Raw genomic sequence first — 69,851 nt, forward strand, 5'->3', positions numbered from 1 at the left:
TCACTCCGAAGAAAAGAAAGCCAGCCCACCAATTTGAAAGCTTGCTCAGGGAACTGCGATCCTCAACAGCCATCTCAGGGCCTCCGAGAAGTCACCGGGAACTTTACAGCATCGCTGTATCTGAGTCCCTGGCTCAGAGCTTCTGATTGAATTGGTCTGGGGTAATGGTCATCAGGGTTTTCATAAGCTTCCAAGGTGAAGTCAAGATTAGAACCACCGCCCTAGAGTGAGGTTTCACCGGTGACCGAGGGAGAGTGGTAGGTACAGATGTTTGAGCCAGTAGGGACTTCAGAGAAAACATGTCCCTATCTGGAAATATCTATTTAGACGGGTAAATAAAAACATATACAACGCAGGAAATGGGATTGACATTCCTTTGCTGCTCTTGGTGGCCCTGAAGAACCTCCAGGGGCCAGGTTAGAAAATCCTGCCAACCAGGTTCAGCGCTGTGGCAGCCAGTGCTTCCATCCCTCCAGTTGTTAGGCTCCCTGCTTTCCAGAAGAGAGCAAGCTCAGGCCGGATGGATTCAGAAGAGGATGCGGAACAGGGATGTCATTGCTGATGTCAGAGGGAGCTTGGCTCACAGCAGAAAATACCAGAAAGATGTTTCCTTGTGTTTCATTGACTGTGCCAAGGCAGTCACGGTGTGGACGATAGGAAATCTGGATAACCTGCAGAAGAAAGGGAATTCCAGAACACTTCCTTGTGCTCATGAGGAATTGTACATGGATCAAGAGGCGCGTGTGCAAACAACAAGGGAATACTGCAGGGTTTAAAATCAGGAAAGGTGAGTGTCAGGGTTGTATCCTCTCACCATACTGGCTCAATCTGTGTGTTGAGAGAGAATCATCGGAGAAGCTGGCTTACATGAAGAAGAGTGTGGCACCAGGATCGGAGGAAGGCTTAGTAACAGCCTGCAATAAGCAGATGGCACAAGCACTTTGATGAAGATCAAAGATGCTGGCCTTCAGTATGGATCATGACTGAATGTAAAGAAGAATGAAATCCTCACAGCTGAACCAATGGGTAGCATCACGATAAATGGAGAGAAGGTTGACGTTGTCAAGGATTTTGTCCTGGCTCCACAATCAATGCTCGTGGAAGCAGCAGTCAAGAGACCAAAAGACTCAATGCATTAGTGAATCTGCATAAGACCTCTTTAGAGTGTTGAAAAGCAAGGAGGTTACTTTGTGGACTAAGGGGCTCCTGACCCAAGCCGTGGTATTTTCCACTGTTTTGTGTGCATGTGAAAGTTGGACATTGAATAAGGGAGACTGTAGAAGAATCAATGCATTTGAATTGTGGTGCTGGAGAAGACTATTGGAAGCACCACAGTCAGAGCCGTCCTTAAAGTCAAAGAAGGCAAACCTTGGTCTTACCTATTTTGGATGTGTTGTCAGGAGAGACCAGTCCCTGGAGAAGGCATCAGGCTTGGTAAAGTAGAGGGGCAGTGTAAAAGAGGAGGGCCCTCAACAAGCTGGATCGACACAGTGCTGTGACAGTGGGTCAGGCGTAGGAAGCATCGGGAGGATGGCACACACCAGGCCATGTTTCACTATGATGCACAGGGTCGTATGGGTCGGAACCAACTCCTGGCCACCTAACTACGGCTTTTCAAGCACACCGTTGAATCACACTTCCCTGCCCTCTAGTTGGGAGGAGTCATGCGTAGTGGGTGTGGGTAGAGCATTTCATTGTCTAGAAAAGATGGTCCAGAGGTCTTCCCTCCCTCGCTGGAGCCAGCAGTGGTCTGGGATGGACTGCCCTAGCGGCCTGGGCCTCAGAGCAAGGACCATGACGCCACAGAGCAGCTGGCCGCTCCCCTGCTGGGTACACGTGGTATGGAAGAGGAATAAGCTGGTCGCTTTCACCACTGAAATTTCAGGGTGACTGTTATTTGCTGAAGGAGCCCTGGTGCCCTAGTGGTTACACATTGGGCTGCTAACCTCCAGGTCAGTCGTTCAAAACCACCAGCTGCTTGTCAGGAGAAAGGTGAGGCTTTCTACTCTCATACAGAGTAACAGTCTCCAGCCCGCCTGGGCTGTTGTACTCTCCTATACAGTCACTATAAGTCAGAATGGACTCAGGGCAGTGAGTTTTTGAGTTTGGGTGTTTGCTGATATTATGAAATCTGTTGTTTTATAGATGAGGAATTCCGGGTTCCTCTGGTCTAACCATCGCCCCCCCCCCACCCCCCTACCCCCGGGTTTTCTAGGATGAGCACAATGGCTAAGCAAGGGCTCAGCTGCTAACCACAAGGTCCACCATTTGAACCCACCAGCTGCTCCATGGGAGCAAGATAAGCATTAGAGCTTTGGCTACCTTCTCCGGCAGTTCTACCCTGTCCTATCTGAGGGGGCTTCAGCAGGTTGTTGGAAAAGCCCCATGTGTTTTTGTTTTTAAGTACTTTACAGAACAGATCATCGGTTTTAATTCAACAATTCAATTCATGCACATGTCATTTTGCCTCACTGACACAGTCACCCTCCATGCCCCCTCACTGACCCTGCTTCCTCCCGGGTTCCCGCCCTCCTCTCTCCTGTCTCACTCTCCACACTTTGTCCCTGCTGAGCCATGGGTCTGCTTTGGGCTTTGGTCAATCTACCTTTTGCATCTTGCTTTGCTGTCCCCCGTAACAGCGTGCTGCTATCCCCAGCATGTGCCCTGAGAGCTGTGGCCTCTCAACATGTTGACTTTGCTCAACATTTCCTTTCCTCCATCTCTCTCCACCACCCTGTGTGGCAGAGTAGAATTGTGCTCTGAGTTTTCAAGGACTGACTGTTGGGGAGTAGATTGCCAGGCCTATCTTCCTAGGCACCTCTGTGTGGACTCAAACTCCATTATCTTTCAATACCGTTTTCCTATGAACTTTTCAAAGCCCTCTAGTATATAGATCTCTTTGGCATGTTGTAAATCAGGGAGGTGACTTTGAACACTAAAGTGCGCCAGATCCAAGTCATGGTGTGTTATACCAGTTGACTAGAGAAACAAATTCAGAGACACTTACATATGTATAACAAAGAGCTTTATATCAAAGAGTAATTGTATATCAAGAAAACATCCTAGCCCAGTGCAGAGCAAGTTCTGATATTAGCCTGTTAGTCCAATACTAGCCATTTAAACTCACGCAGCTGCATGAAATGATACAGAATGCAGGAAGATCACAGGCTGGTGGGTGCAAAGCCTTGTGGATCCAGTGGCGATGGATCCAAATGCTTCCCTAGAGCTTGCTCAAGTCTTAGCATGGCTTCATGTGGCTTATCAACAGGAATGTAAAGCAGAGGGAGAGTGTGGCCCACCTCCAGAGAGAAAGAGGAAATTCCCAGAATCCTCATGAGAAAGCCACACCCACCAGGAGGCATCATCAGGCTGTGGCCTGATTGACAAGCTAAACTCCGCCCCTACACTTATCAAGTTGACATGAAAGTGTGTAACTACCACACATGGTATATTCACTTGCCTCATATGCATATGAAAGTTGGACATTGAATAACGAAGACCGGAGAAGGATCAATGAATTTGAACTGTGGTGCTAGCAACGAATATTGGAAGTATCATGGACTGCCAAAAGAACAAACAAACCTGTCTCGGAGTAAGTACAGCCAGATGTCCCTTAGAGGCAAGGATGGCATGTTCTTTGGACATGTTGTCAGGAGAGACCAGCCTTGGGAGAAGGACATCATGCTTGGTCAAGGTGAGAAGCAGTGTAAAAAGGAAGGTCCTTGATGAGACAGAGTGACACTGTTGCTGAAATGCTGGGCTCAGGCCCTGAAACAACGGTGAGGATGGTGCAGGACCGGGCAGCGTTTCATTCTGTTGTGCGTAGGGTTGCTAGGGTTGGAGTCCACTTGCTGGCACCTAACAATAAGTATAGAGGGGTCAGGATGAGTTGGAATTGACTTGACAGCAATGAGGCTGTGTGTGTGTGTGTGTATATATGTGTGTGTGTGTGTGTGTGTGTGTGTGTGTGTGTGTGTTGGTCTTTAGAGTGCAGGTCTCCAGGGCTTTCTGAGTGGGCTTAAACCTTTCAGTTAGTAGATGAGTGCTTAACCATTGTGCTACCAGGGCTCCTCAGCAAACTGGTAGTCTACCTAGGAAACACACTGGGGACATGGGATGGGGCTGCCACATTCCATATGATTGCTCAAGATGACAGGACACCAGGCCTGCAGTGACACTTTGGTCACCCGTCCACATAAGGGTACACCGGTCACACAGCCAGGAAAGTGGCTGAGCTGGGATTCAAACCTTGGGCTTTGACTTGAGAGCAACACTGAGCTGCAGCTAGCAGCATGCCACACCTCCAGGCTGCTAGCCTTCCCCTCCTCACCTTGGGAAAATGGAAATATATTGTGACAAAGGAGTAACGGAAACATCACATGAGCTTTGGAATCAGACTTGCCTTTGAACTTCTTGCTGGTTGTGTGATAAATACAAGCTTTTAACCTTTTGGAGTCTCAGTTTCTAATAATATCCACCTGGCAGAGAATGAGCCCTGGTGGAGTAGTGAGTTAATGTTAGGCTGATCATGGCAGGATCTGCACTTCAAAACCACCGGCTGCTCTTGAACAGAAAGATGAGGCTTTCTGCCCTCATAAAAATGGACAGCCGCAGAAACCCACAGGCCAGTTCTGTGCTGTCCCTCAGGGTCACTGTGAGTCGGAACTGACTTGATGGCAGTTAGTTTGGCTTTGGCTCAGGGAGTTCCAAGACTCTCACTGGTGAACATGTGTCAAAGTCCCTGGTGTTTGGTATCAGTACCAGGTGCCATTGACTTGATGACGGCCACCCCATGTGTGTCAGAGTAAAACTGCTCCGTAGGGCTTTCTTCCTGGTTACTCTACATGTACTCAAACCTCCAGCTTTAGGTTAGCAGCCAAACACACTAACCATTTTCACCTCCCAGGGACTCCTAGTACTTGGTGCTATTAAGTCAGTTCTGACTCATAGCGACGTGATACGACAGGACTGAGTAGAACGGCCCCATGGAGTTTCAAGGTTTTTACCCAAACATGCTGCTACATCTTTCTTCTGTGGAGTGGCTGGTGGGTTCGAACTGCTGAACTTTTGATTAAGAGTACTGAGTACTTTAGCCACTGCAACCAGGGCTCCGTAGTCCTTGGAAGTATACATTACATGTTACAGTGATAACTCGGGTGTTGAACTTAATTCCGTCCATATTTGTGATAGAGTACCGAAAAGGCCCAGAACTGAACATATTTTTCCCATAAGAAATCATGGAAACTCAAGAATTGGTTCTGAGACTCAAAAATTACGGTTATAAATATATTTTGAATCACTATGAGGCTTTTAGCCTTCTAGCATATCACTGTCTCGGATACGCTGCCGCCATGGAGTTGTTTCTGATTTATCCAAATTAAGTCACTTTTCAAGCTGTTTAGTGGTCTGGGTTATTTGTTTTGTGGTTAATGATTTTGGTAGTTACATAATCTGTTGTCGATTTGAGACTATTAAGAGTGGAGGAGTGGAGTTTAGCCTGTCAACCATGACACAGCTTGGTGACCTCATTTGGAGGCAGGACACACTCCCTGCCAGATATTCCTGCTGACAAACCACATGGAGCTATGCTAAGGTGAATAGACGTTTTGCTTTTGGCGGGACAGTCCTGATTTTTAACAATTTTCCCCCGCATCCCGCAGCGTTTTTAAAAAGCCCTGATTTTTGGAAAGAATGCAGGACAAGCTAGAGTATACAGTTTTCGGCTGCCATGTGGCAATTTCGCCAGGATATGTTTTATCAACGGTGTCCTGCTTTTGTCCCGCTTTACCAATGTTAAATCTGGTCACCTTAAGCTATGCTGATGGTGGCCAGAGCCCTGGAGCTGGAGGAGCCACGTGGAGACCCATGCCAGTGCTGAGATGCTTCCACCACCACTGGATCCACAAGACTTTCCACCCACTGACTTGTGAGCTTCCTGCTCTCAGTGTCATTGCATGTGTTGTGTGAGTCTAAAGAGGAATTTAGCAGTCTTGTATCAGATATATGGGCTGATATCAGATTTACGGACTTAATCTGGACTGGGCTGGGATGTTTTCTTAATACACAATTACTTTTTTATATAAAACTCTTTCTTACATACATATGAGTGTCTATGAATTTGCTTCTCTGGTCTACCTGGACTAACACAGAGATTTCACACCTTATGCTACGTTAGCCACTTTAATCACACTTTTCCCCCCAATAAATGTTCATAATGTCGACTGAGCCACGTTGTATTCAGCCACTATATCAGACAAGCAGCGACCTGATTCAAATTTTTCATGATTGCTTTCTGTCACTCTGTCGTGGTTCTCAGTTTTCCTCTTAGCTTTCCTGCTGGTATGGCTGGCTTTCTTAGTAGTCATGGTGATGATATTTTTATGCAAATAAAGCAGGAAGATGCACAACGATGAATATTTTGATGCACTAACACAAGTGCACCCTGTTGTCTGGGCAAGAGCAGCGCTTAGATTGAAGCGCCCAGACAGGTGTTTGCAAATCGGATTTCCGGTTGGCCTCTGGAGCAGAGTTCCGCAGCCAGAGCAGATTTCTTCCGGACGTGGCTGCTAGGGCTATGGAAGGAAGTTCAAGCTTGGAGCCGTCTGACCACAAACTCCAGGTTTCTCTGTAGTTTCCTTCCTGCAGTAGACAGTGGCTGCCGGCCCTGCTGCCCTCTGAGCAGCCCCGATTCTTAGAGAGGCAGCCACGTTCCACTAGCTTTAGCCAGTAGACCGCTTCCACTTCTGCGCCCATCACCACGGCTCAGCGTGAGCGCCGGCCAAGGCTGGACTTGGACTTGGGAGCTCTCAGACCCAGAGCTTATCCTGCCTTCTTCTTCCTCTTCCAGCAGCTGTCCCCTCCTCCCTTCACCATCCAGGCTCACACAGGCCCGGCCTCAGCAGGGGACACAGTTTGGGCTCCGCCACTTCATTTATTCTCTACTAATTACACTTCTTAATATAGCTCCACATTCTAAGCATGCTTGCCAGGCAGGGGGTGTGGAAGGAGAGGCCGGTCCGGCTGGCGCCCAGAGCAACTTGCTGCTGTGTTAATAGAGTTAATAGAGGTGCATGCCTGAGCATGCTCTCTGGGCCTCCGGGGCAGTGGGGTGCATAAGGCACGTGTGATGGTCGGGGTTTTAAACATGCCTGGAAGAACATGAATGGGGGCTGGGGTGGCAAGCGCCTTCCTGACAAATGGTCATCATCATGGTAACCCCAGAGTTACCTTCGGGATGTTGTTCACACAGGGAAGCCACCCAGAAGCCCATGTCATTGGAAGATTCGGACATGGATGGTGGTTCCTGGAGACCCAATAGCACCGCTGCTGGCTGCTTTCCCGTCATCCAGTGTTCCAGTGGCTCTAAGGAGCCCACTGCTGCTGGTGGCGGCTGGCATTAAGGCCCGTTTCCTTTATTCCGGCCCCGTAGTGAGGTTTACCCATCAAGTGCTCGGCTCTGTTGTAAACATCTTTTTGGGGGCACCAAGGTTTCCTGCCTGGTTTTCTCACCAGGAAGTCCTAAGGATGACTCTCTTCAGATAAGAAAAATACTATTTCACCTCTAGACCATGAGATGTCTCCTCACACACAACCAGATGGACTTCACAGAAGTTGGTTCAAAATAGAATTTTGAGTCTAACGTATAATTGTTCTCTTAGCTTGCTGAGAGTCATTTAGACATTTAGCTGATCATACTAGCCTTTAATTAAGCAGTCCTGTAGCTCAGTTCTGGTCTCCCCACTCCACTCCACCCCACCATCACCTGTTCTTTAGGCATAGGCACAAACATACAAGTAACACATGTATAAAACATGTTTATGAATCCTATGATTACATATTGTGTGACTGCACCTTAAAATGAGTGGCTCTTCTGTCTACATGGAAAGTCATAGCACAGCCTTCACCTGCATGCAGACAGGTTCTTGTAGAACAAAGGTCGTACACCATCCTCAGTCACTCATTGCACATGCACTCAACCAAACTGAGCTCCCTGCTGTTGACTCCATTCCAACTCAGGGCAACCCGATGGGACAGAGTCGATATGCCACTTTGGATTTCTATAGCTCTAAATCTTCATAGGATAGGAAAGCCTCCTCTTTCTCCCATGGAATGGCCAGGGTTTCCAACTGCAGCCCTGGTGGTTAGTAGCCCACGCTGTAACTCACTAACCACCTGTTTCTTATTCCACAATAAATCACCATCACTACCATCCTCCTCCTCCACCACCACCATGACCACCCACCAGCACAGTCAATATTAACCACCATCACTACCAATCATCACCACCAGCAGCATCAATAACATTGTCAACCATGTGCCACCACCACCATCCCACCGCCATCGTCAGCCACCACCACGGTCAGCATCAATAGCACACCACCAGGCTTTTGTTTACACATGTATTTTACTTTTCAAACAGGTTCATAAGCATTAGCACAGTGAGGTCTCTTTGACCTTGTCAAGGTGGCAGAACTGCCCTCTCGCTCATCCCTCAACCTGCTTAGAAACTAAAGTCCCAAAAGGTAACGAGGTATGTGCAAAGGCACGGAAGTGGTTGATAATCAAATCCAGACTAGAGTCTGGGTCTTCTGCTTCCAAAATTAATGTTCTTTTCACTGGGCCACTCCAAGACAATAAAGAATTCCTGGTTATCGTCTCTTATAAACATCTGGGGTCCTCAATTAGAGCCAGAGTCTTTAGAATAAGTGGGACCGTTGATCCCAACCCTCATGTAGGTAAAGAATGAGACTTGATGAGACTCCCTTCCCCCATCCCCAGAGTTTCATGGAAGGTGTTTGACTCCAAACCCCGCTTCATTCAGTGAGCAATTGACTCATTGTACACTCCGGCCCCCTACCCCCCACCCCAGCCCAGGAATCTCCTGGATACTCCTGAGAACCCTGGGTCTCAATTTCGGCATCCAGCCTGGTCTGCTGTGCCCCTGCCCATTTCTGAAGCTCACGGGTTTTCCCAGTGAAGTGTGAGCAAGGCTGGAAGCTGCTGCCCCTGCTCTCTGTTCTCCATGCCCCAGAAATCTGCAGAAGAAAACAGGATGCCGGATCTGATCACAACTGCGTCCACCCTAAGTGCCCATAGCTCAGAGTTGCTCTGTTATCCCCACTCAAGGCTCAAGCCCTCTCGTGAGGTAAACCCACAGCTGCTCCATAACTAGATGTTTGGGACCTCCCTGGTGGAGGCCAGCTTGTCTTGACTTTCAAGAAATCCCCTGGGTTCCGGTTTGGGACTGGCTGGCTGCACACATTGGCCCTGGGCTGGCCTGGTTGGGTCCCAGGACGGCTCTGTTGCTAATGGTGAGCACGGAGCATGCGGCAGCACTGGTCTGGAGCCCTCTGTTTTTCAGTTCGGTGGTCAAATTCGAATAGTATACATCTTCCAAGGACTTGTCGTGCTTTCTGAGGATGTTGCTGGCCAGCCGGAAGAGGAAGACGATGCCGTAGATGCCGATGATGGTGAGGATGTACCAGGCAGCACTCATCCCATCTGAGAGCTTCAGGGCCCTGGTGGAGTTGGTATCGTTCTTCCCCTCCATGTGGTCCCTTGGCAGCTGCCACAGCAGACCCCCGGTCTGGTTGGGGCCCCTCTGAAGAGTCCACTTGGTCACTGAGAAACAGAGAGGCTCAGATGAGACCTTCTGTCCTGTGTTGAGGGCTACCTGGCCAAACCAGGCATCTACAGTCCTCCCCAGAGTGGTATAAATAGGACACTGCTTACAGGGACTCTCCTTGTTGAAGCCAACATGTATGCCTAGCCATACTTGAAATCAAGAATTAAAGACATCAAGCTACTGGATAGGACATGCCACATGATGTGGTTGCCAGGCGCCATCGAGTTGAACCCCTATGTGACAGAGTAGCACAGCCCCACCGGCTTTCCTTTGCTGCCACATCTTTTGCCCTCATTGGGTTGGAACCGCCAATGTTTTGATTAGCAGCCAAATGTTTAACCATTTGTAGCACCCAGGGACCTCAAACCCACATACAACTCTTCCTAAACTCTCTCCCAATAAACCAATAATAGCTAAAACAGTGTGGCCCTAGTTGCAGGCAGGCAGGTAGATGGAACAGAATAAAAGCACCATCAATATGTGCCAGTAAATGACCCACTGCCATCACTGTGACTCTGACTCGCAGCGACCCTATACAGAGTTTCTGGGGCTGTACATTTTTCTGGGAGCAGAGAGCCTCATCTTTCTCCCTCGGAGTGGCTGGTGGGTTTGAACCCAAGGTCTCTCTCCAGTGTTCTTTTGAAGAGGCCAGGAATTAAAATCTGATGCATAGGAAAGGGGCCTTTATAATCAATTTAGAAAAGATGAATTTTAACACTGGAACAATGTCATGCTCCGTCTTACCTTATACTCTTACCTCATGCTCCCCCAATGCCTAGATAACTAAAATATTTTAATATTGAAAAATAAAACTATGAAAAGGATTAGAGGAATACATGTTAGATGTTTTTTTCTTTTCGATTCAGATTAGGAAATACTTTCTAAGCCTAACACAAAAATACAAAGGAAAAAACAATATAAATAAAATCCCATCACATTGTGAAATTCAGCCAGATAAAAAGTTATAAATTCTTACATGGTTTTTTTAAAATTGTATTAAGAAAACAACAAACCAGAAAACTCTCAAATGCGCTGCCGAGTCCATTCCTATTCACCATGGCCCCAGGAGGAGCAAGCCTCCTCTGACAAACACTGCAATCCACACCACTACCATGTTCAGTAGCCCTGAGATCCAGCTATCCTTTCGCAACAGGTCAAGGAATTAGACCTGGAATACAAACAGACAGAGAACCCTCTCAACGTCACTCATCTGAAGAAAAACACGCCAGGAGCCCGGCCGTGTCCATGGGAAAGCGCTGGGCAGCTAAACAGGATGAGAAAGGGTCAAACCGCCCAGTGGTGCCGAGCGAGACCAGTCTGGTGATCTGCTTCCACAAAACCCCTGGCCCACTTTGTCACCCGGGGTCGCTGCGAGTCACCAGGGCTGACGTGTGATGAACACTGAACAAGACAGCTTTCTGTTGTCTATCAGGTTTGTAAACCCTTCCTGTGTCAGGACACCCAGCTGCCTGTGGGGGAGCCAGGCTGTTACAGCATCACCATGAGCGGGTGAATGCAGGCAGCCCCAACTGGAGGGCCTGTTGACAAGCCCTACCAACATCACCCTTCCGCTTACCTTTAAGCCCCAGGGGTGTCTGGGTGGTGCTGTTCTCTGCTCAGCTGCTAACCAAAAGGCTGGTTCGAGCACCCCGCAGAGGTGCCAGGGAAGAAAAGCCTGGTGAGCTACGTCTGAAAGGTCAGTGAATGAGAAAGCATCATACAGCATCGTTTTCTACTCTGACACACTCGGGGCTCACCAGCCGTCAGAGTGCAGGCCGTGGCGACCGGTTGGACTTGGACCTCCCTCAGGGATCCCGTCTCTGGAAATGGGCCCTAAAGAGAATGCTGGACCCAGAATGGAATGACATATAGTAAAGGTGAGTCGTTGCAGCATCGCTTGGAAACAGCCTGAAGAGCAGCCGCTGGGAGTGGCTAAATCCAGCCTGGAGTCTCTGCTCCACGGACTCCGGCGCAGCCAGACAAAGTAGTGTGCTTTTAAGGTCCTACAGATTAGTAAGGAAAAGAGCGAGGTCTTCGCGCATATGCTATGCTACCAATGATGTTTTAAAAGGGGGGAGAGTGGGTGGCAGTATATGTCATTTCAAGTCCCCAAGTGTCATAAGTAACCAGTTAGGCACTGGGCTACCACCTGAAAGGCCCCCTGGGTGAGCTCAACCTCCCTTCCAGCCATCGACCCATCACAGTTAACTGTGTGGACCCAAGGACTCGAAGGAGAAGCTCCCCTCCCCCAGAATTGTTAAAAACAACCAACCCAACAAGAACACGAGGAACGTTAATTAGGGTGAGAGAGCTTATTTAATTAACCCTAGGAGTTCCTGGGAGCTGTGACTGAGTAACCCAACACTAGCAAATACGGATAAGACAGGCCCGAGAGGAAACTACTGAACGTGAAGCTATTCTCAGGCCGGAGGATGCAGCTATAAGAAAGAAGACCCCCTGCCGGCGTCCTTTCCCTTTGACAAGGCTCCGGGTGCCCCAGGCCGCGCCTTCGTGGACAAACACCCTCTGGAGGCCGGGTGGGGGGTGGAAGCTTTCTGTTGTGGACTTTTGACTTTGACAGTGGAAAATAGCAAGCACTTCCAGCACCGCCCATCTTCGCATCCTCTGATACTCACGTGCCATGCGGTGGTCTTTTCCTGGGCCCGTGCGTAGCTGCATCTGCTGCCAGGGGCAGCGGAGGGGATGGAGGGGCAAAAGAGGCCCGCGACACGTTTGGTGCAGGCAGCAACTGGATCCCCCAACAAGGTCAGAGCAGTGCCAAATACAAACCTACCCCGGGGGAAGCGGGCGGGTTTTTCCTCTCATTCAATTAACCCCGGCTCCAAGTCACTCCGTCGTCGATTGGTCCGGATGAAAAACAGAAACAAAAGTGAAAAAAACCTCCCTGGCATTGACTTGTCAGCAAAGTCTAAAGCTGTATGTGCGCTGCAGCCCGGCCGGGTCCCCTCCAGGCCAGCGGTGGTGGGAAGCTCTCCCGGAGGCTGGCCCGACCCTTTATAACCTAGATGGCTCCTGAATTCCCCTGTTCTGCACCTGTTGCAGGTGTGGCAGAGTCTCATTGTCCCAGGGCCAGGAAACTCCACGGTCAAGTCACCAGCTTCCTCTCCGGCTGCCTTCCGGATGAAGAAACCCAGGCAGAGAGAGACGGCCCAGGAGGCCATCCAGAGGGACCAAGTCACTTTCTCCCCTCTGGGGTCAGCGGCTGTGGGCACATGGGCCTGGCCGGAGGAGGGGCACCTCTCTTTCTCATACCCCTGAATCACACATCACTAGGGGCTGGGGTAGATTTCACTGGACAGCACGAGAATGGAGGCCCGAGGGGGAAAGGGAAGCAGGTGAGAAGACTTTGGCAGGTTCTCTAATGCAGCATTATTCCCAGTCCCACTTCGCCATCCTGGCCCACCTGACCATCACCTGCCAACCTCGGGTGTGTGTGTGGGTGTGTGGGTGTGGGGGATGGTGGTGGTTAAGAACCAATTTGATCATGTTTGCATCAATAGGAAACTGGTTAAATACATTATATATTTTGAAAGTAAAACTACCATCGGGTGAATTCTGGCTCATAACAACCCTATAGGACGGAGTAGAACTGTGGGTTTCTGAGCCTGTACATCTTGACGAGAGAGGAAAGCGGCACCTTTCTTTCTCCTGGGCAGCGGCTGGTGGGCTACAACGTGCGATTAGCAGTGCAACCTGGAGATCCACCTGTGATTTCTGCTAGGTGCCAGTGAGCTCCGAGCCATGGCGACCGTACGCACAACAGAAGGAAACCCCACGGCGTCCATTGTTGCAGCCACAGTGTCAGTCCAGCTTGTGGAGGGTTGTCTCTTTCGCCGCCCCTCCACTTGACCAAACACGGCGTCCTTCTCCAGGGACTGGTCTCTCCTGTCCAAAGGATGCAAGACAACGTCTTGCCATCTGTGATAGTTAAGGCTGATTGTGCCAACCTGGCCGATGGACACGTGGGATTCATTGAAGGGGCAGAGAGATTAAATGGCTCAGTGTGCCTCGCCTGTCTGATCTCTTGCTCTTTGATGGTCCGACCAGTTGCGGCTGCCTTAGCTAGTTCTCTGCCTCAGCTGGCAAGGTTCACTTCCTGTGAGACATCCCTGAGGAGAAGCCACATGGACCTACCCCGATGCAGCCCTGGGTGCTGAAGAAGCCACGTGGAGACCCCTGCCAGCGCTGAGATGTGGCTTTCCTCCTGCAGTCAGCGTCGTTGCGTGTGTTTTATAAGATTGAGGAGGACTTTGTAGATCGGTGTTGGACATATAGGCTAATGTTGGACTTATGAGCTTGGGCAGCACTGGGTTGGGAGGATTTCTTAATGTACACTTGCCCTTTACATAAATTGCTCTCATCAAACATGAGTGTCTGTGGATTTTGTTTCTCCAGTCTACCCAGACTAACACACCATCCTGTCCCTGAGGAGCACTCTGGCTACACTTCTTCCTTGCAATTAGCAGCCCAGTAGGGAACCTGACACTAAGGGTCATATGATTCAGTAATTCCATGCAAGAGAAATGAAAACATATGTCCACACGAAAACTAGTCCTCAAACGTTCATAGCAGAATTGTTCCTAAGAGCCAAACAGGAAGCAGGACTGGGAGTTAGGACTCTGGTGCCATCCTGTCACTGTCACCATCTGTCAAACACGGGCGGAGGAGCCGCACAATCTGATGCCCTTTGGTGACAAGGATGGAAGGCAGCCCAGGTGGAGAGTGGCCGAAGAGTGGCCCCTTGGAGGGGAGGCTGACCTGGGCAGGTTGCTGTGGGAGATCTGCCCACACGGCCTGCCTCGGCAGAGGGCAGACCCGGCTGGGCAGCTGGTGCGCAGATCTCTTAGCGGGAGTGCGTCACCTGGGGAGACAACAGGTGCTGGCATTCCGCTCAGCAGGATGTGGGAATGACACGCGCCAGAAGAATGAGGGAACCATTCTGCCCAAGGAGACGCCAGTCCGGAGGAAGGAGCCAAAGGAATGGGAATGAGAATTCCAGTGCGGTGTAAACAGGTCCGTGCTCAACTACCAGCTGGAAGGTGGTTTGACCCTACCGAGAGGCTCATTGGAAGAAAGGCCTGGTGAGCTGCTGTAGAAAGGTCACAGCCTTGGAAACCCTGTGGACCAGTTCTGCAGCTTTGTACAAGGGTTGCCGTGACAGCATCAGTTCAACAACAGCCAACAACAGTACGGAATGGGAGTCCCTGGATATGTGACAGCAATACATTCTGATGCTAACTGTAAGCACCCAGAGGGACCTCAGAATAAAGCCTGGCCATCTACTGCCAAAGGGCCAGCCATGACTGGCAACCCTATGGAGTGCACGCTCACCCAGACACACATGAAGAGCTGACGCAGACCCGAGGGCCGCTGGAAAGCCAGGTGATCATTCTGGGCCACGTGCTTTCCATACTGTCCGGGTTCTGCCCCAGAGACTCCTTATACGGCAGGATTATACTGCTTCCACTTAAAGAGGAGGACATGTCTGGCATCGGGGGGGTTCTCCTTCCACAGCTGGAGCATCAGCTTCATGCTGGACACAGAATCTGTTGTCTTAATTGCCTTGTGCTGCTGCAACAAAAGTAGGCTGACTGTGTGGATTAAAAAGGGAAGTGGCAGGTCCATGGAGAAGGACGTCATGCTTGGTAAAGTGGACGGGCAGCAGGATAGAAGAAGGCCCCTGGCGAGATCAATTAGCACAGTGGCTGCATCAGTCAGCTCAGGCATAGGGACAATAGAGAGGGCGGTGCAGGATCGTGCAGTTTAATTCTGTTACCATGGTTGGAGCTGGCTTGATGGCCCCTAACAGCACCCAAGTGCGTGTCTGGTGCTATGAATTGCCTTCTAAGCATTGCTTTGGTATATTGTATTTTCATTCTTATTTGATTCAAGGATATTTTTATTTTAATTTTTAAATTTCTCCTGTTACCCATTAGTTTTTAAGCAGGGTGTGATGTATTTGATTTCCATGTATTTGATTTTTTTTCCCCCTTTTGATCTTCTAACTGTTGGCTTCAAAATTTATAGTATTGTGATATGAGATGGTATTTTGCAGTATTTTGAGGTTTTAACTTTATTGAGGCTTGTTTTATGGCCTAACAGCTTGTTTGTTCTGAAGAATGTTTTATTTGTGCTGGAAAAGAATGTACATTGTGCTGTCATTGCGTGGCATGCTCTGTATATTTCTATGAGGTCAAGTTGGTTGATTGTGCTGTGTAGTTCTTCTGTGTCTTTGTTGAGTTTCTTTCTCGTTGTTTATCAAAATGGTGTATTTGTCTCCTGCCATTATTGTGGGGCTATTTATCTAAATTTTGTTAGAATTGGATGTATGTATTTTGAGGTTCTTTTTTTAAAAAAGGGCGGGGGATATATCTTCTCACATTTCAAAAGGCTGGAAGTCTGAATTCGGGGAATCCTGTAGAGAGGAGGCTCTCTCTGGGAATTTCCTTGTGTGGATCAGCTTCTGTAGCATCGGACTCTGGTTCCTAGAAGGTCCTGGGGTGGAATCTCTCACCTCTGCTTCTGCACCTGATTGGATCTTTTTATAAAACAGAAGCGATTAGGTTTAGGGCACACCCTACACCGGAGATGGCCTCATTAACATCACAAAGAAAACTATCCTTCCAAAGGAGATTCCCTCCACAGGTATAGTTGTATGAGGATGCAATTCAGTCCTTGTTGTCAATTCTCAGGATCATTTGCCCTGCTGTGGTTAGGTGCTATTGTGTCAGTGCTGTTCACAGTGACCCTGGCCAGCCCTGGGCCATTCTCACAATCGCCGCTATGTGTGAGCCCATGGCGGTAGGGGGTTGTGTCCAGATCTTGGTCAGTTCAGGGTTGGGCAGCTGCCTGCCTTCTTCTTCACCGTGTGGCTGACGTCCGCTCCTTGTCATTCCGCGTGCTTGCTTACATAACAGTCACTGGAACACCCTGTACCTCGGGGGGTGGGGGGGGGGGCGAGGCCTTTTCTTCCAACTGTGTACGTGCCGTTTCTTTGGGCCTCCTGGCCTGCCCTGATGCAGTCAAGTGAAACCACGCACCAGGTAAATATTTTCCTGAGCTATGGTTCTGGAAGAAAGGATTCTTACACCCCCTGATACCTTTGACGTGGAAGACCTAACTCTCTCAGAGGGCTGTGGCGATTTGTGTCCACCCAAGAGCCTGTCAAATCAGAAAACTAAATTAGGAGCAGGAGGAGGGGAGCACACATGGAGACTTGACTCTCCTAAGCAACGATAAGAAAGCAGCGGTGCTTGTTGCATGACAGGAAGTCCGAACTGGCATTTCAAAACAAACCAAACATGCCAATAAGGAAATGCTCACAAATCACACTTTGCTTTCTTTCTGAGTTTCCTAGGTGTGGACACCCTTAGCAGCCAGTTCTGATGGCTCCCAGTGCCAAACAGCACCGGAGACAAAGGATGTCCTGGAAAGAGCAGCCAAACTGCCTGGGAGGTAGTCCACTCACCTGGCCCTTCTGGCCGTCATTCGTTAGGGGATGTCTTATAATCGTGGACTCTATGCTTCTGGCTGTTGCTGTTGGGTGCCATCGAGCCAGTGCCAACCCATAGCGAGACCGTGCATAACAGAGCAAAGCGCCGTCCAGTCCAATTCCTCACAATTGCTCCCATTGCTGCAGCCACAGCGTCAACCCATCTCCTCGAGGGTCTTCCCTTCCTTGCCGCCCCTCCACTTGCAAGCATGATGTCCTTCTCCAGGGACTGGTCTCTCCTGACAATATGGCCAAAGTCTGTAAGACAAAGTCTCATCATCCTTGCCTCTCAGGAGCACTCAGGCCATCACCTCTTCCGAGACAGACCGGTTTGTCCTTTGAGCAGTCCATGGCACTCTCAGTCTTCTCCAACACCACGATTCAAATGTGCCGATTCTTCCTAGTCTTCTTTGTTCAGTGTCCAGCCTACGCCTGTCTATGAGGTGACCGGAAATACCACGATGAGTCTGGTCACCTTAGTCCTTGGAGTGCTTTTCAATCCTCTAAAGAGGTCTTGTGCAGCAGAATTACCTAATGCAACTCATCTTTTGATCGCTTGACTATGGCTTCCATAAGCATTGATTGTGGATCCAAGCAAGACAAAATCCTTGACACCTTTAACCTTTTCTCCATTTCTCATGATGTTACCTCTTGGTCCCGTGGTGAGGATTGGGGTCTTCTTCACACGGAGCCGTAGTTCGTACCAAAGGCTGCACTCTTTGATCTTCATCAGCAGGTGCTTCAAATCCCCCTCATTTTCAGCATCAAGGTTGTGTTATCTGCATCCCTCAGCTTGTTAATAAGCCTGCCTCCGATCCTGAGGGCACCTTCTTCTTCAGATATCCTGGTTATTTGCTCAGCAAACAAATGAAATGTGCACACCTGGGGGAAAAAAAGGTTGATTTTGGCAAATGTATTATGTATGTTGCTTTCACAAAAGCAAAAAGAAGTTGCTGATGATGAAACTTATAGATAAGAGGACTTCAAAACGTTTGTGGAAAAAGTCCCCTTACCTTTTCATTCCACTTTTCCACGAGCTTTTTGAAGCCCCTCAGGAAATGTGCCTTCCTAGTTTGGAGGTGCAGTAGCATGTTTCATGGACTATCCCAGGGAACTGGCCTGGTTTCCATGTTTCTGTTCCATCTCCTCATTCATTTCATCGTGCCTGGAGTCTGCACAGCTGTCCCTCGGTCACCCTCCAATTCTGGAATGTAACCCTCCCCGAGACTCAACTTTCAGCAAACAACAAAGAAGCCCACAAGTAGCGCAGGAACACCAGGGGAGTACGCACCTTAAGATCATCGAAAGGCCGGCCTTGACCCACCCACGAAGGCCCGAAGGCTTACCTACCCCGGAGCAAACCCACTGCCCTTGAGCCCATTCTGATGGGGAGAGGTCCCGTAGGTTAGACTAGAACCACCTCTGTGAGTTTCTGAGACGGCAACTCTCCACAGAACTCGGAAGCCTCACCTTTCTCCTGCAGAGTGGGTGGTGGTTTTGAACTGCTGGCCTTGTGGTTAGCAGCCCAGCGTGGAACCACTGCACCACCAGGGCTCCTTTCAGAGGGGTTAGGAAAGAAGAACGGGATGGAAACAGGGAGAGAGGGGAATAAGTGGTGGCACATCAAGGGCAGGCATTCTGTCAATGAGCTGAATAAACTGTAGAGGAGGTTTTTTCTGCCCCCACCCTCCTGTATATGAATTGTTTAATGCAAAATGAATGATCTGCTGTGCAAGCCTCCATCTGATTCACAGCAAAGGTTTTTAAAGCAGTATTGTGGGGTGGGGTGGGGGTGGGAGCTCGCAATTGGCCAACCAGGGTGCCATGATGGATGATTGGACAACTGTTTGCCTGGAGCAGAAAAGGAAGCCGAGGCTGGAAGAGGCAGAGTGGGAGTGTGGAGAGTGTATAGCCAGGAGCTGCCCCCTCTGCCAGGAGACCTGAACTGGAGGTGCCTGGCTCCCATCGTTGTACATTTTGATCAAAGATTCTGTAGAAGAATCCTCGTTAAAAGCAGGAGAAACAGAGAACTGAATTTCAATTCTCATCAAGTGCAGGCTTTCTGGGAGCGTAGGCTGAGGAGTGGGCGAGTCCCGTGGTGCAGTGAATGATTTAGGGTGGCTCTCCTATAGCCGTAGCCCTTTGTGGCTCCTCAACAAATGACTGTTTCTTGATGGGTCTGGGAAAGAGAGGATGGAAGAGACTGATAGGATTATATGTCTCAATTGTAAGTGATTGCTAACAGGGTTCATTGTGATTGTAAAAACACAGAAATCTAATGTGGGGATTGGTCAGTTGTTCCATTGTCCTGGGTACAAAATGGGCCATCTCAGAAGCAGGAAGGGGTTGTGGCTGTACTACCATCAAGAAATAAGAGCCAGCGGAATGGTGTATCCTTTGATTCCTGAGGTCCCTGAGTGTTGAACCTCCCTCCGTAATGCAGGGACAGAAAGCTGTGACACCAGAAAAGTGGCAGAGGAGCAGCAGCAGAACCAAGAGTCAGAGCAAAAGCCACGGCTGTGGGCCTCCCAACCCACCCAGCAGGGAACGCCGAGTGTTCTTGCGCAGGAGGCTTGCTTGGGGAGTGGGGTGCCCCCAGGCACTTAACTGGGGAACTGGATTTGCTAACCCACTGTGTTAGAGCTGAGTGCCTTTGAGTCAAGGCTTATTGTGGAGAGGCATGTCCTTTGGACATTTATCAGCAGTGCTAAAAGAGCCTTGCACCACTGTCTGGACAAGGCTGGGCAAAGTGGCCTTGACTGAGGACCAGCGTGAGAGGTAAGCATACCTGGGGCATGAATGAAGAAAGAGCTGCATCCCGAGCATTTCGGATGCTGAATGATCACCTAGCAACTTCCTAACAAAGCTCTTAATCCTAAATATGGTCTCCGAGTTCAGCGTGGCCATTGCAAGGGATTATCAGACCCAACGGAGAAGTGGTGAGTGCTTTGGGAGTAGGCTGTGGAGGCAGGTCTAACTCCTGCCTCAAGAAGCAGCTTTGGGCAGCTCGTGTTGACGGCAGAGATTCTCCTCACCTCTGTGATGTCACAAGGGGTCAGATGCTGTCCCCAGCCATTTCTGTCACCCCACAAATCGATGGCTCTAAAATAACATTTAAACCCGAAACCATAAACCCAAAATAGCCCCCCAGAAAGCTTTAAACCAAACAGCGGTCTCTCTTAATTAGTAGAGAATGCCTCTGTGAGCACCGTGTTCTTTGAAAGACCTGGGATCATATTGTTAATAGCACCTTGAAAGGAGGCTTGGGTGGGGGTGGGGGTGGGATGGGTGTGTGTATGGTTTAAAATAGAAGAGGCAGAAAAAGGGGGCAATTTGGGGCACAAATTAAAGAAAGCAATCAATGCTACCGTAATGCATGTGTAGAAGGCGTTGAATTGGTGTATGTTTTGCTGTGTATAAAACCAAACTCACTGCCATTGAGCCAAGCCCTCCTCGTATGGACCCTATTGGATGGGATAGAACTGCCCCCGTGGGCTTCCCAGACTAACTCTTTACCGGAGTAGAAAGCCCAGCCTTTCACCCTTGGGCAACCTGGCAGTTTCAAACTGTGAACTTTGCCGCCCAACACAGAACCATTACACCACCAGGGCTCCTCTTCTGCTGTGTATATTAACAACTTAAAACAAAAAATACAGTTCTACAAAATGAAAGTAAGTCATTGTTGTGAGCCTGGAAAAGTGATAAAAGCGTGAACAACACAAAGCACACACACAAAACAAAAAGCCTGATCTAAAACCAAGGTTAATTATATCTTTCCCATCAATATAAAAGGTAGCTATATGCTGAATACAAGAGAGTAACAAGGGTTTTATCAATTAGTATCTTTTTAATTTTTTTCTTTTTTAGCTAATACTTAAAGAGCACTTGTCATGTGCCAGGCAGGCTCTAAGTCACTTGTGAAAGTCTAACTAATGTCCATCATTCCATTAGATTGAAGTTGAAGAGTGGACATAGACCCAAAGCCAGCATGGACATCAAGAAAGCAGGCATCTCAATCTCATCTAGGCCGATGTCAGTGCTTGGGGCAGTAAACATGGCAAAAAGAGGTGGTTCAAAACCCACCCTGATTATCTAACAGTGAGACTACACACTCATTCGATAACAGCATTTAGCACGCACAAAACAAAATTTACAGGAAGTAACAAGTACGCCATTTTAGTTTACCTTGCAATTCAAAAGGAACAAGTCAATAAAAATTTAAAGTACTTGAGTAGAGGCCCAATGTCCATCTTCTACCTTAATACTAAGCCTATAAATATATGCACATAAATCTATTTCCCCATCCTCATATATAAATAGATTTACATATGTACATGCCTGTATTTAGACCTCTATAAACGCCCTTTGCCTCCTAGTTCTTTCCTCTATTTCCTTTTACTTTCCTCTTGTCCCACTATCATGCTCAGCCTTCATTTGGGTTTCAGTAATTCCTCTGTTACATTGCCCTTGATCAAGCCCTACCAGGCCTCCTACCCCCTCCTCGCCACTTTTGGATCACTTGTTGTTCCCTTGTCCCTGGGTTTGTTAACACCACTTCCTTTCCCCCACCTCCCCCTCTCCCATGTCCCCCCCAAAACATTGGTCCTGTTGTTTTCTCCTCCAGATTGTTTATCCAGCCTATCTTATCTAGATAGACCTGCAGAGATAATAATATGCACAGAAAACAAGACAGAGCAAAGCAAAGCAACAAAAGAAAGCAAAACAACAACAAAAATGACCAAAAAAAGAGAAGAAAAGCCTGTAAATAGTTCAGGGTCTATTTGTTGAACTTTAGGAGTGGGTTCCGGTGGCATTTGACAGGGTGCCACGCCCTGGCCCCAAAGTCTATTTTTTGTAATCCCTCGGCACTTCCTTGCTCTGCTCCCCTTGCTGTTCTGTTGTACCCCTTAGTGTTTTCCTCGGTGTGGTGGGGTCAGATGGGGCACAAGTCCCACATTGTGTCTCCAGTGTTGTCCCCTGTAGGGCTATGGGTCAATGAAGGAGGTGATGAGTGTTGTATGAGCCCCCGAGAAAATGATTTTTTAAAAAGATATGGCAAAAGAAAAAAAAGTCAAGTAAACCTAGAACTCAAGCCTGAAACCATTTTATAAGGTGGACGTGGTTTCTCTTTGGCACAAACATGGACATTCATCTTGAGAACGGAGAACCATAAGGCTCGCCGTCTCACAACAAAGGGTTCGTCTTTCAGAAATGTTAAGTTAAAAAGGATTTCTAAGGATGAAATGTCTGCAGAAAACTAACAAATTTCCCACGTGTCATCTGAACCTAGTAGACACCACTAGTGTTAAACAAGAAAAAAATAGCAAACACCTACAAGAAAAATCTACGGAGGGGGTGAGGGAGAATGAAAGGTTTGCTAGATATAACATCAAAAGCAGCATCCTCAAAGAAACGGGAAAAACAATAAATCGAACTTCAACAAAATGTAGTGTTTGCTCTTTAAGAGATACTTTTAAGAAAACATGCCACTCAACTGGACATCCCCTTACAGAAGGGTCGCGGGGAGGAGACGAGCCAGTCAGGGTGCAGTGTAGCAACGATGAAACATACAACTTTCCTCCAGTTCTAATGCTTCCCTGTTTCCCCCACCCCCCTACTATCATGATCCCAGTTCTACCTTGCAAATCTGGTTAGACCAGAGGATGCACACTGGTACAGATAGGAACTGGAAACACGGGGAATCCAGGGCGGATGATCCCTTCAGGACCAATAATGAGAGGAGAGCTACCAGGAGGGGAAGGGGAAGGTGAGGGAGAAAGGAGGAACCGATCATAATGATCTACCTATAACCTCCTCCCTGGGGTTGGACAACAGAAAAGTGGGTGAAGGGAGACATCAGACAGTGTAAGACATGAAAAAATAATCATAACTCATAAATTGTTAAGGGTTCATGAGAGAGGGAGGGGAAAATGAGCTGATTATCAAGGGAACAAGTAGGAAGCAAATGTTTTGAAAATGGCAATGGCAAAAAATGTACAAAAGTGCTTGACACAATGGATGTAGGTATGGAATGTGATAACAGTTGTACGAGCCCCCAATAAAATGATTTTTTAAAATAAAATAAAATAAGCAAAAGAAAAGAAAACATGCCGCTAATGGCTCCAGTTGAGAAAATGATCCGTGCAGCTGGACTACTGGAGGAACTCCACATCAAGATTGGAACAAGAGTCAACCCCTGACATGTGCAAGTGACCCGCCTTCCCTCCTGAAAGCCAAGGCGAGGTGAAGCCTTCCCTGATGGAGATCCAAGAGTGGGTCACAGCTCGGCCTAAAGAAAACAGACAGCCGCATGCTGGGACCGCCGAGCGACATCAGGCACGGGGAGCAAATCGTGGCGTCGTCAATGACTTCCTTTGACTTGGATCCACAACCCGTGTCCCTGCCGAGAGCAATGACGAAATCAAACAACATCCCGTATGCGGCAAATCTGCTGCAGAAGACCTCTGGCGTGGGGAGACTGCAAAGATGTCAAGTTTCGGACTCAAGTTCTTCTGGCCCGAGCCGTCTGTTCAGTCGCCTCGTACGCAGGTAAGAAGCCGGACAATGAGGGTGTCAGGCTGGTCCTTCACAGAAGCCAACGCAGCGGATGTATCTGTATATATTTACACACACATAGACATTGTGGATTTGCTTCTTTAGAGAATACACACACACACACACAGAGAAAGAACTGTGTATCAAGAAAGCGACTCACACAGTTGTAAAAGCAGATTCGTCCAGCCTGGTTCAAATCCCTAAGCCACGTGTTATGCTGGAAGCTTTCCCTCACTTATGTAGCTGCCTGAGCTAAAGAGGCAGGAAGATGAACCCGGAAGCAGCAAGACCACAGGTTGGCGGGGGCAGGGAAATCCAAGGTCAACGAGTCAGCTTCCGTTTGCAGAGTCACGAATTCAAGACCAGCCTCCGTATGGCTCCCAGGTTCAGCAGGTTGGTGAGCCCGGCACAGGACCTGGACCATGGCTCCCAGGTTCGGCAGGTTGGTGAGCCCGGCACAGGACCTGGACCAGCAAAAAGGAGTGAGCTGGCTCACAGTGCCAAGTTTCATAAGAGAAGTCCACGCCCAGAAGGAAGCTTCCTTTCAATTTTATCAAGGCCGTAATCTGATTAAGGGGAGGACACTCCATCACTCGTCTGTCAGTTTGTCATCCTGTGGAGGTCTGTGCTGCTGTGACGTGGGAGCCATGTCACTGGTATTTCGAATACCAGCAGGGACACCCAAAGTGAACAGGTTTCAACAGAGCTTCCAGACTCAGCAGAGACTACAAAGGAGTAGGCTGTGCACTTCAGAGGGACTAGCCGCTGAAAACCCGGTGACTCGTCTGGAAACATTGTCGAATCCTGGAAACCTCAGGCCTGGCAGCAGAGCCCTGTACTGAAGAAATTATTCGATTCGATTAGACAAAAGGTGTAGACGTCATCATTATTTTCGTATAGTTTCATGGCATCTGTATTAGTGTCTGAAGGCTGTAGTAACACAACACACAACCTGGGTGATTTCGCAACAGTACAACCAAACCAACCTGACTGCCGGGGAGTCCATGTGGACTCCCAGTGACCGCCTGGGGGGTTCTGAGACTGTCACTGTTGACAGAAGCAGAAAGCTGGTTTTTCTCCCCCAGAGATGCTAGTGGCTTTGAACTGCTGACCACGTGAACCTCAGCCCAATTCGTCACCACTACACCACAAGGGGAACTTATCTCAAAGTCTGGAGGCTGGAAGTTCAAATTCATGGTGTCCATAGGACCATGTTCTCTCGAAGAGCTGGGGAATCTTTTGGATATTTCTAACGTTCTTCGTAGTCACACAGTTAATTAGCTCACCCCTATTGTGATGGCTGGCACTGCTGCTTTGGGGTGAAGTGTGTGATATTAGCTGGCCTCCTAAGACTCATAGGCCGGACATACCCTGTTCCTGCAATCAAGTAAGATTCACCCAGCTCTTACCTGGCTGCAGGTGTTCCTCAGCTCTTACCTGGCTGCAGGTGTTCCTCAGCCTGCCTTATCCTCACCACCCCACCTCTAGAGCAGTCCTAGCTTATAAAGAGTCACTTGAATTGGATTAGAGCTGATCCTACTCCGACAAGAATAACATCTTCAGAGACCCTATTTTCAAACAAGGTCACATTCAGAGGTACCGGGATTAGGGTTTCAGCATATCCTGAAGCAGGGTCGGGGTGGGGTGGAATATGCAAAATTCAATCCATAACAATATGTTTGCAAAAATTAAGATAATCCATTACAAAACTATAACTGCAGGGGAGACAGTTCATTGAGATGAGTGGATAGAAAATAAACATTTTTAAGAAAGCAAAATCCCAAATTTATATTAACAGCAATACATGTCTAAATGGAATTGAAGCAAAGATTCTATTTGCCATGGGGTCTGACTTAAGGGCAACTGGGCTGGGGATGCTGTGGGCCTGAAAAATCCCAGCAAAATGGCAAGGAAATGGGAAGCCTGTCGGGCAGAGCAGACCTGCTGCATGTGGTTTCTGAGGCTATGAATCTTGATGGGAGCAGACAGCCTATCACCTATGGAAAAGGTAAATCTTGCTCTCCTTTTTAAGAGAGTTTGAAAAGAACATATTAAGTCTTTGTGTGGAATCAGCTGCTTCTATGTAAATTTGGCTTTCTTGCTTTCAAACATTTGTGACTCTAATCTCCATGGACTGCGGTCAAAGCCCCCCCCTTCCCCTGCCCCCCACCCCACACACACACTTTGCATCTCCTTGTAGAAAGGTTTCCCTGAATGAGCAGCGAAGTAACCTGTCTCACAAGAGAGGATGAAATGATCCCAGTGCTGAAAGGGCCCTTTGTCGTTCAGGTTCAGCCTCCCTCTGATTCGGTGTTCTCTACGCAGCACGTGTAGGTTGCCCGGATACTAACCACCACCATTAGAATAGGTTTCTTGAAGTACCGGGAACCCCCAGCAGGGGGAGCCTCTGGTTGGGGGTGATGTGCTGGGGTGAGTTTAAGGCTAGGTAGTACTCATGACTGACTACTCTGCCCCCTGGTGGCAAAGGGTGGCCACAAAATCCAGGTTGGCCATGCAGACAGAGGGTGTCTGATCTAACCATACGGTGGTGCCATGCTCTGGGTGTTTGACAATGATCAGAAATAAGGATGATACAGGGATTTTCCACATACCCATTCAAAACCATTCAGAGATATTGTAAAGGGTCTAATTCTGAACCTTATGTAGCTATCGATGAGTTTTCATGAAATCCTGATCATGTGTACTTCACACACAACATTTAAAGAACTGGGTTATATACAGGCCGAACCCGCCTCAGTTCTGACTTCAGGAAGTCCCCAAGGTGCCTCACCTGCGGTTTCTCTACTGACATGGCCCGGAGGCTGCACGCATAGGGCCACGTGGGGCCAACACTGTGAGGTATGGCCACAGGACCAAACATTTCAGCATGATTCTGGAGCAGCTGTCAGCAAGCTTGGTTGTTGTTGTTGTTTTTAAGTTTAAATAATGAATATTTTCAGCCTTGTAGGTCACATGGTCTTACTCCCAGTGACTCAACTCTGCTGTTGGAAGCAGCCTTAGACGATAAGCAAGTCAAGGAGTACAGCTGAGTTCCCATGAAACTTTATGGACAGCAGGTCGTGGGCCAGATTTGGCCTGCTGGCTATGATTGGGCACGCCCAGTTTGGAGTGTTCATCTGTGTCTTCAAAGTGCAGCAATGAGATACCCGTTGTTGTTTCTGCTGCCCCTGAGTTCAGGGCAGCGCAGCAGTGAGGCACCCACGCAGCCAGGCTCAGGGGTTGCTGTGCGCTCAGTGTGACAGTGAAGAATGTGCCAACTTGGATGGGTTGTGGCGCCTGGTTTTGCCCAATGAGTTAAAAAGTTAGAAGTTTTTCTAAACACGCCCAAATCAGAATGACTACCTTTTAGAAAAACAGAAGCAGAAAGCTTTGTTGTAGCATATGCATTCAGCATCCTTTAGCCCGTAATAAATCACTCGCGTGGCTGCATTCTGCAGTGCGGCCCTGCACGAGCCGTTCTGCTTTCAATCCCCTGCTTCAGGCAGCCGGGGTAAGGATTTATCAGGCAATGTGCTGCAAACAAGCAGTAGGGTAAGGAGATCCCAGTCTCTTCCCTCCACGCTGTTTGTGGACTGCTTCCTGCTGTCAGTATAGCTGTGTGCTCTCAGCCAGCCCTTTCTGGCCTCTTCCAGTTTCTGAACACCCATGTGACCAACTATTACTATTGAGGGCTCTGTTCTCTTGACTGGACTCTGGCTGCTCATCTACAAAATAAGTCATAAGATGCTGATGGAAATAAGTCAGACACAAAGGCATAAATGTTATGCTATCCCCCCTAGGGGAATTATCTAGAAGGGGCAAACATATTGAGACCAATCTTTATTAGGGGTTACCAAGGGCAGGAGGGAGGAAGGGGAAGGGGTGCACTTGTTGCTTAGGGTAACCAGAGTTTATGTTATGTGTGATGGATAAGCTTAGAAATAGCTGGTGGTCATGGTTGAAGACATACATCTAATTAATATCACTGACTTACACATGGGAAGAATACAATGCTTTGTCACAAAACATTGGTAATTGAAGTACTCCACCACCCAGCATCCTTTTCTGGGTGTGCAGCTTAGAGAAATAAGAACTGGGGCTTGATTAGTTATAGACGGGTGCTGAGCAAACAGTCAGAGGAGCTGCCCTATGTGAACAAAGAACGTGCCATCAGGATCAGAGGAAGGCTGATTAACCACTGGCCACATGAAGATGAGCTGACCTTGCTTGCTGAAAGGGAGGAGGACTTGAAGCATTTGCTGGTGAAGATCAGAGACTTCAGCCTTCAGTATGTATGGCAACTCCGTGTAAAGAACATGAAAGTCCTCACAACTGGACCAGTAGGTAACATCAAATGAGATAGTTGAAGCTTATTGTGCCAACCTGGTCCATAAACACATGTGGAGTTAATTGAAGGGCGGAGAGATAAATGGTTCGGTGAGGCTTGCCTTTCTAGTTCTCAGTTCTCTTGCTTTGTGATGTTCCAGACCAAGGTGCAGCTGCCTTAGCTAGTCCCCTGCTTCAGTTGGCAAGGCTCACTTCCTGCGAGACATCCCTGAGGAGAAGCCACATGGACCTACCCCGATGCAGCCCTGGGTGCTGGAACAGCTGCGTGGAGACCCCTGCCAGCGCTGAAATGCTTACACGTTCACTGATTCGGCTTTCCTCCTGCAGTCGGCATCCTTACCTGCGTTTTGTGAGATGGAGGAGGACTTTGTGGATTGCTGTCAGACATATGGGCTAATGTTGGACTTATGGGCTCGGGCAGCACAGGGTTGGGATGTTTTCTTGATGTGCACTTAATCTTTATATAACACTCCCTTATACATATGAGCTTCTGTGGATTTGTTTCTCTAATGTACCTGGACTAACACATCAAGATAAACAGAAAAAAGATTGGCGTTGTAAAGGATTTCATTTGACTTGGCTCTACAACCAATGTTCATGGAAGCGGCAGTCAAGAGATCAAAAGACGAGTTGCTTAGGTAAATCCGCTGTACAAGATCTCTTTAGAGTATTGAAACGCAAGGATGTTACTTTGAGAATGAAGGTGAACCTGACCCAAGTCACTATGTCTCCACTGCATCACGGGCATGAGAAAGCTGGACAGCAAATAAGGAAGGCCGGAGAAGAATCGATGAATTTAAGTTGCGGTGCTGGGGAGATATTGAAAGTGCCATGGACTGCTGAGACGGACATGTCCAGCCGGAGTGCTCCTCAGAGGCAAGGGTGATGAGATTTCGGCGTACACAGTTAGGATATGTTATTAGGAGACGCCAATCCCTGGAGAAGGACATCGTGCTCGGTAAAGTGGAGGGACAGCAGGAAAGAGGAAGGTCGTCAAGGAGATGGCTGGACACCAGGGCTGCATCAACGGGCTCAGCAGAGGGACAATCATGAGGATGGAGCAGCACCGGGCAGCGTTTTGTTCTGTCGGGCATAAGGCCACTGCGGGGACGAACCACTCGATGGCACCCATGTGCACGCGAACGTTGACCGTGAATGAGGAGGACCCTAGAGGAACGGACCTCTTTGAGGTACGGTGTCGGCAAAGGACATGGAAAGCCCCATGGACTGCTAGAAGAACCCCCAAAACTTGTCTTGTAAGAAGCACAGCCAGCGTGCTCCTTAGAAGTGAGGACAGGCTATCATGAGAGGCCAGTCCCTAGGGAAGGGCCTCGTGCTCGGGAAAGTGGAGGGAAGGGAAAAGGAGGAAGTCCGTCACGGTCATCCACTGGCACGAGGGTCTGTCACTTTGGGCCCAAGCAAAACAACTGTGAGCTGGGCAGTGGTTCCTCCGCTGTGCGTAGTGCTGCTCTGGGTGGGAGCTGACCGACAACACCTAACAGCAAGGACCTGTTTAACAAGGAGTGCGGCAACCTCGATGTGTTTGGCCGTACCTCCTAGCTTCCCCCTAGCTCGTGCACTTCCTTTCTTCACGCCGTTCACATGAACTTAGCCGCAGAGTCCCCGCCTCTGTTAGTGGGAGAAGCCCTCTGGACACTCCAAAGACAGACCTGACTGCCAGCGAGTCCACACCGACTCGCAGTGACCCACCAGGGCAGGGGAGAACCGCCCCTGTGAGTTTCTGAGACGGTAACCCCTTCCGGGAGGAGAAAGACCTGCCCCACGGGGAGGTGAATTTACCTCCAGCACCACCTCTGTGCACTGCCTCCGCCTGTCAGCCCAGTTGCACTTTGTCTTTGAACAGGAAATGATGAGCCTGCTTCTGGCCTTGACCCCTGTGAGAGGGGAAACGCCCAGTCTAGAGAGGAGCCAGTGGGGGCTGGGGGGACCATGACTGGCCGCCATTCCTGCTGTGTGTGACCCTTAGAGAAGTTAACTTTTTTCATTCCTCCGCCTATAGCAGTGGTTCTCAACCTGTGGTTCCCGACCCCTTTGGGGGTCGAATGACCCCTTCACAGAGGTCACCTAATACATCCTGCATATCAGATATTTACATTATGATTCATAACAGTAGCAAATTTACAGTTATGAAGTAGCAACGAAAATAGTTTTATGGTTGGGGGTCACCCCAACATGAGAAACTGTATTAAAGGGTCGCAGCCTTAGGAAGGTTGAGAACCACTGGCCTATAGGGGCGGTTGAACCCTGTCAATTGGTGATACTGTTAACTAATTGTCGTGCTATCCCAAGTTGCTGAGCCTCTGAAGGAAAACAGGTTCCATTTTTAACCTCATCAAGATTAAAAACCAAAACCCTATTGTGGATTAAATTTTGTCTCCCCCCAATAGATGTTGAAATCCTGGCCTGGAGACTGAAAGCCACAACTCGAGGCAACACCTGCGATGCTTGGCTTGGCTTTGCTGGTCTCAGGTAGATGAGCTCAGTAATGCATTTGAAAGGCCAATCCACTGCTTCTCCTGAGTCTTCTTTTTCGTATTTAGATATGTCTCCAACGAGTCTTCTGGCAGGCATTCCCTAGTCATCATTCCCTCGTTTCCATGGGCATGCCCTTTGTGCCCACACCAAGCTAACCTTTCATGTTCTGACTCCGTCTGATGCGACGGCCGCTCACAAGAGCGGTCCAACTTGATGCTTTTCCGTAAGATGTCATTAATGAACACCAGAGGCTTTATTCTCCAAAAGGACCCTAAAAGCCATACTGAAAGTCTAGCCGCCTGCTTAGACGGAAAGAGCTACAGTCTGTAAACTGGGCCATGAACCAAAAGAAGCAGGTGGAGCCAAATTCACACGCGGCCATGGAGCCTATTGGGATTCAGGGTAGAACTGCCCCATATAGGTTTCGAGACTGTAACTCTTTCCGGGAATAGAAAGCCCTATCTTTCTCCCGAGGGGAGACTGGTGGATTTGAACCATTGACCTTGTGGTTAGCAGCCCAATGCGTAACCCACCATGCCCCCAGGGGGCCTCATGGAAGCTAACATACAACTCATGAGGCGGCAGTCAGAAAGATGGCCTTTCGTCCCAGCTCCTTCAGGCTCCCTCCAGAACACTCCTGTAACGAGTGTCACTCAGCCACCCAAGAGCCCCAACAGCAAGCCTGCTGACGCTAAGCCAATCCCGACTCACGGCGACCCCAGGTGAACAAGCAGAACTGTCGCACCGAGTTGTCTTGTGGAGGCAGCTGGCCCACTTCTTCTTCTTGGTTCTGCCTGCCTGCTGGGTCCCAACGGCCCCAGTTTAGGTTTGCAGTGGAGAGCAAGCTGGGACGGGGTGCTGACGGGCCGAGGGAACTGCCGGTCCACAATCGGTGCATCTCTGGGCGGATGCAGATTAGCACGTGGGGCTCTCTCATCTTGCATCCCCATCAGCTGATAACTGCTCTGTGGGCACAAGAAACGGTCGCCATCCACCTGATTCCAGCTCACGGTGGCCCTGTAGGATGGAGGAGCGCTGCCCCCATCAGGTCTCCAGGGCTGTAATCTTGACCGAGCAGCTGGTGGGTTCGAACCACCTTTTGTTAGCAGCTGAGCGCGTCACCACAGTGCCACCAGGGCACTTTCTGTGGACACAGAACCCCAAACCAGATTCACTGCCACTGAGTTGATTTCCAACTCAGAAAGAGCCCTGGGGATGTAGGGAGTTATCCAGGAGCTGCTGACCACAAAGGTAGTGGTCATGCCATCTGCCCACCAAGTGTGGGGAGATGGCAGCGTTTAACGACCTGTTGCCCGTCTCCTCTGCCTGATCCCTGCACCCCTGGGGCTGCCTGGTCAGAGTCCCGTGGAGTGGCTAATTTGATGCGTCAACTTGGCTAGGCTGTGGTGCCAAGGTGTTTGGTCAAACACAGGTGTAGGTGTTATTGGGAAAGGCATTTTGTGTGGTGTGGTTAACATCTCCAAAGGGGCTGCAAATGGCATGAAAAGATGATGGAATTTTGTGATCAACTTTTTGCTACTCCCTCCTACCCCCACCCCCCACCCCGCCCCTGTCAGTGGACTCTGGTTAAAGGAGACAGCTGTTGCTGTGAGTGGCTGTGGGGTCAGCGCCCACTGCCGGCCACGCTGCGTGTGCGCTGGATGGCTCCCCAGGGTCTGGAAGCAGCTGGCCAGGCCTGTCTTCGGAGGGACCTCTGGGTGGCTTCAAAGCAGCAACCTTTCAACCAGTAGCCCAGTGCTGAGGTGTCTGCATTCTTTTAAAGAATTCCTTTAAATTCTTTAAAACTACCCGCACCCAACCATCTCAATGCCCTAGGAGCAAAAATGGAGGTTCTGCAGAGAAGTTCTATCTCAGAGCTGGGCCACAGTAATGCAACCTGAGCTGCCAGGCGGCCGGCCTTCCCTACAGAAATAGTACTCCAGTCAGCTAGTGGCCAGCCTGCTGCCCAGCCTGTGGACTTCTGACTTGCCAGCCTCCACGCCACGGGAACTGGACTTCACCTCAAACTCACCTGCAGCCCTTGGGCTTAAGGCTGAAACTCCCCAGTGTGAGAAGAAGCTGAGGACTGCTGGCCCAAGGCTATAGAACTGGCAGATGTTGGGCTTTGGTTCAGATCGCTTGCCTTGAGTGTGCCCAATGAATGGTGGCCCGAGACTCCCATATACTTACTATTTGAATGCCTTCCTAGCTTTATTATGGCTTGTATTAACCTGCTAAGTGTGGTACTGCCACTCTCAATGAATATTATTGAAAGTTTCGCCCTATCACCATACCCCATTTTTTTGGTGTAAATAATTTCCAGTCACTTAAGAGTTTAATTTGTACAAGAATTCATGTATTGTGGTTCATAGCCAGCCTATACTTATATAATTTCCTTTTCTCAACAGTGTTTTAGATTTGATACCATTGGTTCAATTGATGACACCATCAATAGAATTACCTTATCCCCCAGCAAGATAACTGATGATATTCCCTAACATAAAATGACAATGATGTCATCAATATCGACCAGAGACATATACAAAGCATAGATTGCTGAATGGATTTGGGGCTTGCACTTAGTTCTTGCCCCACTCCATGAACAATTAGTTCTTATGACATGGCCTTGTTTGATGCTCACCCTCATGAAGAGATCACTGAAGAAATGGGTGCTATAGCAAAGTGTAACAAAGAAACTAGACGGTGCCCAGCTATCAGAAAGAATAGCAAGTGGGGTCTTAAAAGCTTGTCTTCAAACAAGCAGTCATCTGAATGAGGCATCAACTGAGTCCACACGGAAGAAGCAAACCATACCGCGTGATCCAAGGATTGGAAATTATAAAATCCAAATCCAGAGGAGAGAATGGTATCAGAGCTTAAATTGTGAACATCTGATTTGCAGAAGGCTGTGGATAACAGTGGAAGCCCAAAGATACAGTTGCAGGATTTACACATAGATTAAACCTCTGGTGAAGACCTTCTGACCATAATCTAGGGATGTGCATAGCTTTGCTATCAGACAGAGAGCACTGTAACGTCGATTAGGGCAGACATAGGTTAAAATGTAATATCTTATCATTTCATCTCCCTTTGACTCATTTAAAAATTGTTTCAGTTAAAAAACAAGATGAAGGGGAACCATGCATGGATTCTGTTTCTGGGGATCCCCTCTGAACACAAAGCAGGGGTGTGGACAGCCTTGCTACCATACAGAGCTCATTGAGAAGTGGGTAACTGCAGATGACGTTAGGTTAAAATTTAACACCCTATCATTCGATTTCCCTTTTGGCCCATTTAAAATCTGTTCTAGTTTTTAACATTTTCTGCTTTCTTTTTGATTGAGGTTTTTCCTCTATTTTACTTTGTTTTGTTGTTGTTGTTTTAAAACATCTTTTTCTGTATATGAAATCCAGGGCAGGTAAATCTGCAGAGACAGTAAAGTGGATTGGGAGGAAATGGGAGCTGATAACGACGAGGACCAGAGTGAAGGGAATGTTCTGTGACTATACAACTCTTCTGATACGACTGAGCTATTGAATGGCGTGATGTGTGGACTATGTGCCAATGAAATCATTTAAAATAAAAAGTTGCAGGATCTGCATGGGAAAGAGAATGAGCAAGCCCATCAGTGGACTTCGAACCTCACTGGCAGCCTTGCTGTGGGTCGTACTCACCCTGGATCTCTCTCCAGGCCCAAGCTCCCCCGGGTCCCTCTCCCTCATCTGTCTGAAGCAAGGTATTAACTCAGGGACTCTGGGGTTCCCGCTGCCCAAACTGGCTTTGCCTCAACCTGGAACCCCACAAACAGTGGTCAAAATGTTGTGTCTATAAAAACCACACAGAACAGAGCAGGTCGTCATTGAGTAGACTCTGACTCATGGCGGCTCCATATGTTAGAGTAGAACCAAGCTCCACAGGGTCCTGCTTCCCGTCATCTCTATGGAAGCACACGCCAGGCTCTTCTCCTTCCACAGTGTCCCCGCGTGGCTTCGAACCTCCAACCTTTAGGTTAGAAATCGAGAGTTTAACCCATTGAGCCACCCAGGGCCCTGATGTTAAATGTAGATTGTACCTTTTGCAGGGAGGGTCTACGGTTTTCATTCGATGTTCAAAAGGTCATTGAGCCGAAGAACCCACTGATCGCAAGCCCTGTAGACATGTCCCCACCAGAACCCTACCTCCCAACCGCACACACGGGGGCACCGTGTGTGACACGTGGCACGTGGTCTGGAGTCGGCTGGGCCCATCGTGTCCCTCTGAGGACGACCAGTTCTTGTGGGTTACCTTTGTGAGATGCAGATTGTTTTTGTTTGTTTAACTTACACTTTATTTAAATCTCCCACACTTTTCTAGAACAACCGGTAGGTGAGCTTTCAGGATGTCACGAACCCCACAGAAGCAGCAGTTGGTGGGCCCTCGGGAGCACACACACAGGAGGCTTCCTCCTGCTTCCCAGGAGCAGCTCCTGGGAAAAACATCCACCTCCATGCTCTGCCTGTGAAGTTTCCCACCAGCCGTGTGTGTGTGTGTGTGTGTGTGTGTGTGTGTGTGTGTGTGTGTAAAGCAGATCTGTCCCTGGGGTGAGGAGAGGCATGCCTGCCCCCTCAGGCCCAGGCATTGCCACTTCCGGCTTCCTGGACCACTGAACAGGTAGGTGTGGCCTCCCTCCTGCCCGTCTTCCTCTTTAATCTACACCTTGACCGGGAAGGGCTTTGTCATCCAACTCAGTCGTGGAGACAGAGAGAGATCTTTCTAGGTTGAGATGTGTGGGTGCGAAGTGTGTAAGGAGTATGCTTGTGACAAACATCCCCCCTTCCCTGTCAGTCCTACAAGGTAGGTGTGTCACCTGGGAAGATCACACTGAAGTCCCTATGGGGCGCGGTTTGGCTCTGACACACACGGGGTCATTGGGAATGTGCCACAGCGGCAACTGGTTTGATGTGGGGCATCTTGAAGGCGCTTCCAAACGTTTGTGTGCAAGTGGAACGAAAGGATCGTGGGCCTTGTGCATGACGTTCCTGAAGCTCCCTCATTGTTAGGCTATTGACTCGGTTACTTGAACCAGAGTGGTGGGACAGGATTGAAGTGCATCTCTCTCTCCTATGAAATGTGATGGTGTCGTGAACTAGACACTGGTCAGCACGGGAAGCTGCCAGCCACTCCCTCCCCGAGAGAAACATGGAGTGTTTGCTCCGAAGATTTACAGCCTCAGAAACCCAAAGGGGCAGTTCTACTCTGTCCTGTCGACTCCGTGGCAGCGAGTTTCAGGGGGTTTGGGGATAAGATGTGGGGGTTTGTCCTCTGTGTGTGGGCTGTTTTTGCCCACAGTCAACGCTAGATCTCCACCTCTTCCATGTCCCAGACACTGGGAAAGGGGCCACAGGATGCAGAGGCCACGGCCTTTCCTTTTCCCCCGTGAGCTCATCCCTTCCCCTTCAATGGCCGGGCCTTCCCTAGCTGCAAGGGAGTCTGGGAAATGTAGTTCCGATGCTCGGAGGCCATGCCCTCAGGGCTCTGTCGCAAGGCAAAGAGAGGTATTGGGGCACAGCTGAGCCTGTGGTGGAAGGAAAGTGATTTGGGGAAATCTGCCACGAATCCTCTCTATCTCTTATAACAGTCACACACACACACACACACACACACACACAACACCCACCACCACCAACAATGAAAAAACCCCAATCCAAACAAAGAGAAATAGGTGTAGACAACCAATAAAGACGAGGAGAGGCACGCGCAAGGAGGGTTTGTCCCCGGGAAGCGGCTGCAGGCTCAGGAGGAAGGCTGCATCTCAGGAAGCCGAGTGGTGGGGTGCTCCACCGTCAGCTGGTTCTCGATGACGTAGCACGCCCCGCAGCTCTCCAGAATGCGGGCCTGCAGGTACGCCTTGTCCTTCTCCTGCCAGGAGTCGGACTCGATGTACACGTTGAAGGGGTCGTGCGAGTGCTCCAGCTTCTTGGAGCGGATGTAACTCAGCATGATGCCCAGGGTGAAGAAGCCGAAGAAGCCCAGCACGATGAGGACGTAGAGCACCTCCAGGTGGCTGTCCTCAGCGCCAGGCGACCTGCGGGGCAGCTCGGACCCATGGCCACCCTGCGGGCCACTCTCCTGCCACAGCTCGGTCAGAAGGGGCGTGGCGGCCGTGTCGTTCCGCAGCATCCTCCTGGGTCCAAGCACGGAGCGCAGACTTGCCACGGAGTGCGGGAAAATGCGACCTGGAACACGAAAAGTACACGTCGGCCCAAACTCACACTTATGTGCGCGTGCACACCCCACCCCCAGCAACAAAACCACACAACCGAAACCGACACAAACCTAACCCATTGCCCGTCAGGTGACCCCATCTCCTGGCGACCCCGCGAGTCAGGAGCAGGACTGAGCGGCCTCTTCCTCTTCTGAAAGGGACCCTCTGCCCGACAGAAAGGTGGCCCTTTGAACCCACCCAAGGCTCTTTTGGAAAATAAGGCCTGGCGATGTGCGCCTGTAAAGATGGCGGACGGGAATGCCCTATTGGGGGGGCGCTACCGATGGGAACTGTCCCCAACAACCATCTTTGTGGAAGCAGAGCTCCAAGTCCTGTGTGTGGGCTCACACTGCCAGCCTTTGGGTCGGTAACAGAGGGCACACAGCAGACACCACCCGGGCAGCTCGCTCATTCTCTCTCTCTCTCTCTCTCTCTCTCTCTCTCTCTCTCTCTCTCTCTCTCTCTCTCTCGCTCATTCTCTCTCTCTCAATCTCCAGTGAGAGGGACGAGCTCCCATGTAGTGTCATCTGACTGCACGCTGCCCTCTACCTTCCCTTTGACTCCCAGGCCCCTCTGCAGGGCACTGGCAGCTGAGCTCGAGGTGAGCGGGCATGCTGTGTGTGTCTCCCTCAGTTTCGGTAAAGGGGCTTGAGTCCTGGATCTCTGTCTGCCTCCTGGCTTTCTTCACATTGTGCGTTCCTGGTGGCGCACAAGTCTGGCGCCTGGCTACCAGCTGAAAGGGGTGGCTCTGACCCGCAGGCCTTCCTCAGCAGAGCGGTGGCAGGCGGCCTCAATCAGTGTTGACAGGCTGGGAAACCCTCCTGGGGCAGTTTAACTCTGTCCTTTGGGGTTGCTTCCAGACAGAATAACTTCCTGGTAATTGGGTGGTGGGGGGTGTTTGTGGTGGGGTGTGGTATGTGGAGTGTGGTATGGTGGTGTGGGGTATGTGGAGTGTGGTATGGTGGTGTGGGGTATGTGGAGTGTGGTATGGTGGGGTGTGGTATGTGGAGTGTGGTAAGTGGTGGGGTGTGTGGTGTGTGGTATGGTGGGGTGGTATGTGGTGTGTCATGTATGGTATGCTGGTGCGTGGTATGTGGTGTGGCATGTGATGTGTGGTATTGTGGGGTGTGGTATGGTGGTGTATGGCATTTGGTGTGTGGTATGGTGGGGTGTGGTAGTGGTGAATGGCATGTGGGGTGTGGTGGGGTGGTACGTGGTATGGTGGGGTGTGGTATGGTGGTGTGTGTAGCATGGTGGTGTAAAGTATGGTAGTATGTGGTGTGTGGGGTGTGGTATGTGGTGGGGTATGTGTGGTGTGGTGTGGTGGGGTGTGGTATGGTAGTGTGTATGGTATGGTGGTGTGTGGTACGGTGGTATGTAGTATGTGGGGTGTGGCATGTGGTGGAGTATGTGTAGTGTGGTGTGGTGGGGTATGGTATGGTGGTGTGTGTGGTATGGTGGGGTATGGTATGGTGGGGTGTGGTATGACGGGATGTGGTATGGTGGTGTGGGGTGGTGTGTGGTGTGGTGTGCAGTGGGGTGGGGTCTTATTGCAGTGCCAGCACCCACTTCTTCTGGTCACTCTCACTCAGATGGACACTAAATCTGTAAACAAAGGTGTGACAAACATTCCCACCAGTGTCCCCCTCTGTCCTCCCCCAATTCACAATTTTCACACCCCTCCAGCCAGGGGACTATGTGATTACCTGTACGGGAGGGCGTGCGCCCAGGTGGTCTGTTTCCCCAGGGCCCTCCCTCTAGGGAGCTCTGCATTCCTTTCCCCTGCAGCTGTGGATCAGCCCTGACGACCTTCACCCAGAACTCCCCTCCCTGCAGGAGCAGTGTGAGCGCTGCCTCTGCCTGCTAACAAATCCCTAGCATGGCCCTTGTAGAAGGTGGCAGGGTTGCCCATTGTGTTACTGTCACTGTCCCGGGACACCTGTTTCAGGTGTGGGAAGGGCAACCTTCTCTCCAAATCATTCTAGGATTCCCCCAGAGGCTTTGTGAACTCTGACAGGTGACTCAAGATCACCCTGGGGCCATAGACTAGCAAGAATAGGTTTATTTTCTTTTTAAACAAGTGCTGGCCTCTATCCAAAGCCTAAGGTCAAGTTGATGAAGCCAAGGTCAAGTTGAGGAAGCCACACTGAAGCTCAACGTGGAGGGGACTGCGGGGAGGTTGTCAGGTCTCAGGGGTTTTATTCATTTCTCAAGACGTTCAAAGCACTCAAGGACAGCACATGCTTGAGGTGCCCTTAGATGAAGGAGGGGCCCAGGAACGTGGTTTCTGTCCAGAAACACCGTGGAAGAGAAATCTTGGTGTTCGCGGGGGCCCGCTCAGCCCTTCTCAGTGACAGGGTGCATGGTGCCTCCCCGAAGGACGACTGTCTCGCCTCAGAAGACTGGTTCTCATTCTCATGTCAGCACAAGCATTCTGTGTAGTTTTCCAGTGCCTCCAACCTTTCCGTTCCTAGCCTAGTGCGTGGTGCTTTACAACGTATGTCACCCATGGACTTTGTATGACTGACGCAAGTTTAAAACTCCTCCTGAATCCACATTCAACAAAAGACTCCTAGCACCTCTTCCTGGCCCCCTCTGGCTCTGCCAATCCCCTACCCATGGACGTGCTTCAGAATTCCATACCTCACCTTTCTTCGTTCTACACTCTTCCCCCGCTGCGTCCGTTTCACCCCCATGGCCATGAATCCCAACTCCAGACGTCTGGCCCAGGCTCTGCCTCTGAGCACTGGCTGTCTAATTACCTCCTGCAGGATCTTAGAACACCTGCAGAGCTAGGGGGAAGCGCATCAGCAAGACTTGTTTCGCTTCTGACACCAATGGCCAGTCTGGGGTTCCCCAAGACCACGTTCAGTTTCAACAATTCTCTGCGAGTCAGAGAACAGACAGAAAGCTGTTATACTCACCATGACGGTTGACTGCAGGGAAAGGATACAGATTAAAATCAAGCCAGAGAAGAAGCCGAGAGGACAGACCGAGTCCAGGAGAGTATCAAACATAGAGCTCCCATGGTCCTCTCCCAGGGATGCTACTTTCCTAGTAGCGATATGCATTGAGTATCGCCAACCAGGGGTGCTCACCCAAGTCTCGGTGTCTAGTTCTTATTGGGACCTCTCTACATGGGCGTGACTGCTCATTGTCCATGTAGTTGGTCTCAGTCTACAAGTCCATTGACACTGAGAGCCAAAGCTCCCATCCTAGGTCACACGGTTGGTCTTTCTGACATGGTCATCCTCTATCCTAAATAATTACCTTAGACTACTGAAACAAGCAAAGTCACCCCCATCATACATAGTATGGAAGGGCTTAGAGATCACCTGTCAGAAGTCAAGGGCAAGGTTAAATTCTTTACTACACTCACCAAAGAGGCATTTCCATTCAGTGACTCCCCAGACTCCTCATAGTCAACATTCATCCCGTACTGTTCTAGGCTGCTCCGTGCCTTACTGACCCGAATAACTGGAGTACCCATCAAGAAACCGGAGCATTACCCCAACGATAAATCCAACCTTGCTGGTCCCCCATGCAGAGGCTCCTCTCCAGCGTCAAGATGATCCCTCAAGTCTTCAGCATGGTGCAGGGTCTAATGATAGGCATCCTACCTCCCTCTCTAGCGCATTCTTTCCAGTGTGCTGAGACTCTATGCTCCAGCCCAGCTGGCTGAACCCCGCAACAAGACCTTGACTCTTCCTAAGATGTCTACAAACCCTGCCTTCCCAGTTAGCAAGACATGTACACTATCTTGTAAGACCTTGAATTAGCACCTGCAGCTGTGCTGCTCCCCCAACCGTGTCACCCTGCCAGCCTGATAAGAAAGCCACTGCTGGAATATCCCTCCCCTTGAGCCAGCCCAGTGCTTTGAACGATAAAAATCATGGGACTTCTTTGTCCTGAATCGAGAGGTTTCTGGTGCTATAGCCTACTCTTGGCCCAGCTGTTTAGCAAGGCTGAATAATATAGTGGTGTGGTTGATCATGCCCACTTACAACACACAGCCATGCCCTTACATCCCTGTCTCCAGTGCAGCTGCCTGTCCATTGAAATGGTGATCAAAACCAGGTCAAACCAGTTACCGCCAGATAGGTTCCAAGGCACGGACACCCTTGTGTGTCAGAGTAAAACTGTGCTCCATAGGGTTGTTCCTTGTTTTATCTTATTTTTAAATCATTTTATTGGGGGCTCTTACAGCTCTTATCACAATCCTTACAGCCATCCATTGTGTCAAGCACATTTGTACATATGTTGCCATCATCATTCTCGAAACATTTTCTTTCTCCTTGAAACCTTGGTATCAGCACATCCCTCCCCAGCATAACCCTCGATAATTTATCTTTTTTTTTTCATGTCTTATACTGAACACTGTCTTCCTTCACCAGCTTTTCTGTTGTCCGGCCCCCTGGGAAGGGATTATATGTCGATCATTATGATCAGTTCCCCCTTTCTCCCCCACCTTCCTCTTACCCTTCTGGTATCGCTACTCTCACTATTGGTCCTGAGGGGTTTATCTGTCTGGATTCCCTGTGTTGCAAGCTCTCATCTGTACCAGTGCACATTTTGTGGTTGTTAAAACGATACAATGTAACAGTTTCTACCTGTACAACTCAGTGACACCGATTACATCCTTGCAGTTGTATAACCAGTCTCCCCCTCCTTCTCGGGATTGTTCCTCCGCCATCAACATAAACTCACTGGCCCGGAAGCTTCCTATCTCATCTTCCAAGACCCTGCAGTCAGTTTGATCCTATCTAGACAGGAAGAGCACCATGCTCAAGACAGGCATGCTTTTTTTTGTTGAGAATCAAATGAGTGGTTTTATTATCAAGTTGGTAGCACAGTGCCTTTTTCCTCTTGTGCTTAGCCACCAGAAAGATCTGCACGCATTGTGTAATACACAGTAAAACCACTTGAAAACATCATGGTATAATTTCCAGCTACAATCTTTTGACTCAAAGAGGCTTACTCAGGACTCATGCTGAATGAAAACAAAATGTGTGTGTGAATAATGAGACTTCTCATAAATATTAATTTCTTAGTAGGAAAACTAATGAAGAAAACATATTAAAATAAGTTAGTATCTCTAAGATGAGGAAAGTATTACCCACCTTAAGTTTTCATTTTCCTAGCAATATTTCTGTGAGTACCACACTTGTTTTCCAAAAAAATAAGTTTTTTTCAAGCGGAAGAGCATAATGGATGAGCTCCAAAATACCTCTTGGTTGGGCTACTAACCACAAGGTCAGAAGTTCAAAACCACCAGCCATTCCTTCAGAGAAAGAGAAAGCTTTCTACTCCCCTAACAAATTACAGTCTCAAAAACCCAGTTCTACCTTAAAGGCAGACATTCTTTATTAGTTAAACTATTGCTTGGTGTTAAGAAGACTTTGTGGGGACATTTGGGGCCGTAAGTTTAAAGAGTACCTCAATGGAGTAGTTTTGGGGGTTCATCTGGCCTCATGGCTCCAGAAGGTCTGGAGTCCATACAATTTGAAATTGTGTTCTGAATTTCCCTCCTTTCAATCAGGATTAATCTATAGAATCTGGGGGGGGGGTGGTGTTAAAGGTTCAGTAGTGATATCTGGGTACCATCCACTTCTTCTGGCCTCATGGTGAGAGAGGCACTTGTTGACAGAGACAACCAGTTGCACACTAAATGTCTTCTATTCGACTCGGCCTCTCCATCTGTTCTCCAGGTGCACAGAGACCAGTTGCTGTCCCATGGATGACCACTTGCAGGCCCCTTTGATCCCAGGCACGGTGCAATGACCTAGGAGATGGAACAGAAGGCGCACCGTAGGGTTTTCAAGGGAGTGACTAGCACTAGAGCTTCTTCAAAGTTTTCCCAAGTGGGTTTGATCTCCCAACCTTTTGGTTAGTGGCCAAGTGCTTGTAATGATCATTCTTTAAAACTCAGCTCAGCATCCACCTGCTTCCTGAAGCCTTCTCTGACAATGGGGCTGAGTCAGCACCACCCATGCTGTTGCCCTCACAGCACCCTGGGCTCCCTGCCAACTCTGCCACATTAGAGCACCGGGAGTTGGAGGCTGGGGGGTTTCACTGGAGCTCCTCCACTGCCAGTCAGGGAGGCTGCCTTCTCCACGTTGTTGGAGAGCAGCCACAAATCAGAAGCCCAGGTTGTGGCTCCTCCTCACTTCTTGGCATCTCTCTGTGTGCATAGAGATCACCAGGGCTCAGGAGACTGAAACTTGCCCTTGAGCATAGAGTAGCTAAAGCAAATGAGAGAAATAATGAAGGGAACAAGCTCAACAGAAGACTTCAAAGGGCACCTTGAGATGATAAAATAAAGCATTACAGTGAAATGTGCCAAGATCTGGTGTTAGAAAGCAAATGGCAAGAACATACTAGGCACTTCTCAAGCTAACAGAAATGAAGAAAAGGAATCAAGCCTCACGTTTCAATAGTGAATGAGTCTCTGGTAAATGTTGACTGATGCAGGAAGCATCAGAAGACGATGGAAGGAATGAAACAAGAATGGGTTGACATTCAACCATTTCAGAAGATAGTATATGATCAAGAACCAATGGTGCTGAAGAAAGAAGTTCAAGCTGCACTGAAGGCATTGACAACAACAACAACAACAACAACAAAGCCTTCAGGAATTGACTAAATACCAGTTGAGATATTTCAACACACAGCTGCAATGCTGGAAGCCTTCGCTTCTCTGTGCCAAGAAACGTGGAAGCTACCTGGCCAACTGGATGTTCCTTTGAAGCCACATGGCAATGGGACAGATTCCTATTTAGGCACACTCCAAAAAAATTAAAAGGCGACCCAACAGAATGTGGAAATAATTGGACACTGTCACTATCATCACATGCAAGAAAAATTTTGCTGAAAATAATTCAAAAAAATGCGTGCAGCAGTACATCAACAGGAAGCTGCCAGAAATTCAACCCATAGTCAGAGAGGTCCTGGGATGAGGACAATATTGCTGATGTCAGAGGGACTGTGGTCAAAAGCAGAGACTACCAAAAAGATGTTTCTTTGTATTTTATTGATTATGCAAAGACATTTAATTGTGTGGATCATACTAAACGATGGATAGCCCTGAGAAGAATGAGAATTCCCAAGTCCTTCGTTGGACCCCATGCACAGAGACTGCACATGGATCAAGAGGCAGCTGTGCAAACAGAACAAGAAAATACTGCCGGGTGAAAAAAAATAAAGGTTTGTGTCAGGATTGTATCCTCTCACCATGCGTATGAAATCTGTGTGCTATGCAAGTAATAAGAGAAGCTGCATTATATGAAGGAGATTGCGGCCTCAGGACTGGAGGAAGGCTTATTAACAACCTGAGGTATGCAGATGATACAATCTTTCTTGTGAAAGTGAAGAGGACATACTTATGAAGGTCAAGGACTGCAGCCTTCAGCATAGATTGTGATTCACGTAAAGAAGACCAAAATCCTTATCATTAGGCCAATAGGTAATACCATGATCAACAGAGAAAGGTTGAAGTTGCCAAGAATCCTGTCTCGCTTGGATCCACAATGAATGCTAATAGACGCAGCAGTCAAGAGATCAGACAACACGTTGCATTAGGTAAATCCGCTGTGCGAGACCTCCACGTTGTGCTTGGCAGTGACCGTGGAGTCAGCTTTGACCCGTATCAACCCTGTGCACAGCAGAAGGAAACACTGCATGATCCTGCACCATCATCACAGTGATTCCTACGCCCGAGACCATGGATGCAGCCCCTGGCTCAGCCCATCTCGTGGAGGGTCTTCCCCTTCCACTACCAAACATAATGTCTTTCTCCAGGGAATGGTGTCTCCCAACAACATGTCCAAAGGATGTAAGACCAAGTCTTGCCATCCCTGCCTCTAAGGAGCACTCTGGCCTTACTTCTTCCAACACAGATTGGTTTGCCCTTTTAGCAGTCCATAGTACTTTCAGTATTCTTCTCCAGCACCAAAATGCAGATGCCATCAATTCTTCTATGGTCTTCGTTATTCAGTGTCTAACTTTCACATGCATAGGATGCAATGGAGAATACCATGGTTTGGGTCAGGCACACCTTGGTCCTCAAAGTAACATTCTTGCTCTTTAAAGAGGTCTTGTGCAGCAGATGTACCTAATGCAACTCGTCTTTTGATCTCTTAACTGCTGCTTTCATGAGCACTGATTGTGGATCCAAGTAAAACAAGATCCTTGACAACCTCCACCTTTTCTCCATTATCATGATGTTACCTATTGGTCTAGTTGTGAGGATTTCGGTTTTCTTGACATTGAATTGTAATTCATACCAACGGCTAGACTCCTTGATCTTCATCAGAAGAGCTTCAAGTCCTCCTGGTGTCATCTACATATTGCAGGCTGTTAATAAGTCTTTCTCCAATCCTAATTCCACATTCTTCTTCTTATCATCCAGCTCCTCTGATGATTTGCTCAGTATACTGATTAAAGAAGTATGGTAAGAGGATACAATTTAAAACACAGTATACCACTTTAAATTGTTGAAAAGCAAAAGATTCCTTTGCTTTGTTACTTTGAAGGCTAACTTGCGCCTGACTCAAGCCATGATATTTTCAATTACCTCCTATGCGTGTGAAAGTTGAACACTGACTAAAATGACCAAAGGAGAATCGATGCATTTGAAGTATGGAGCTGAAGGAGACCATTGAAAGTACCATGGACTGCCAAAAACACAAAACAAAAAAACCCAAACACATCTGTCTTGGAAGTAGTACAGCCAAATGCTTATAGGCAAGGATGGTGAGGCTATCTCACATCTCACAGACATTTTATCATGAGAAAACAGACCCAGCAAAAGAGCGGAAGGTCCTGGACAAGATGGATTGGCCCAGGAGTTGTCTCATTGGGCCCAAACATACGAACAATTGTGAGGATGGCACGGGACTGGGAGGCGTTTTGTTCCATTGGACACAGGGCCACTACGAGCCAGAGCTAACTCAAAGCAACTGAGACTGAGCAGCTGAGCCACCAAGGATTTCTTTACGGTGTTCAAAAGCAAAGGTGTCCCTTTGAGGACTAAGGTGCGCTGGTCCAAGCCTTTGTATTCCCAATGGTCTCCTAAGCAGGTGAAAGCTGGACAGAGTTAGGAAGTCCAGAGAAGAATGGGTGCATTTGAATGGTGGTGTTGGCAAAGAATCACGACTATACCATGGACAATTAACTGTCTTGGAAGTACTGACAGAGTGCTCCTTAGAAACAAAGATGGCAAGACTTCATCTCATGTACTTGTGACATGTTATCAGTAGGGACCAGTGAAACAGAGGGTCAACCAAAAAAAAAGAGGAAGACCCTCAATGAGACAGATTGACCCAGTGACTGAAACGATGGGCTTATCCAGAGCGACGCTTGTGGGGGACTGCCCAAGGGCTGAGCAGGGTTTCACTGTGCTGTACACGGAGTGGCTATGCATCGACTCAACACTACCTAACAGTACAACAGCAGAGGCAGTCTGTCTGTCAATGGCTAGGATACCTTACATGTTGCTAGGATGCTAAATGGATTTCAGCAGTGTCCAGACGAAGTCAGACTAGGAAGGCCTGGAGAGCTAGTTGTGGAAATCAGTCAATAAGAAGCCTTTGAATCACAAAGGTCATAGAGCTGTCACAAGACCACACAGCACCACTGCTCTGTTTTGCATGGGGTCACCATTCATGGGGACCTTTGCCATAGCAGCTAACAGAAACAACCCATTCTAAGGGAAGGGCAGGTGTGGTAGGTGTATAATCTGCTGTCAATTTGAGAGGGTTAAGAGTGAAGGGGTGGAGTTTAGCCTGCCAATCAGGTCCCAGCTTGATGACCTCATTTAGAGGTGCTAAGGAGATAAATAGCTCACTGGAGGCAGGAGGAAGGCTGACTCCCTGGGAGACATTGCAGTTGATAAGACACTAGATAGGCTAGTGCCCCGAGATGGAGGAGCCACATGGAGACCCCTGCCAGTGCTGAGATGCTTACAACACCACTGGATCCACAAGACTTCGCATCCACTGGCCTGTGATCTTCCTGCATTCGGTGTCATTGCATGTATTTCGTGAGTATAAAGAGGACTTTATTGATTGGTATCAGACATATGGGCAAACATCAGACTATGGACTTGAACTGGACTGGGCTGGGTTGTTTTCTTAATCTACAATTACTCTTTGTACATTATACACATATGTATATACACATATGTGTGTTCATGAATTTGTTTCTCTAGTCTACCCAGACTAACACAGCAGGGGTGGGTAGGTAGGTCGACAGGATTCATTTGAAAAGAGCTCAGAACATGGTGTTTCAGCATCACTTAAAAAATTAGCCTACACCAGTGTAGCCATGATGAAACATACAACTTTCCTCTCTGGTTCTTAAATGCTTCCTCCCTCTATTATCATGATCCAAATTCTACCTTACAAATCCAGCTAGACCAGAGGATGTACACTGGCACAGATAGGAACTGGAAGCACAGGGAATCCAGGACAGATGAACCCTTCAGGACCAGTGGTGAGAGTGGCGATACCGGGAGGGTAGAGGAAGGTGGGGTAGAAAGGGGGAACCGATTACAAGGATCTACATATAACCCCCTCCCTGGGTGATGGACAACAGAAAAGTGGGTGAAGGGAGGCGTCGGACAGTGTAAGGCATGACAAAATAATAATGATTTATAAATTGTCAAGGGTTCATGAGAGAGGGGGGCCGGATGGGGGTGGGGGGGGGATGAGGAACTGATGCTAAGGGCTCTAGTAGAAAGCAAATGTTTTGAGAATGAAGAGGGCAATAAATGTACAAATGTGCCTGACACAATGGATGTATGTATGGCTTCTGATAAGAGTTGTATGAGCTCCCAATAAAATGATTTAAAAAAATAGCCCACACCATTAAGGATGATCAGAAAGCACCCTGCCTTGCCCAGGGAAGCAGACCTGCAGCTGAGACCATAATTCAGCGTCCCAAGCCCACAGTGGCCTCCGATAGCAAAAGATCTAGCTCACCACAGACTAATAGCGAGTTCTTACGGCTTTGAGACCACAGGAGCCTAGACTTTGGGCATCAACTGTCAAACATTAATAGTCTCCGGGCCTGTGATGTCAGACAGTAAATTAATATAAGAGCCACTTCTCCAATAAGGTCATACTAATGGTCATACCAAAGGTCCTCACTAAACCAGGTTGCTTCTGGAAACCAGATGGAGTAGCAAGTGAACAAGACAACTCGCTGGCCGGAGGCAGCAGCTAGAAGCAGAACCTGGGGCAGCCTCGTGGGTCCAAATTGCCCCAGCGGTGCTCTGGCGCTTCGGGGTACTTGGGCTTGAGCACGCTTCAGAGTCACCGTGTTGGAATGCAGAGTGTGGGTCACCCCCACAGTTTCCAATCCAGACAGGGTTTGCTACTCCCGAAAGAGTTGCAGCTTCAGCAATCCGCAGGGGCAATTCTGCCCTGCCCTGTAAGGTTGCCATGAGTCGGCACCAACCGGATGGCGTTGAGTTTGCTTTGGGTTTTGAGGTCTGGGAGGCCCCTAAGACTGAGCTTTTCTGACAAGCTCCCAGGCCAGGCTGAGTTCATCCATCAGGGGGCCACACTGGGTACCCCACTGGACTCACCTGGGGAGCTTTAAAAAACTCCTGAGGCCTGCATGCCCCCGTCAGAGATCTTGACGTAGAATGGTCTGGGTAGGTGCCTGACCTTGGAAGTCCTAAAAGATTCCCAGGTGGTCCTGATTTCCAGCAAAGATTGTGAGCACCTGAGGCTATTGTGTGTGACCAGAGAAGAGGACAAGGGGGTCTTGTGGGCTGCAAGGCACCGGGAAGAAATTTGTAAGAACGGAAGCATGTTCTCACAGTGTAATTTTCAAATCCGGTTTGTTTTTCCAATTTTTTTTTTTCAGACCTGCCCATCTCTAGTCCAAGGTGACCAGATTTTAACATTGGTAAAGCGGGACATCATTGATAAAACTCATATCCTGGTGAAATCCTGGTGAAATCGCCACATGACAGCCGAAAACGGTATACCCTAGCTTGTCGTGCATTCTTTCAAAAAATCGGGACTTTTTTAAAACACCGCAGGACGCGGGACAAATTGTTAAAAATCGGGACTGTCCCGCCAAAAGCGGGACATCTGGTCACCTTACTCTAGTCTTCGCTGTCACCCCGGCTGCCCCTGCCACAGCTTGCACTGGCACATTGATTATAGTGAACCTGTCGGAGCCTGACCAGAAAAGTCCACTAATGAACTGCTTTTCAAATAATGACTCTTGGCATTTGGGAAGAAAGTTCTCTCTCTCTTACTGATATGCAATTTACTGTCACGCTTTGTGCAATGCCCTTTGTGCCGTTGTGACCTGCATGCTGGGGCCCCAGCGGCCTCCCTAATCAGCCTCTCATCTGGAGCCTTTTGTCCCTTTATAAAGATGCTCCACATTCTCGAAGGCAGAAGTGCCCACAGGCCCGGGGACCCTGAGTTTAGAGCGTCAGACTCAAGTGACTCCCACAAGCTTTTAACTGACAGAAAACGTGGCTCTGTGGAGGGTAAGGTGTCATGGCCAAGGTCATGGTTCCTATAAAAAAATGCATGTAGGCCCTCATAGAGACACACTAAGATATGGGTGCTGTGGCCAAGTGTAGCGAAGAAAGCACACGATTCCTGGCTCTCAGAAAGAATAGCATCTGGGGTCTTAATGGCCTGTCTCAAAAAACAAAGCAACCATCTAAGTGAGGCGTCAGGTAAGTCTACACGGAAGAAGCACACTGGCTTGTGTGACCCAAGGATGACAAATAATAAAAACCAAACCTGGAGGAGGAAATGGTATTCGAGCCTAAATTCTGACACCTGGTTTGCAGAAGGCTATGGATGACAGTAAATGTCCCAAGTCCATTCACAGGATCCCACCCACCAGGATTAACCCTCTGGTGAATTCCCTCTGGGCACCGGGGATGGGGAAGCCCTTGCTACCAGGCAGAATGCGTTGTGGGGCAGATTACTGCCGTTGTGGTTAGGTGACAATGTGACACCTTTGTCTTTTTATCTCCCCCTCGATCCAATATGCAACCAGTTTTGAATGTTTTCTACTGAGGTTTTTCTCTGTTTCATTGTGTCCTTGTTGTGCCATTAGTATTTTGCTTTGATCTTGTATGTTTCTGTGTATAGGAAACCCAGAATGGGCAAAACCAATAGCTACCACGACTAGAGTAAGAGTTTCAAAGGGACCTGGCAGGGAAGGTGGGTGGGAAATGGAGTGCTACCAATGAGTACAAGGTAAAGGCAACATCCTGAACAGAGAGTGGTGATGGTTGAACAACTCTCACGGGTGTGGTTGAATGAGTGAATGGTATGTCAGTGACATGGTTAAAAATAAACTAATTATTTTTAAAAACTGCATAGAAGTTAGTCTCTTAGCTATGGACTCATGTCCTGTTATGCTAGAAGAGGGGGAAAGGAGACAGCTTCTTTCTAAGGCTCAAAGACACTTGGAAAACTGGGCCCTTTTATCAGGTAAAATTGGCTGTGTTCAAACAGAGACTGACTACTCTCCGTCACCATGAGATGAAACTGACTTAGTGGCAACTGGTCAGCAACATCCCCGGGAGATGCAAACTCTTTGGGCTGCTCACAGAAGGCTGGCAGTTCAAGTCTATCCAGAGACACATTGAAATGAAGTCCTGGCAATCCAGAATGCTGGTCTGGATTCCAGAACCTTAGCCACTGTGGAACACCATTCTCTTCTGACACACACAGGCTGCCAGGGTCAGAATCAACTGGACATCGAGCGACTGGGGAGCTACTGGGTTTTTCTTACCAAGTACTCCATCAGAAGTCCCCGCCTCAGAGCACAGTGTTTGGTTACTGGCTCATCGAGCACAGGGCTAGAGGCAGAAGGAAGCAGGGATGCTCAACTCTCAGGAAAACCAATTTGATGTTCTGCCTGTGAGGACCACTCTCCAATTGTAGTCTTATTGGATCCAGACCAGGGGGAGTTTCTGCTTCTGTTTGGGATTGAGACTCCTCATAAGGTGTGGACATCGTCCCTGGTCGAGGTTTGTGTGATTTCTAAACAGGAGCCCTAGTGGAGTCGTGCGTTAAGAGCTGAGCTGCTAACTGCAAGGTCAGCAGTTTGAAACCACCAGCTGCTCCTCAGGAGAAAGACCAGGCTTTCTACTCCCATAAAGAGTTACGGTCTTGGAAACTCACAGGGACAGTTATGCCACAGGGTTACTATGATTCATTGCGTTGGGGCTGGAATCAAGTCGATGAGAGGAAGTCTTTAAAAAATGTGTTTGGTGGTGCTGTGGGTTAGGCTTAGGGTGATCACAAGGTCAGTGGTTCAAACTCACAGAGGTGGTTTCCCAAAAGGGTCAGAATTCACTCCATGGTAGTGGCTTTGGTTTAGAGCTGCCAGAAGCCTCTCAGCAACGAGAGCTCTGGAACCAAACCGCTATAAATGGGCAGCAGTTGGGCCCCCACCACGTGATGCCAGGACTCCCCAGCTGCACCCAGAGAAGAGGGCAGGGGTGGCATAAGACTGTTCCTGGCAGCGAAGACTGGGAAGTCTACAGGTGGACGTCTGATAACCAGAAAGCTCTTGCCATCGAGTCGATCCCAAGTCATGGTGACCCTACCGAGCAGGGTAGAACTGCTCCTGTGGGTCGCTGAGCCTGGAACTCTCTACAGGAGTAGAAAGCTGCCTCCTCTGTTCGCCCACTAGTGGTTTTGAACTGCTGACCTTGCAATGAGCAGCGCGGCTCCTAACCCCCTACTCCACCAGGGCTCCAGCCTGGAAAGACTCCACCTCCCACGCCCACCCCAGCACTGGCCATTTTTCTTCTTTCTTAAGCATTTATATACAGGACAAGGCTTCTGTGGCCCCAGAGAGGGATAGATTGTGGGAGATGCAGGGGGCGGGAGTGATGGCGCAGGAAAGACAAACCGTCAAGCCAGAGCTCAGAGCTCAGGCGGGGATCTCAGATAAATTGCACAGCTAAGGACAGGCCTGATACGTAACACCGTTAGTAACGTATTACTAATCGTTGGGATCGGGAGTAACATTTGTATTATTATTCACAATGTCCCTTACGCAGCCCTTCGAAAAAGCAACCAGTCCCCAAATGAGCACGTGGCCTCATTTGTTTCAGGAAGCCAAATCATGCGCTAAAAACACTGTGGCTAAGTCTGGTTCTGTTGACTGACGGTCCTGAGCCAAGGATTCCATGAGCCAGTTTTCCTTGGAAGGAACATTGGATGTTCCCAGTCATAACCAGTTGCAGCTGAGGTCACTCAGACTCATGGTGGCCCCACAGGTGTCTGAGCAGAGCGATGCTTCGTCAGGTTTCAATGGCTGCTTTGTGGAGGTAGATCACGTGGCCTTTCTTTCCAGGCACCTCTGGGTAGACTCAAGCCACCAACCTTTAGGTGAGAAGCTGAGCATGCTAACTTTGAAGCACCCACGGACTTCTCTATGGGCAGCTCCTGAGTTACAAATGAGATCCTTTCTTATATCTTTAAGAATAGGTAGATGAGTCCCCAAAAGTACATATGGTTCTGATTTGGACTTATTTACTATATAGACTTGAGTATAAGCCAACCTGAATATCTGCTGAGGCATCTAATTTTACCACAAAAACGGCATTTAAAATGTGCTAAATAACTTGCCTTATACTCGAGTATATATGGGAAGTGCAAGGAGGCTGCTTCTGTAAAGAGTTATAGCCTTGGGAAGTCTGTGGAGCAGTTCTACTCTGTTCTATGTTGTTGTTAGATGCCATGAAATTGGCCCCAATTTTTAACGACGCTCTGTACAAGAAAGCCATCACTGCCACTGCTGCACCAGCCCTACAGTGGTCTTTGCATTTAGACCACCGTTGCAGGCCCTGTGTCTCAGCAAAGGCTTTCCCCTTCTTTTGTTGCCCCTCCACTCAACGGAGCATAATGTTCTTTTCCAGGGACTGGTCTCTCCTGATATCTGTCCAGCGTTCATGAGAAGAAGTCTCATCATCCTACATTCTAAGGAGCATTCTGACTGTACTTCTCCCATGACACATTGGTTTGTTCTTTTGGCAGTCCACAGTACTTTCAATATTCTTTGCCAGCACCATCATTCAAATGCAATGATTCTTCTTCCGTCTTCCCTATCCCCTGTCCAACGTTCATATAAGGAGATTGAAAGTGTCATGGATTGGGTGAAGCATATCTTAGTTCTCAAAGTGACATCCTGCTTTTCAACACTCTAAAGGGGTCTTATGTAGCAACTTTACCCAATGCAATGGATCATTTGATTTCTTGACTGCTGATTCCATGAGCATTGATTATGGATCCAAGCCAGACGAAGCCCTTGGCATCTTCATCTTTTCTCTATTTACCATGATCTTACCTATTGGTCCAGTGGTGAAAGTTTTTATTTTCTTTATCTTGAGTTGTAATCCATACTGAAGGTTGCAATCCTTGATCTTCATCAAGTGCCTAAGGTCCTATTCACTTTCAGCAACCGAAGTTGTGTCATCTGCATATTGCAGGCTGTTAATAAGCCTTCCTTCAGTCCTGAAGCGGAACCCTTCCGATGTCCAGCTTCTAGGATTGTTTGCTTAGCATTCAAACAATTGTGTTAGACTGGGTTGACTTGAGAAACAAATTCATTGACACTCATATATGTGGAAGAGAGAACTTATATCAAGAAGTAATTATGCAACAATAAAACATCCCAGCCCAGTCCATAAGTTCATAAGTTCCATAGTAGCCCATATGTCCAATATTAGCCCATGACTTCCACTTCAAGCTCCCACAGCACCTGTAATGATGTCGAATGCAGGAATATCACAGCCCAGTGGGTAGAAAGTCCTGTGGATCCAGCGGTGGTGGAAGCATCTCTAGGGCTCTATCTGATATCTGTCCAGCTCCATGTGGCTTGTCAACAGGAAGGTGAAGCAGAGAGGGAGAAAGAAAGATAAAGAGAGAGGTCTGCTGCCTCTGATGGCAGAATCAAGAGAGAAGTTCCCATAATCCTCAGGAGAAGGCCACGCCCACAAGGAGGGATCATCAGGCTGTGACCTGATTGACAGGCTAGACTGCTCGCTTCATGCTTCTGTCAAGTTGACATGAACTCAGGTAACTACCACACAGATTGAATAACTATGGTTAGAGGGCACAACCCTGACACACACCTTCCTTGTCTTCACATCAGGGAATATTCCTTTGTTCTGTTCCCACAACTGCCTCTTGATGCATGCACAGGTTCCTCGTGAGTACAGGGAAGTGTTCTGGAATTCCCACTCTTCTAGTGTTATCCATAGTTGGTTGTGGTCCACACAGTTGCATGACTTTGCATTCTGTTCTATAAGGTTGCTATAAGTGGGAACCGATTCCATGCCAGTGGGTTGGGTTGATTTGATGTAGTGCAAGAAAAGCTCAAAGCCATTTCAATAATTTAAAAGGTCCACATGCAGCCAGTTAAATGGACTGTGGTAACAAACTTGTTGCTAAGCATGTGGTTGGTTCAATTGTTTCAAAGCAGGGGCAAGTTTATACTACATAAAAGCAGGGCTTCAAAGATGGTAGCACTTGGCTCAAAGATGGTGGCCAACCAGGCCACTTTCGATAAGTGTCACTCTGCCCATCCTACCATTAACCCAAGCTCAGTGGTCAGGTTCCAGAATAGACTCTCTATGCCTCTTCCAAGTCTCCTGCGCTAGTGCTCCGCCTGTAAAACGTCCTTCCCACTTACCAAGATGAATCATCCACATTACAACTTTGGGTTGGTCCTGCCTCTCTCCATTGGCCAGTACCAAACTGGTGCCCTCCGTTAAAAGACAAGCAGGAGTTGTCCAGAAGTCAGATGTTCACTACCCAGGGCCTTCCTGTCCAAATTTGGAAGCAGGTTAACTATATAGAAGAAAAGAAGTCAACTAGAACCTCCTACCTTTCCCTGTCCTCTGAGGCAGTGAGTCTCTAAGACAGCGGTTCTCAACCTGTGGGTTGTGACCCATTTGGGGGTTGAACAACCCTTTCACAGGGGTAGCCCAAATCATAACAGTAGTAAAATTACAATTATTTAAGTAGCAATGAAAATTATTTTATGGTTGGCGGGTCACCACAACATGAGGAACTGTATAAAGGGCCATGGCATGAGGAAGGTGGAGAACCACTGCTCTAAGATGACCAGGGCTCTGAAGAAATCATAGTGAAACTGAGGCACACAGAGGCACATGACAAATTGTCTCTCTCAGATCTGAACAGGCTTTCCTGCAGCCTCCTTGCTCAGGTCTGGCCATTTGGCCAGAAGCTTCCAGCATCCCTCTGGGGGTGGTCACACGGCCTTCAGGGTGTAAGGGCTGGATAGAGCACTCTCAGGGAGTCAGAGGCAGTGCGTGGAGAGAGAAACTCCATCCGGCTCCACAGGGTGGAGCTGGGGAGCATCTGGGGAAGGGAAGAGATGCATTAGGATGCTGAAAGAGACAGGCAGTTGAAGTCACTTAGGAGAGGGCAGAAAGGACTCTTACCTTCAGCAAATTCAATCCTCCCTTGATCTGAAATCTGAGAATAATGAAATCCACTCTGATGATACCACAGGGTTTGGTGAGGCGTGAATCTGCCCGCTATTAGTTTACCTCTGACCTGGCTTTTTTATTCTCTCCAGGTGGGGGCCTGGCCCCTATTTCTGCTTATGTTGCACTCACTCACTCACTCACTCACTCACTCACTCACTCACTCACTCACTGCCATTTCCCGAGTCCTCCCCTATCCCAAGCTGGGCATGAATGACAGCTTGCCTGTCTGTCCCTCTGCCCCCACCCCCACCCCCACCCCCACCCCCCTGCTCTTCCCAGATCCTTGTCTATACTCCGCCCACACTGATCCTGTTCTGATGTGCTGTGTGCTTGTTTGGGCAGTTCCTTCCTCGGGCGTCTGAAGGTCAGAGACCGTCTCGCTGCACCTTTGTTCTCTGCCCAGCACCGATTCAATAAGGTTTGCAGAATTAAATGGGAATGCAAAGTATTAGCCCCACTACAACGAGGCGAATGTGAGAGAGAGTCATTGACCAAGTATGATACACTGGCGGATTGTTGGATAACCAAATAAAAACCTCCTGCAGTGCTGTGTGTGTAGGCTATAAACTTTATATTATCAATTATGAGTTAGAGGAGAATGGGATCTTCCCATGAACTTTTTGAAGCCCCCTTGTAATGGCAATGCGTCTTGGTCCAGAAAAAGATTTAAGGCAATCTGCAATTATTCATAATGTAGCACACTTAAAAAAAAACAATTTTATTGACATACGATTCATATACCATGCAGGTCAATGGTTTTATTATATTATGAAGAGTTGTGCCATCATCACTACAATTGATTGAACATTTTCTTCATTTTTGTACTCACTGTTATTAGTTCTTCCTACCCAGCCAATCTCCCCTGCCATCACCCTGGGAAAATACTGATCTACTTACCTAACCTCTACAGATCTGCCTATCCTGGATTTCATATCAAGACAATCATACCCCCTGAAAATTACAAAATAAAACAGAAAGAACCTTAATCCAAAAGAAAGCAGAAGATAATAAAAGCTAGAACAATTTAAGAACGGGTCAAAAAGGAAAACACATTTAAGATGTTCAATTTTAACCTGGCTGTATCTTTCTGCGCTCAGAGGGCAGGATTTCTCACAACCCTGCTCAATGGTCCGGGAGAATTCAGGGAGGCTTCTTCCCCGTGGGGTCTCTGCAAAAGCATGTGAGGTCGGCACTATCTTCTAGCCTCTGCCAGCCGGGGAGAGCACACTGTCAATCCCCCAGCAGCTGCTCCTGGTACTCTTTACCCTGCTCCCCTGTATCTTGCCCCCTGTGGGCTCCAACAGAAGAATGACCGTGAGCATGGCACTGGACCACTGGTGCTGAGTCCACTGAACAGTTGGAACCCACTCAATGGCACCGAACTGCCAGGACAGTCACTTCTGACGGTTTTCGGATCCGTTTTGCTCACTGTTGATTGCTTATCTTCCCCCCTACAATGCCAGCGTCTCAAGAGCTGGCATCTTTAGATATGTGGTTCCTCACGGCAGCCCACGCATGGAGAGCAGTGCTCTTCGGTAATCACTATAGAGCAGGCCACCAGGCCTGCCCTCGGTAGCTACACAAAGTGACTTCAAAGTACCCCTCTTCAGGTTAGTAATCGAATACCCCTTGTTTGTACAGCTGGGGGACTTTGTCTGGCGTACAGTAAACTTCATATGCACTGCTATCAAGTCAATTCCGACATACAGTTGAAGCTCAAAAAAGAGCTACTGCATGCATGCACGCATGAATAAAGGTCCCACTCAACTATCTGAACGCCATGGCCCACATAGAAACCAATTTCCCCCAATCTCCCATCACAGACGTAAGATGACAGGCGTGGGGGTGTTTTCAAAACACCAGACTCAAATCCAATGTCATGCAGTCTATTCTGACTCCTGCAGCACAGAGCTGCGCCACACGCTTTTCTCGACTATAATCTTTGTGGGCACAGAGAGCCAGGCCTTTTCTCCACGGCACCATTGGGTGGGTTCACATCGCCAAGCTTTTGGATAGTAGCTGAGTGTAAGCCATGTGTGTCACCCGATGTCCTCAAGGGGTACTTTATTTTCCAAACCATTCACGCTCCAGTCCTGTGGCCAGAGCAAGACAGACCTGAATAGTCTCGAGGTTACTTCCGCTGGAAGTTGAGAAGGCCGTCCTCAACCCAGTCTCCCAGTCTCCGCTCCCTTGATGAGGAGCATGGGACAGACCAGAGGAAGTAGAGGCCTCTACCGTCATTGGCAATCCTTAGATCACAGGCACTCATTCATCACACCCGGTCAGAGCAATCCTGTGGATATGGAATACGAGTATGTGTCCTATGGCCCCCAGAGGCCTCGGGAATGAAAACAGGACACTCAGCTGCTAAATGACCAGTGACAAGGTATGTCCACCTAGAGGCACCTTGGAAGAAAGGCCTGTCTATATTTTGGGGTGGGGGTGGGAAACCCCTGAAGGTCCATGGACTAGGAATGTGAACATCTCTAATATCAGACACAGAGCACTGTAAGGTGATTCTTAGCAGCTGTACTGAGACTGGATATAACACCCTATTGTTAGATCTTCCTATGGACCCGTTTTCAATTTATTCTACATTTTTCATATCCTCTGCTTTTCTTAAGTGGAAGTCTGTCTCTGCTTTAGATGGTGGTGATGCTGTTCCCTCCTCTTGTGTGTTCTCTGCACGGGGAAGCCAGGAAGGGTGGGTTTATGAAGACGATCACTGAACAACAATGACCGGGGGAGGGGGCGCACTGGGGAGGGTGGGTAGAGTGAGGAGGAAGAAATGTTCCAAAGTTGATTGCCGTGATGACTGCACAACCCTTCCTACTGCAAGTGAACAATTGAATTGTGGGTTGGGTTCATTAGCGCACAGTAAAACTAATTGTTTGAAAGAAAAAGGGTGGTGGTGGGGGAGCCTATAAAGTGCAATTCTCTTTGGAAACACATGAGGTTGGGGTCAATGGAATGTATCCCAGAGGCCATAAATGCAGCTATGGTTTCAGACACGGTCCCTCCCCAATAAAACACCGTGGGGACACAGCTCTGCCCGCAATTCTAACACTGAAAAATTGGAGGCAATGCACCTATGGCTTGTAAAAATTCCCCCATCCCCCCATGACCTCAATCACTCACAGTCTACCCATGATGGTCGGTCCCATGCCCTGTCCCTGGGAGATGCCAAAGCCCAGGATCTTTCTTGGACCCCAAAACAAACAAACAAACGAACAAAATCAAACAAACAACTCTCTCTTTGAGCCAACTGTGTGTTCAAGTGTTACCTAAGTCTGCTGGGGGCCCGCATTGTGGGTGAGTGGCTTTAATTTTCCTGTTAGGCTTATAGACGTTTCCAAATGTTCTACAGGAATGTGCTAACTCATCCTGCTGGGGGGCTGGGGTGGGGGTTAGTTCTGTTGTGATCCCTTGGTGAGATGTCTTCCTGTGCCTGTGGTTTCCAAGTGTAGAGCACAGAGGAAAGGATGGCTGAGGTGGACCTCGCATGCATGCATCCTGCCCACACAGAGGGAGCCGGGCCTCAGGACGGTCTACTGACCACCAACTCTTGACTCCCCAGTCAGGAAAGAAGCAACAGCCTTTGACTTACCGGGATCGGGATCTGGGGCGCTGGGAGAGCCGGGCGAGGAGCGGAGTCGGCGCGCCGAGGGCTGCAGTGGCGGCCAGAGCCAGGAGGCGGTGCCCAGTGCAGGGGTGGTGCGCTGCCCCGACGCTCCTGCCCGCCCGCCCGCCTGCCGCCTGCCCGCCGGTGGTGACCCGTGCCCCAGCCACGCCCACTCACAGCGGTCCGAGGTCCCAGCCAACGCTGTCTCCGCAGACCTGCCCGGGAAGCGCTTTGATGTGCACGGAGTTAGCACAGGGTCCCCAAAACCAGTCCCCACTAGAAGGAACACCCAGGAAGAGGGACCCATCCCAGAGGACTCCCGTAGGGGGGTGGGGGGCGCTGAAGGGCGATGCCCTGGACAACATCTCTCAAGGACAAGGGCGCAAAATCCTAACCTCAACCCCGTCGCCTTGGAGTCTGTTGTCACTTGCTGTTGAGCCCGTTGTCAGTTGCTGTTGAGCCCCTGTGCCCAGAGTGGAACTGAGTCCCTTTGGGTTTTTATCCCAGGGCTGGGGCGGTTCGGAAGGGGACCACCAGGCCTTTCTTCCGAGGCACGTCCCCGACTGTTCTGTGAGTGGTCTAGCGGTTAGTGACCCGGCTCCATGTAGTGGCAGTGTCCACCACCACTCAGCCACCGCCGCGCCAAGTCTCCCAAGTCTCCCAATCTGGGCACCCACATCCCAGCCTCCGAGTGGGCGAACGAACGCCTTTCCTGTCCTGCAGGTGGTGGGCCCGGTGACTCTGGAAAACGTCATGGCAGTTGCCCACCAGCTTGGGGGATGGCAGTGAGAAGGGGTAGTTCCCAAATTCTAGTCACGTGACAGCGCCCTGGAAGAACTGTCCGGCTGGAAGCCTGCCAAGGGGCAGGGGAGGAAGAAGGCTCCGGATACGAAGCCTGGAGACCCTGGGAAGGAAATCGCTCTGGGCCTGGGCGTGGGGAGGAAGGAGATAGGAGCCAATGGAGGGGTGGGGACCGAGGTGGTATTCCAGAACTCGACGTCTGGTCTGCGGGCAAGAGCGGTGTGGCACCGCTTCACACAGCCACTTTGGACATGTTTGCACCAGGCCCAGCTTTGCAGAGTCGTTGTGCTCTGTGGAGTCTAACCGGAGCACAGGAGCTGAACCACAGAGACGCTTTATGCATATAAATGTTCCCTGTAGCTTTGACTAGAATCCACACCTCGAACAATGAGAAAGTGGTCCGTGACGTCGTGGTACTTATGAGAGGCTATGATTCGACGTAAACCAGTGAACTGAATCAGTGGTTCTAAGTTGGTCAATCCCACGGGTTTCAGAGTACAAGTCTGACCCATGCTTTCTCAGCAGAGCTGCTCATGGGGTTTCTCCTACCTGCGGCCTCTTGGGAGTAAACTGCTAAGCCTTTCTCCTAAGGCACTAGCCACCTGTTGTGCCAGGTACTCTCTCTCCACTGTTATCGAGTCAATTCTGACTCATAACAGCTGTGACTCTACAGGCACGGTCAGCCTCATTGTTCTCCCTCAGAGAAACTGGTGGGTTTGAACTGCGAACCTTGCAGTTAGCAGCTCAACACATAATCCATGATTCTACCAGGGCGCCTTTTGTGGAGTGCAGAAGTGCTCGTAGACAGTCATTGAGACCATACTTATCTTCACGATGGGAGTGGATTTTGCCACACCATCCATTTGCTACAACGTGAAAGCCAATCCTTACCACGTCAAGTTTGGGAGACCAGGCCCTGCAGCATATACAGCAGATGCTATACATTATTTTTAAAGCCTGGAAGGGAGGAAGCGTGCTGACATATGACTATTGCCTATTAGTGGTTGGCTTCTATGGGATTCATTTTCTTATTTACACCACTTTGTGGTTTCCCTTTAAAAAGAATTAACTGTGCATGCTTCGATATTTAAGGAAAATTACATAACCTGTATTTTTTCAACTCAATCCCCTGGATTCTCTTTCCCCGCGGGCTTTCTTCCTTCTGTCTGAATGTGAAAGCTCCCTGAAACCTCTTCAGCAGGGGTGACACGGCTGGCATTTGAAATTCCAGAGGCATAGCTTCTGGTATCACAGCAGCATGCAAGCCACCCCAGTAGGACACACTGCCCGGTGGGAGGGAGAGGAAGAGGGAGGAGACCAGGAAGAGAGAGACTCCAGGGCCCTGTGGGCTGTGGCTCGGTGGTTCTGATGATTATTTTTAAGATCAGCCATTATCTGTAAGAAGCCAAGGGGGTGAGGATCACTGCGAGTAGAAGAGGAAGAAGCAAAAAGGCAAAGAAACCAGTGAACAGTGTCAAGCTCATTACTAGTGTTGGGTGCCATTAGCCAGTTCCAACACACCATGGACCTCACTGAATGGGACAGGACACTGCCCAAGCCTGCATCCTACTCACAGTCTTTCCTATGCTTGAGCTCCTTGCTGCAGACCCTGGATCACTCCGTCTTGTCTTTCTCTTTGGACTGCCCTCTACTTGACCAAGCATGACGTCCTTCTCCAGGGACTGAACTCTCCCGACAACCTGTACGTGAGGTGCAGTCTTGTCACCCTCTCTTCTAAGGAGCACTCTGGCAGTACTTCTTCCAAAATCATTTCAGTCGCTCATCTGGAAGCCCGGGGTGCAGTCAGTCTTCTTCAGCAACACCGTGGCTCGAAGGCACCGAGTCTTCTTTGACCTTCCTCCTCCTCTGTGCATCTTTCCCACGCACGCACGTGAGGCCGTGGAAATACCATGGCCAGGAAAATACCAGGGGCACCTTACTCCTCAGAAGGAAATGTTTGCTCTGTCACACTTTGGGTTTTGTTTATTTCTTTAAATGCTGAGTTTTATTCCACGTATATATTTTTGTCTCTCTACCCTTTCCAATTGTCTGACAGCTGCTCCTGCTAGGGCCTATCAGAACATTCCATACCTAAGTGGATCCCCGAGCAAACGGCAGCGGGCCATCCGTAAACACTGACCAGGAATTGCAAATCCCACATTCTTGGCAAAGGAGCCTGGACTGCATTTGTCAGACATGGTAAGGGAAGCTTTAAGAGACTTCCTGCCACTGCCAGAGATCTCTTTAACACTTTGAGAGTGAGGGTACACAGTAGATACAAGGTAACGTATTCTCCTCCAAATTTGTGTCTGCCCTTTACAAGCCAAAAACAAGGACAGACAGCAGTAGAACTACCCTTTGTGGGCTGAAGAGAACCAACTTAAGAAATGAGGACCTAACCATCTGCCACTGCAACCAGGCTTCGGGGTGTGGCTTGTGATCCCAACACTCTAAGTTGGTGCCCAGAGCCCGCTGCACTGGCCTGCTAACAGTCCCTGCCTTCCTGGCTGTTTGAGTCCTCTAGTAGTGGCCTCTGGGGACCAGCAGTGGCTCCACGGGAGAACTGTCACCTTCAGGCAGGTGACATGGGTTAATTTCCCAACCAGGACACCTCACGTGCATCCACCAGCCATCTGTCGGAGGAGGCAGGCCTGGTGCTGAACCGGTTTTAGCAGAAATTTCAGAGCAAGGGGACCTAGGATTGACTTCACTCAGTGAAAACCCTGTGGATCGCAAGGGTCCCACATACAACCGTCATGGGGATGGCCCAGACCAGGCAGTGTTTCTGTCCACCGTGCATGCGGTCAACGTGATGGCCGCTGACACCAACCACCAATGACCTCTACCATCACCTGGGCAGCCGCCATTACTCTGGGCTTCCAGGAGTAGAAAGCTTCATTTTTGACCCTCGGAGTGGCTGGTGGTTTCGAACTGCTGCCCTTTAGGATCACAAATGAATGTGACCACTACTTCACCAGGGCTTCTGGTCCTGCCCCCCTGGTGAATGGTAATGAGGTGTGGGAGGTTGGAAGAGAACCCCACTCTGACATGTGGGTGTCATCCACCCCCAATGATGTCCACGGTCCCTCATCACCCCCACCCACACACCTCCTCCACAAACCCATTTTTTTCTCCCGGGGGCTCCCAAGTCTCTTCTGCTGTCGCGGATCCACTCAGAGATGAGAGGCCTGCCTTGGTTTCCTCTCTGACCAGAAATCCTACACACAAAAGGCTTTCTGCATTTTCCTAAGTCCCTAGAAGAGGGAGTTTTGAGGTAAATGGGCTTCTTTATATATGACCTTCCTGGTTCGGGCTTACAATTCTGCCAGAAATGATTGGTTAGGCCACAACTTGCCATGTAATTGATCTATTTTATGTACCTTGCAGGTATTTGGTCAGTTTACTATGCAAATAAGGTGTGAAAAACCACCCACTAGTAATAAGTGATCTTGTGAAATTGGTTTGGTTTGTGGTCTGACGGGGCGAGTTAGGTCTGAAATTGATAAGGAACTTTCTTATCTAAGCAGCCAACCCCAACAAAGGTTTACAGAGAGGCCATAAGCGAGAGCCAACCTCTGAAAAAAGTCTGTAATGTGGGCCAAGAGCTGTAACACTGAAGACAGTGCAAACCAGCATAAGCTAGCAGCAATACAAATGACAGACAGCACAGGATGCTTGCTGGACCACAGAGAGACAGAGAGCTGAGCACTTCTGGCAGGGGGCTTGCTGGCAAAGCCAGGTGCCTAGAGGCACATGGCAGAGCCAAAAGGGTTGTAACACATTCTGGAGATGAGCAGAGGTCCAGGAAGGCCCAGTGGCAGAGGTGAGGCCCAGGGTGACACAGCAAGGTCCAGTTGCAGAGAGAAGGAACACCAGTTGACCTGGCGGGGGAGGCCCCCCCCGAGGGGTCGAGGCTACCTGTGGACATAGTCAAATCTGAGGGTTATCTTGTTTGCAAGATGCCCTGACTAATGAGTGGCATGGACCATATCTCCTGACCATTGTCCCTTTTACTTCCAAGTTCATCCGGATCCTGAGTGGGAGCCAGCTACCTCCCGCATAGCCCCCTAATTGTGTATGTGGTCTGTGAGCTCTGTGTGGATTCACAGTAACAAATGATTAAACCCAGCAGAGAAGTGTTAGTCTTCTAGAGAAGCAAAACCAATGCTTGTACACATATTACATATGCATATGTGTATATGTATCTAGATCCCTAGAGGTGTGCACATTTATATGTGTACATATACACACAAGAGAAAAAAAACTAATTTCTGAGACTTCAGATGATTATGGGCACAAGCAGCTTGATCTTCCTCCTGCATGGAGGCCTGTGGATTCAAACTGCCAACCTTGTGGTTAGCAGCCCAACACCTAACCCCTCACACCAGCATGGCTCCATATATACATGTGTGTCACTGTTAGGGGTCATCAAGTTGGTTCCAACTCATAGAGACTCTGTGTACAATAAGACAAAACATTGTCCAGTGTTATACCATGCTCACAATTGTGATATGTTTGAATCCATTTAAATGGCTCCTATGTCAAGCCATCTCATTGAAGGTTCTAATAGTTAAATCTTTATGTCCACTTGGCTGGGCCAGGCTTCTCAGTAGTTTCTAAGTTAAGACCTCGTACTCCCCCATGATGAGATGCCTTTGAAGGTGTGGCCTGTTTCCAGGATAAGTGGATGCTGGGGGAAAGCTTGCTTGCTTTTTGATAGATCTGGATCTGCGTCTGGCTTACTGACCTCCAGTTCTTTGGACTTGAGCCATGGTCCTGCTGTAATGCCTGACAATCCTGGGAGCCATCAGCAGCCTGCCATCTTACAAGGTGATCTTGGATCCATTCACCGCTGTAAACAGAAGTCTATCATCTGAACTGCTGACCACAGGCTCATAGACCTGTGCAGCCACTTGAGTCTGGAAAACCTCCTGCCTGACAACTGAGCCACAGACTTGGAACTTGCTTGATATAAACCTATCTTTCTATATAAAACCTTCTCTGTTTTTGCTTCTCTGGAGACCCTGACCTAAAACAAAGGTCTTCCTCTTTTTCACCAACTGTCTACTTTTCCAACCATGATGCCCTTTTCCAGGGATGGGTCTCTTCTGTTAACATGCCCAAGAAGCAATTTGGTAGCATTTTCCCCAAGATAAGTTGTTTGGTCTTCTGGCAGTCCACAGCACTGACAATGTCTTTACCAACATCATAACTCAAATGCGTCCATTCCTATGCAGTCTTTCTTAGTTAATGTCCAGCTTTTCACACGCATACGTGGCCATTGAAAATACCACGATTGGTTCAGGTGAACCTTCGCTCACAAAGTGACATTTTTTGCTCTTTAGCATTCTATTAACGAGTTCTTGTGCAGCAAATGTGCTTGTATACACACAACACACACACACACACACACACGCATATCTCAAGGAAATGTCACACAGTTGTAGAGGTGGGAAAGTTCTAAGTCTGCAGGTCTGGTGTCACGCTGGAGGTGTCTCCTGACTCACATAGCTACCGAGGCTGACAATCAGAACAGTAGGTCAAATGGCAGACCGCTTGCTGCAAAGGCAAAGTAATCCAAGGTTGAAAGGTAAGATGGCAGGCTATTGATGGCTCCCAGTATTGGTAATCAATACAGCAGCCTGCTGGCTCAAGTACACAGAACTAGAAATCAGATGACAAGCCAGATGCAGGATTGGGAGTCAATGAAAAGGCAGTGAGTTTGCCAGAGTGTCTGCATGTATTGGAAGCAGCTCACACCCCTGAGGATACTTCCTTTCTAGTGACTGGCTGCATTATAACAGAGCTCATCAGGGGAGATGATGGCATCACAACTGTCAACCCTCTGAGAATTGGTGCCCAGCCAAAGCGACACACAATTTTAACCATTACAAGTGGGAGAGAATCCCATGGGAAGAACAGCTGATGTTATAAGTGGTGAAAAGTTCCACCTCACAAAAACCAGCTTTGTATTAACATGTGTACACCCTATGCTTCTACCTCTATCCATAGCTTTGCTTCCTAGATCATTCGTGTTTCCTTTCACCTGCCTCCTGCCCCACCATCACACTCACCCTTCTGCCCCTTAGTACATCCTCTCAGCTAGATTGCTGTTTCTCCAACAGTCCCAGGATCTCTACGTCCTCCTTGTTGTTGATCTTAATTCCCTGGTTGTTCCCCTGTTTATGGTGTTGTTTGCTCACTGCTCCCTTCCCCCACCCCCTTCTCCCCGCAGGCTCTTGGGGACCATTGGTCCCCTTGCTTTCTCCCCATGCCTATCTTATATAAGTAGGCAACCCAACAATGACAGATACCCAACAAAAAGAAAACAAAAGATTGAAAAAATAAATTAAAAAAACAAACAAAAGTCATATACAATTCCAGGTCTGATTCATAACAATAAAGGAACATATGTTTATATGGTGTGGTAGTTATATAATCTGGTGTAAATTTGCGGATTAAGAGTGAAGGGGTGGAGTCTAGCTTGTCAATCAGGATATAGTCAATGAGGCCTCTGTTTGGGCATGGCCTGAGGATTCTGGGAACTCCTGGATTTCTTCCTTGGGGGAAGAAGACTCTCTCTCTCTGCTCACTCCCTGGGAGACATTATAGCTGACAAGACACGTGGAACTATGCTAATGCCCTGAGCTGGAGCAGCCACGTGGAGACCCCTGCCAGCACTGAGATGGTCACCACTGAATCCACAAGGCTCCGCACCCACTGTCCTGTGATCTTCCTGTATTCGGCATCATTGAATGTGTTTACTGAGTCTGAAGAGGACTTTATAGATGGTATCAGGCATATGGGCTAATATCAGATTTATGGACTTGATCTGGACTGGGCTGGGATGTTTTCTCAATATTCAGTTGTTCTTGCTCTTTCTTAGACACATATGAGTGTGTCTATGATTTTGTCTTTCTAGTCCACCCAGACTAACACATATAGCGATACACTAAGGTTGTGGATGGACTTGGGGCCTTTGCTCATGCCCTTCCTCAATGCAAGAACACTTTGGTCTAACAACCTGGCATTCTGAGATGCTCACCCTCCAGACACAATCAATCAGAGAGGGTGTGAGGTTCACCCTCCAGGCAAGAACACTTTGGTCTAACAACCTGGCATTCTGTGATGCCCACCCTCCAGGCACAAAAAAGTACTTCCATTCCTTCTTTCCTTTCAGCAAGCAAAATGGTGTCATCTGCATATCCTATATTGTTTATTTTTAAAAATCATTTTATTGGGGGCTTTTACAGCTCTTACTTATCACAATCCATACACATATCCATTGTGTCAAGCACATTTGTACATATGTTGCCCACATCATTTTCAAAACATTTTCTTTCTACTTGAGCCTTTGGTATCAGCTCCTCATTTTCCCCCTCCCCACCCTCCTTCCCTCATGAACCCTTGATAATAATTTATAAATGTATACCCTCCCCCCATGTCTTACACCAACCTCTGTCTCCCTTCACTCACTTTTCTGTTGTCCATCCTCCTAGGAAGTGGTTATATCTAGATCATTGTGATCAATTCCCCACCTTCCTCTTCCCCTCCTGGTATTTCTATTTTCATTATTGGCCCTGAGGGGTTTATCTGTCCGGGATTCCCTGTGTTGCGAGCTCTTATCTGTACCAGTGTACATGCTCTGGTCTAGTCAGATTTGTAAGGTGGAATTGGAGTCATGATAGTGTGTGTGTGTGTGGGGGGGGGCATTAAAAAACTTGAGGAAAGTTGTATGTTTCATTTGTGCTATACTGCATCCTAACTGGTTCATCTCTTCCTTGTGACCCTTCTGTAAAGGGATGTCCAATGGTCTACAGAATGGCTTTGGGTCTCCATTCTACACTAAGGTGACCAGATGTCCCGCTTTTGGCAGGACAATCCTGATTTTTGGCGTTTTAAAAAAGTCCTGATTTTTGGAAAAAATGCAGGACAAGCTAAGGAACGGTCTATTTGGTCCATATAGACCAATTTTTTAATCAAGAAACACCCCCCCACGCCCCAATCAATGGTGTCCCACTTTAAATCTGGTCACCTTATTCTACACCCCACCTCATTCACATTGATAGGATTTTTTTTGTTCTTGGTTGAGATAGTTTATTGTACCAACCTGGCCGATAAACACAAGTGGGATTAATTGAAGTGGGTAGAGATAAATGGCTCAGTGAGCCTCGCCTGCCTTTCTTGTCTCTCGCTCTTTGATCATCGGACCAGTGTGCGGTTCTGTGCCTCAATTTACAGGCTACACTACCTGTGGGACGCCTAGCCTGTGGACTGTGTCGCTGTAAGTTGAGGTCCCTTTAAGACCACACGATTGAAATTTACATCTCTTGAGCTGGGGACTGATAGTTGGTGACCTGGCTGACAGTTAGTGACCTGCCTTGCTGTTTTGCTGCCTGTGCTGGGATAGCCTAGCTCTCTCTCTACAGGGGACTACTGGGCAGCCCTCAAGACTTGAAGGACTGCCAGTGTCTCACAACTCTCTCACGGGAGTGAGTTGCACTGAGCCATTTGTACTGCTTTATAATTTAACTGTTCATTTCTTGTATTATATATCTGTCTGTTTATAATTTAACAGTTCATTTCTTGTGTTATATATCTATCTATTTTTATAAATAAATAAATAAATAAATATATATATAATTATCAGCAATCTGGTTTTATCTCTCTAGAGAACCCTGTCTAACACATTTTGGTACCAGGAGTGCTACTAGAAAAATAAAATCATAAATATGGGCTTATTAAATTGGCTCTTCAGCCTGATTAGTCTTAACACTAGTGATGCTACTTCAACATCCCAAAGCATGGATAAGTCTGCTATTCTTCCTAATCCATGGTGTGAAATAGCAAAAATAATACCTAAAGTAGCACCACTGATAGATGAGGTGCTGGTTAAAGGAGAGGCTCTGCGTGATCGTATGCTTGATATTTTCCAGGAGTTTTGTTAGGATGACAAGTATAGGGAAGCTGGTTGGCTGGTCCTTCTTACAATGGACAGTGTGATTAAGGAGAGGGATGATCTCAGAGTCTCAAAAGCACGCCTAAGGTGCAGACTAATGGATGCGAAAACTTCCACCTGTGCTACAACGGAGAGCCTTCTCTCCTCTAGCAAAAGAGATGACATTGCTGAGAACCAGGTCAAGAGACTCATTATACGAGTGGCAGAATTACAACGGCAGCTGAATTGCAGATCTAGAGCAGTGTCTGTTACCAAAGTGAGGGCATTGATTGGGAAAAGTTGGGACCCTGAAACATGGGATGGGAACATATGGGCTGATGATCCAGAAGAGGAGGATATTGAGCCCTTAGAAACAATTGACCCACTCCAGTCAATAGATCCACCCCTCCCAGCTGAAAGTATTAATTCACAATCCACACCTGAGCAGATTAGCCAAACTATTCAAGTTGATAAGCCAGGTGGGGCTGCATCGGTAGCACTGCCTGAGGAAGATGCCTTACAAGATTTTGCTGAGAGCACCCAGGAAACACCCTCACCACCCATTATTTCCGCTAGACCGGTCACTAAAATTAAGTCTCAGAAAGCTCCCAAAGGTGAGGTTGAGATTATTACCCAAGAAGAAGCGCGCTATTCTCATAAAGATCTGCTCGAGTTTTCGAATACATACAAGCAGAAGCCTGGGGAATATCCCTGGGAATGGTTACTAAGGGTGTGGGATGCTGGTGCACAAAATGTAATATTAGACCGGTCTGAGTTTCTGGATATGGGACCCTAAGCACAGACTCTTCTTTCAATGTCTCTGCGAGAGAGGCTAAGGGAGGATTTAATTCTTTATTTGGTTGGTTCAATGAAGCATGGACTGCCAGATGGCCTAGATTGGACCAACTTGAAGTACCTGACCTACCTTGGTACACTGTAGAGGAAGGCATCCAAACGCTTAGAGAAATTGGTATGTTGGAATGGATCTATCAGGATATTCCCATAGACCCCAAAAGGGGGTGTCCTGAGGAGATACCCTTTACCACAACCATAAGGAACAAGTTTGTGAAGTAGGCCCCAGCATCTCTTAAGACTCTGTAATTGCTATTTTATGTGCACCAGGATTAACAGTGGGCACTGCCCTAAGCAAACTCCGACATTTGCCCACAATGGGGCTGATTGGTTCCCGTGAT

General features: G+C 48.6%; 2 protein-coding genes across 4 annotated transcripts; both read right to left on the minus strand.

Annotated features, from left to right (window-relative positions):
• Positions 1 to 8,816: 8,816 nt before the first annotated feature.
• On the minus strand, positions 8,817 to 12,385 carry SMIM34 (small integral membrane protein 34). Of its 3 annotated transcripts, none has more exons than XM_045284856.1 (2): positions 12,262 to 12,385; positions 8,817 to 9,621 (listed from the first exon to the last, which is right to left on the minus strand). In XM_045284856.1, the coding sequence occupies exons 1-2, from the start codon at positions 12,302 to 12,304 to the stop codon at positions 9,215 to 9,217; spliced, it is 450 nt and encodes a 149-aa protein (XP_045140791.1). In that variant the 5' UTR covers positions 12,305 to 12,385; the 3' UTR covers positions 8,817 to 9,214. The 3 variants fall into 3 exon arrangements, 1 of the variants encoding a protein (XP_045140791.1); XR_006679541.1 differs by having other exon boundaries at positions 9,535 to 9,621; positions 11,202 to 12,337; XR_006679540.1 differs by having other exon boundaries at positions 9,554 to 9,621; positions 10,639 to 12,337.
• Positions 12,386 to 36,168: 23,783 nt separating this feature from the next.
• On the minus strand, positions 36,169 to 58,953 carry KCNE1 (potassium voltage-gated channel subfamily E regulatory subunit 1). The gene is made up of 2 exons (XM_045284855.1): positions 58,905 to 58,953; positions 36,169 to 36,751 (listed from the first exon to the last, which is right to left on the minus strand). Exon 2 carries the CDS (start codon positions 36,693 to 36,695, stop codon positions 36,309 to 36,311), a length of 387 nt encoding a protein of 128 aa, XP_045140790.1. The 5' UTR covers positions 36,696 to 36,751; positions 58,905 to 58,953; the 3' UTR covers positions 36,169 to 36,308.
• Between the last annotated feature and the right edge of the window lie 10,898 nt (positions 58,954 to 69,851).

The sequence above is a fragment of the Echinops telfairi genome, unplaced genomic scaffold (assembly GCF_000313985.2).
Source record: "Echinops telfairi isolate 266 unplaced genomic scaffold, ASM31398v2 ScPeMD7_7469;HRSCAF=8507_0, whole genome shotgun sequence".
NCBI classification, from domain to species: Eukaryota; Metazoa; Chordata; class Mammalia; order Afrosoricida; family Tenrecidae; genus Echinops; species Echinops telfairi.

Bases quoted from the DNA above. Each gene is read 5' to 3' on its own strand.
- KCNE1 (XM_045284855.1), bottom strand. From the start codon at position 36,695: ATGCTGCGGAACGACACGGCCGCCACGCCCCTTCTGACCGAGCTGTGG.
- SMIM34 (XM_045284856.1), bottom strand. From the start codon at position 12,304: ATGCAGCTACGCACGGGCCCAGGAAAAGACCACCGCATGGCAC. The intron at 9,622-12,261 runs GTGAGTATCAGA...TCTGTTTCTCAG, and splicing joins AAAAGACCACCGCATGGCAC to TGACCAAGTGGACTCTTCAG.